Below are 72,089 nucleotides of genomic sequence, written 5' to 3'. Positions count from 1 at the left end.
TTCTAATCCCGGGTGAGCCCCTCATTAGTTAGATGACCTTCAGCGATTCACTTGGTCTTTGTGTTTCTCATCTAATAAAATAGAGGCAATAGCACTGGTTCGACCACTTCTCGGGGTGCTCTAAGACTTAAATGAAAATTCAGTTTTTACAAACATTGAATGCCTAGGATGTCCGAGGCACTGAGCTGAGGGGAACAAGAAATAAAATAAATCCTTTGCCTTCATGGAACTTACATTTCAATGGGGGGAGATAGATGAAAAATAAATCAGGAAAAGATGGGTGGTACTGGTGGGGGTGGAGTTGGAAGGCATTCTATCTTACATGAGGTGGTCAGGGAAGGCCTCTCTGGAGTTTTAAAAAATAGAAACTTAAATAAAATAAATGAGTAGTCAGGGCTTCCTTGGCAAAAGACATGGCAAGAGCAAAGGCCCTGATGTCGGAGGGGCTTGGTGTGTCTGAGGAACAGCAGTCAGTGTGGCTGGAATGGAGTGAGCGGGTGGAATGGCAGTGCGGTCCGAGCAGTGTGATTTAGATTGATGGTGGAAGGAAGGGGTAGGGCTCTCATATGAAAGGAAACGGGAAGCCGTTTCCTGGAGGGATCTGAGCAGAAGAATGTAACCTGACTTACGTTTTAATAGGATCACTCTGGCTACTGTGTGGAGGACAGAACAGATTCCAAGGGGTCAAAAGTGACTGAAAGGAGACCAGTTCAGTGGCACAGCATTAAGGCAGACAGAGTAGGCTAGTTTAGACTAGGGTGATAGCGGTGCAAGTGGTATGTGGTCAGAGTCTAGGTGTATTTTGAAGGAAGAGGCAACAGGATTTTCTGATGGATTAGACATGAATTGTGAGAGAGAGGAGTGGGATACGAAGACTTGTGGGCAGAACCAACTTAACAAAGGAGCTACCGATACGAGTGAGCTTGCTTTAGAATCTCAAGAGCATTATATAAGGTGACCTTAACTAGTTCATTTTGTACCGCAGATCGGGCATTTGATAGAATAAAATCTTCTCCTTCTATTCCTGATATAAGGTATTTCATGATTTTCACCCAGTTTTAATTCTGCAAAACTCACTAGTCAGAGGTCAATTTACGACAATGGAAGTTTTCAGTCAGAAAAGGTTTTATTATAAGAAACAATGCCATCAGATAAAAATGCAAAAACTTGTGCAATTATGGCAAAATGTTTAAAAATATCTACACATTTGCCCCCAAAGGACTACAGTACTTACTACATACCTGAGCACTGAACATTTAATGCCATTTTAAACTGCTTCACTTAGGGAATCTGATTCCTTGCAGGTCACGTCCACTTTTTCTCATGCACCAATGAAACCAGCTTGATGCTTAAGCATCAACTTTGTAGGATAACAGAAAACAAAGATGGAAAATAAAGAATACAATTTCTACTTTCCTATAACATAGTTATACCACGTCCAGTTTTCAGTGTGTAAAAACTATATAGGAAAGTGCTACATACTTTCTTCAAATGCAAAAACAAGGGTCAAGTGGGACTGGCATCTGTCACCCCATATTTTAATTCTGTAGTACCCACTGGGCCTTTTACTTATATTCTCATCGTACTATGCAAATGTACCTTAAATAGCTAAACAAAGATCCACGCATATTACTAATCTTAGTTTTCTAGGACCTCTTCTGAAATCATTTGAAAAGTGGCAAAATATCCCAGCTGTATAATTTAAACAAATAGTTCTCCATACAAAATTCAATATACATTCTACTTCCGTAGCAAATTCTAAACCTTGGCTTTGACACGCTGTACTTAGACCACACCCTCAATATAGCAAAAGGATCAACTGTTGCGCAGATCAATAGAATAAATCGACTGCAGAATTAACCACAGTACGCTGTACTCCTATGCATCACACGGGCACATTGTAAATTAACTCAATATTCTAATGTCATGGTTTCAAGTAACACGTTCTTCTAAATAAATACAGGAGATTGTCAAAAAGCGGCAGGAAGTCTTAGATATGCAACAAAGCTTTCAAAAATAAATTACATGAACATCTCTTGTAAAACTTAGCTTTGTTTTTTTCCTCCCTTTGCAATGCAGCACAGTAAAGATGCTTCAAAATGCTCACAGAAATAGCCCCAAACCAGCAGGAAGACAAAGAAAAAATGCGGAGAAAAAACATAGGTGATTAGTTGACAAAGTCGATAAGGAGATTATAGACACACTACCAAGGCCAGCAAGAAGACAGCACGTATCCAGCTTCCCAAGACTAGATTTTAAAATGTGAATTCTCTAAATGCTGTCCACTTTAAATTCGGCTTCAGGAAACGTTCCCTACTTGTAGAGGGCTATGACAAGCAGTTTGGAAAGTTTCTGAAAAACGAGGTATGTGATGCAAAGAGGCAATGTTTTAAATTTGTTTCACAGTATCACATTACCATTTGTGCAAGAGTTTTTAATACAAACCATGCCAGTTTGTTTTAACAGAATCAAAATGTTCCAGTTAAGGACAGACTCTGGGCTATACTTATATCCTTTATTAATTATTCCAGGCAGAGTAAAAAATAAGTTACTGATCCAAATAACTGCCTTATGTATAACACATGAGTTGATTTGTCCTCTGTTAATATTTATAGCTAACTGTTAGAAATTCATCAAATATGAAAAACTGTTTAGTACCTATAATGCTATGGTTCTATTCACTCACTCTTTTCCTCCTCAATCTTCAGCTAGAACAAGGTTTTCAATGCAAAATTATTCATAACTGTTAAGTGCAAAAATTTTTAAAAAATGAGGTTTTATTTGTTATAGGTAACATAAAAGCCATTAAATGAGACTACTGCAGGAGTTTTATGTTTCTGGAAAACAGAATTTTAAAAATAGGAGTAAAACTTCACATTACGCTCTGTGCAGAAGAGAAATAAGTTACCTTTCATTGTACTGATACTGAATGGACAGGTAGAGGATAGGAAAGGGGGTTAGGCGACAAAATGGCCCATGTTAGTGCAAAATGAGTATAATATTCTTTTCACTATTCTAAGATTGAATCCAGTTAGACCAATAACTGGCCATACCTTGCCATCATGCTAGTAGAGAACCCTGTGAAATCACAAGAGTTCAACAGGTAAAGGACTATGGCCATGAAACTAACATACCAGTTTGAAAGGTAAGCATAGGCTCAGACAATTTAGATCTACCTAACGACACACAGGAATTAACTTATACTAGCACCAGCCACCTGTGATTTTGAGCCCTTTTCAGGATTTAAAAAAATGAGACAGTGTTAGCACTTGAAAAAATTGTCAACAGAAAACTGCTACTTTAAAACTTTAGCTTAACTTAAAGCAACATGGGAAATATAAAACAATCAAACTAAAAGCTCTTTCTGAGACTGATCTGGTTTTCCTTCAATCTACTCTAATGACAGAACACATTTAAATCCAGTACACTTGAAAACAGTACACAGATATACATATATTCAGAATGAGGATCTCAGTTAGTGCGTCTCTGTGGTAGAGAGGTCACAGCTAAAGTCCTAGTGATATTGCCTCAGATTTTTACCCGTATTTAAAATAAAAAGTCACATCAGACTATTTTGGATGTCTCTAACCCATAATACCCTAACCACTCTTCTAAGAGTGCATAGTTGTCGATTCATCTGGTATCTCAGTGACTATTCATCACAAAATTCTAGAATGATGTGATTACGTTTATACCAGAAAAAAAAAAAAATGCTGATAATTGCACTTTGTTACCTTTTGCTTACTGAAATGAAAACATCACAAGGATGAAAAGAAATCCCTCCCTACACTCATCTTTAAGAGCACCCATCTCCATGTATAAACTCTCTCAGCTTTCTTAAATACTGACAGCACTTCTTGTATCATTGAAAGACCAAGTTTCCTCGAGCACAAGGTGCCAGTGAGCTCACTAAGGCCTGCCATTCATTAAAGTACTTTCTGAAGACACTGAGGATAGAGTTTAGCAACAGCACATTCAAAATGCCGGCCAAGGTCCCAGAGCCGATCTGGGGTCTCATACACTTTCATCCATTGGTCAGTGATGTCATCATATTGGTAAAGAGAATTTTTTCTGCTGGTTCTGAAGACATGTTCTTCAACGGTCACTTGAGTAGCTCGAACAAATAAATGGAGTTTATTCTGGAAAAGTACCAGTTTAAGGTATGGGTTTATGGACTCATCACAAGGAAAGTCCTTCTTACGAGTCCATTTATTGAGCTCAATATCATAGGCTTCTACAGTAAACATCCGCTGATGATTTCCACAGGTTCCAGCTATGTAGTAGATAGAGTTCTTGTATACAGCTGCTAAGCCCTGGATTCTAGGCACAGTCATGGGGGTTAAGAAACCCCAGTAGTCTTTCTGAGGCTCATAGAAGAGGAAAAATTCTCCTAAAGAAAGAAAAAGGGGGGAAAAAAAAAGAAAAAACAATAATATGTACATTTACATGTCTCTTTTTGGTTGTATGTTGAAGACCCAAAGGTATAATTTTCCAAATATTTTACTTTCTAAAACATTCTTTTATAATCTCCATAGATACATTAAATATTATGGTAGCTTAAAACATCTTCATTCCATGCACAACATAACATAGTATTAGAGTGAACGTGAATTGGGGTGTTCAAAATGGGGAAGTATGAGGCATTAGTTTGGCTTGATGGCAGTATAACAGTTAAGAGCTTGGTTTCATTTACTCTCTCCAATTGGGTATTTCAGAAAATTTATTTGAAGCCAGCTCTAAAATAAAAACATTATTACTAATGGTTAACCAGTAAGATGAAAATATGTATATAGCTTCAATCATGAGTAAGCCACTATAAATTTAAGTGCTAATTATTTAATTAGAAGATGGTACATAGAATTGTTCAGATTTGTGTCTATGGGCCACTAATGTGTTTACTTTAGTGTTGGTGTAATGCAAAGACAAATACTCAAGAGGAGAAAACATGACCTTAAGATGATAGAAAACACGCACATTATTTATGAGAATTGACTATGAGTCAGTTTCAATTCTATTTTGACAATGAAAGGGTGTGCTGAGTCAGAGTGCAATACAAAAAATGTCTAAAAGAATTAAACTAGTGAAGATTTACAAGAGCTTGGTAATTATGACATTTGTATAAAATCCTTGATATGAAAATCTGAATCCTTTATGAACAGATTAAATGATACTCCAGTAGGCACTGACAGTAGAGCATAAGCTTCTGACTATTCATGTCAAGTTTATTTATATAAAGAGGCTTTGTTTAGATTATAAGTACCTACTTCTAGATTGAGCTTCCCCTTGAAAACTGTTCTGAACTAGGTTAACTCCTATCAACAAATATAACTGCCTACTTAATAAAAGTGATGCTGTAATTTCAATTTTTCACAAAAGAGCTTGTTAAAGTCCTAGCTTTTGCCTGCATATTACGTATGCTTATTGACTAACATATAACAGGATTCTTAATAAAGACACGAATTAACACTTTCTGCCATGTACTACCTCTCTAAAAATTTCTTATAAAAAGGAAAGATAATACATTTTAAAAGTTGATTTTTAAAATCTAAAGTCTTCTTAATAAATTAAAACCAGTGGTGGGCAATTAAGAAAACCCTCAGTGCCTCAGATTTCTCTTTTATAAAATATGATCTCAGATTAAACAATGTTCATTCCAGCCCTAAAATTCTATTAATTCATTGTTACTTTGCCTTAGTATTTACATTAATACACAACCTTTACATTCCCTTTGGGAGTCATCTAATTAATTCTATCTCTATCAACTAACTGGTTAGCCAGTAAAACCAAAATATATAAAGAGAGAGCTTCATCATATTGGATGATATAACCTATTCAACCACACTTGATAGATTTTACATCCACTCAGGTACTTCATTTTTTGGCAAGACCAACAAACCTAAATCATGTCCATGCTTCTAGTCAACTAAAATAAGGCACTAGAGAGTACTACTCCCTCTGGAGAATTAACTTTACATTGAAGTTTAAACATATGGGTTTAGGCATTTCTAGGAAATTTTAAGCTGGATAAAGGATTAGAGCAAAGAATATTAAAAAAAAAAAACAGAATGGGAAACGACCTAAAAAATCACGTTTGTCTACACAGAAGTTGCCCCCTTTTCCTTGTTTTATTTGAGTAGTCAGTGTAAGGAAAACATTTATATATAAGCAGTTAAGAAACACAAAAGAAGAATAAGGATGTTGGTACTGTCAACACTGCATTCAGCATTCAAGCAACTAAGATAAGAATTCAAACACAAGGAAAACATTAGCACAAATCAGAACCTTGAATCAAATATCTTACTTGCTCTTACTAAGTTCCTCTTTCTACTTCTACTAGATCATCTTTGCCAGGGTAATAGTCTTCAATCGTTTAAACAAAAGTTTTTAAGCTAAGTATATTATCGTCCCTCTCATAATGTTAACAGTAAGAAAAAGGAGACATCTCAAAGTTTTTCAGTGAAAAAAACTGAAAACAATGTTATGGATGACAGCATCAACTGCAGTGAAATTAAAATCTTGAAGACTGTAATTGAAAACTCTTTGTAATTAAGTTTCATAACCTTTGCGATCGTAAGGCTTATACAAAATTCTTTGGCAACTGAATAGTACAACTGCAGTTGATGCTTTGTTCTTTTTTCTCTTTTAAACTAATCCAGTAAGTTCCATAAGAAAAGTAGTTGCTACATTTCTTGATTATATATTACTGAAGAGCAAAAATGTCATGTATCAAACTTGCTTTCTTGTTTGAAGTCTTAAAAATGGCTCTGAAAGAGTTTTTCCCAAATCCTGAACTATTATTTATGAAAAAATATTTTCATAAATACTTATTCCACATGTCAAAACACAGTAAGAACATAAAACACAGGATCATTTTAGGAACCTGCCTTTTCTGATTGAAAAGTTTATTTTCTTTACTGGTCCTTTAAAGAACAGACTGGTCCAACAAATAGTTTATGATAAGAAAGCCAGAGGCATTCCTCAATGAACAGAAACAGCTTATTACTATGAGTGGGTGAACCACAATTTGACCTGTTACCCTTTCATGAAGAACTAAATCACTTAGGCACCTACCCTGTAAAACATAGATCTTCTCTTTGTACTCCACAGCATTATGAAACTCCATAGCAACAGGCATGGCACAAACGGTCGTCCAGCAATTCTCTCTGCTGTCATAGCACTCCACAGATTTTAGTGAGTTTCTCCCATCGCCTTCATAAACTCGCCCTCCGATTGCATACATCTTACCACAGCAATACACCAGTTTGCAGCCTATTCTGGCTCGAAGCAAGGACGGTTTGGATAGCCACCTATTAGTGGAATGGTCATACATCCAGAAATCATTTTCTGCCTTGTGGTCGATGGAGACCTCACTACTGCTTGGCCTGTACCCTCCTGCTATGTAAATATCATTATCTGGTGATACGAGAATCCCAACTTCTCTTAGATCATTTGGTGGTTTGCATAGTTTGAACACTCTTCCTGTGAATATATCTAGACAAGGCACTGTTTGCTTCTTTCCTGAGTGTTTGTGGGCAGCATCAAAACATATGATCATTTCCGATGCAGTCATTCCAAGTCTCTGTGTACAGCCATTGGTACTGGATGGTCCCTTTTCCACATAGCTTTTGGCTATAGCCTGTGCAAATTGAGGTGGAATTTTCTCTATAAAGGTGTCTTCCATCAGAGGAAAACGTATGCATTTGGCAAAAATTTCTGGAAGGTGCACTTCTCTTTCATTCTGTTCATGTTCAAACCACCTTACAATGCTCTCATAAACATGCTCTTCCCGGTCTACGTTTAAGTCGTCACTGTCTAGGATACTTATCAGTTGGTCTTTCGTCAACTGAAGAAACTCTTGTTCTTTGGTGACACACAGGAACTTTTTACGAATGTATTCTTTAGATCGATCTCCGAGTTCCTGATGACCATAATGATCAGCAAAGATGAAGACTCCAATAGAATTCTGTGGGTCCAAATGACTGATCATGTACTTAGCACATTGGTCCTGGATGGAGGGAATCTGGAAGATGCTAGCTGCAGTGAACAAGGCTTGAACATTGGCCTCTGTCAGAACAACTCTGGAGGTATAGGCATAGTTCAACACTAAATCCATCGACTCAGCTTCAACACCGACGATTCGAACTTCTTTTTGAGTGCTTTCTGTAAGGCCGCTAGTGAACATGGATCTAGGAAGGAAAGAGTGGTGAATTTATGTGTGCTACAAATAAAAATTATTGTGGCAAATTTTTAAAAACATAAAGTTACCACAAAGACAACATTTTGAAACTGTAAAATATTTCCTAATGTGTTTCCCGATATCCTAAATATCAGGAAAGCGGATAAAAGTTGATCATCTAGCAGAAGAATTTGGTCTGGCTAATCTTAAAAAACCCTATTCTCAGGACCAGTCAGTCCACTTTGTGCCAACTCTGAGAAAAGGAGAGTATACCTAATTAAAGCACACCAGAAGGTGGCATGGAATATTCCAGGACATCTTATTTCCCTTGGAGCCCAATCGAGGCTTCTGGTCAAGATGCCTTAGGGACTTGAGATCTTCAATCACCAGGTCAGTCAGAAAGTTTAAGAATACCCATAGAGTGTCAATGGGACACATTAGCATATAGAGACTGTCTAATAAAACGTCTCATGACCCAGTGGAAATTTACAAGGCAACCTGTGCTCAAAACATATCTTTAAAAATTTCAACTTAGAAAAACAAGATGTCCTTCAGAAGTTCATATTTTCTATCTACTCTATCTACTTCTATGTACTTTTAAAATAATTATCCTTTGAATGCTTCCTTAATGATTATAGAGAATATAAAGAACATCAATTCACTTATCCTTGGATATTTTGAAAACTTTTGCTTGACTCAAAGTTACCATATTTTTACCTATATATATTTGTATATAAATAAAGATTACAGTAGGGTTAATATAATACCTACTTATAAAGAGAGTTTAAGAATTAACTGATTCTTTGGAGAAGATAATGGTTTTCAAAATTCCAAACTTTTGTCTTTGAGACCAAGCTTTTTTTTTTTTTTTTCTTTTAAATTATCTGTGTATTTATGGTACTTTCTTGGCCAATACATTAAGTAGCCAAAAGCCTGGCTCTTTATTTAAAGTCCTAGTCGTTTATAAACATCATTTGCCTTTCTTTTCCCTCCTTTAAGGTTTCTTTCTAGGCTGTTCTTAAAATTAAATAAAAAAATCAAAAGGTCTTTTAAAATCCTCTTGAGAAAAGGACTGTGTGCCCTAGGATGCTTAATAGATGTCTGTTGAAGACACCGACCTAACACTGCTGATAAACTCCATTATTCAGATCCAGACCCCTCCTATTTTATTTTTAAGTGTGATGTTATCAAAAAAATATCCTTGAGTGGGAAGATTTCCAGTCACTTTTAAAGTTTTCATCAGAAACATGAAATTAATTCAAAAATGCAATATGGAATATTGGAGGTATACAAGGCTACCTGGACCCAGCTTGTTGCCTGGGCTAACCGTCCTTTGAGTCCTATTTTTACTTCTACTATGTAAATTTTAAGTGTAATATCATGCAGACTTCTTTTTCTTAAATGACTAGAAACTAGATGTACCATTGTATGAGCTTGTTTTCAATTCAGGTGCTGAAAAACTCAGTTATACAGCTCCCAATTAAAAAGAAAAGTAAAGCCCTTCATCAGGCAAAGATTAACTCCCAAAGGAGAACATTACCACATAGCCCTTTATCATGGGAGCTACTACTGACTTGAATAAGCTGGTCTCACACACAGGAGCAGCGTGACACTCAAGTTCTCCTCTGTTCTAATAGGTTCTTGATGTAAACTCGATATGAAGTGGGAGTACTTCCCCACACAAAACCCTGAGCAGCAAAAAGTTTCTATTAATCATACGAATTTTACTTCTGACAAGTCACTGGGAGCAGGGAACAGCCAGGCTAGATTTCAAGCTATTCTATTCTTCCACCAGTGATGCAAGACTTAGAAACTATTAAGTATGACTTTCTACAACTCACATAAGGAGCAACAATGGTACCAAGAAAGTTCTGTACAAACAGCTCTAGCAAGAGAGAAGAACCTAATCCTTAAGTCTTCTAGCCAAATATCTTCATTTGAATTCACATATCTTATGCTTAGAAAGTTTTTCAAGCATTTCCTTAACTGCTTGGAAATTAAGAAAATCTACTGTAGCATACATCCTTCCAAGTGATTTGTCAGGTCTTCAAAACTTAATTTTAAGTAAGTATGATTGTTAAATGATATAAGCCAGAATATAGAACTACAGTGAGATATAGACATCTTCACTTTATTTCTTTTTACTATTCAAATCTAATATACAATGAATACTTCTGTATATTAAACTTTAAAGAGAACCCACCCTTGTTCCTTAAAAGTCATACAGTGACTAAGAAGCCTGGCTCTGGAATCAAACCCAGCCTCTGCCACTTACTAGTTAGATAGATGATTTAGGCAGGTCACTTAACCTCCTTGAGCCTCAGTTTTTTCACATGTAAAATGGGAATAACAACTAGGTAGAGACAGGATTGTAAAGATTACATAAAGTAATGTATGTAGAGTGAGCCTTGCCCAGAGCTTGATAAGCAGTAATTGTGACAAATATTTAAACACATAAATGACCTAACCATATCTAATGGATGGCCTAGATAAATGAATCTCACCAGCAGTTTCCATTAGAGGCCCAACTTCATACCTTCTGTGTATACCAGTTTCTTCTTTTTTCTTTCCAGCTCACTGCCTCATTATGGTTAATACTTAATAGTCCAATGACCTACCCTACGTAAGTCTAAATGGTTACATCACAAGCAGCAAACTGAAGTGACTATATTTAACACAGTATTCTGAGAAAGAGGAACCAGAAACCAGTGTCTGGAACACTACACTGCTATATGCCCTATAAAGGTTGAGAAAATTATTTCACAATCATTTCATGCACCATTTTTGAATACAGACAGGCTTAAAGTGAGCACTTAAACAAAAGGAGAAGTTAAACTCAAATAGGAAACTGCCTTTATCACTGATCTTAGAGTATGAAATTATTTTTTAGACCCAAGTTTTGAAATTTTACCTTACAAAGTTTTATGATGTATAGAGATGAATCTAAATGAAAATGAAAACTTAGCTTAAAAATACTTCCGGGGCTTCCCTGGTGGCACAGTGGTTGAGAGTCCACCTGCCGATGCAGGGGACACGGGTTTGTGCCCCGGTCCGGGAGGATCCCGCGTGCCGCGGAGCGGCTGGGCCCGTGAACCATGGCCGCTGGGCCTGCGTGTCCGGAGCCTGTGCTCCGCGGCGGGAGAGGCCACAGCAGTGAGAGGCCCACGTACCGAAAAAGAAAAAAAAACTTCCGGAAAAGAAAAAAAAAAAAACTTCCGGAAATCTTAAAAAATAATCACTAGTCTGGGGCCTAAGACACAAAGAAACTGTATTTCATTCATTTTCACTTCACTGCTCTTATCCCCTGGGCATTAAAACAATCCATTAAGTGGGTAATTTGTTTTAAACTCTAAAAGAGTTAATGTGCACGAAAGAAATCCTGGATAAATTTTTGGAACAAATGTCAGATTAGCACTGTCCAATCAAACTTTCAGTAATAGAAAGGTTCTGTATCTGGGCTGTACAGTGTGGCCGCCACTACCTACAGGTGGCTCCTGAGCACCTTAAATGTGGTTAGTGTACGTGAGGAAGTGAATTTTTAATTTAATTTAATTTTAGGTAACTGAAGTTTAAACAGCCACGTGCGGCTAGTGGCTGCCATATTGGGCAGTGCAATTTTAGATTTTCTGAAACATACAAACAAAAGCATGTTCACTAACTTAAAAACCAACCACCTGAATTCCAGAAGAATTTGTCAAATAAAAAAGGGGCGGGGTGCACTTAATAAAATAGGGCATGTTATTTATTCTCAGGAAACAAATGCATTGGTTTCATCTCATTCTTACATCTCAGTCTAAAAATCAAGTGGGCAATACTGAGGGAGAAAGGGAACTTGGTGAGGATATCAATAGAGGTTTCCACCATCGTCATACCTGAAGTAAGGGCTGATTGCAGCAAGAACGTTTCTATGACAGGAAAATGTTTTCCCGTGATCCACTTCCACTACAATGTCTGTCAGCTGTCCTTCATCGTACATTGTTTTGAGTTGCTTTAGAATACTGCAAGCATGGAAGGGGTCCATGGCATCGTTGGCTGTGTCTGAAGATGGAATCCCATTCGGTGTTGGGGAAGACTTACTTAAATCTAGGAGGAGAAAAATCGTACAACCACAAGAAGTTCGGAGCCAGTTTCGGCGTCGCGGGTTTTATTTTTTGTTTTTTGGTTTGGGTTTTTTTTTTTTTTTTTTTTTTATTGGTGTGTGTGGGATGGGGCGGGGAGTTGTTTGTTTCTTCGCTTGGCTTGTTTTTTTCCCCGCTACAGAAATGCATATATGTACACAGACACCCCCAGTGGGACCGCGAGGTAGGATCTGGGAAAGAGCGAGCTGCGATGCAAGTTCACACACCAGCCTGCTCCTCTGGGAGCCCGGCGAGCCCGAAGCCCCGTGCTCGCAGAGGGACCGTGCGGGCAGAACAGGCGAGGTGTCTGCGGCGACTCCGCCGACAGCCAGAACGTCCCAGCTGAGAGCGAAGGGCAGGAGCCTCACGAGGGAAGCTCGATGGATGGCGGCCGCCAGTGCCCCCTCAACCGCCTTGCGAACAGGTCGGAGCGGCGGCCGGTACCCGGCCTCCCCATCCCTGTCCGGCCGGACCGCCCACCTCCCTCCGCGCCATTCATCCTCCCTCCCCTCATCCCTGTCCACCTCTCCATCCTTCGCTCCGGCTCCTCATCGCCACCGCCTCAGCTCGCAGCCTGAGCCTCGTCCCCGGCCCACCTCCCCTCCACACCTCCCAAGCCACCACACGACCCACCTGCCGACGCGGCCATTTCTCGACGGGGCCCGGGCTCCAGCTATTTAAAGAGGAAATGTCATTTCGCTTCTCTCTCTCCCGGGTTCCGGCTCTTCTAAGCCGCCCCTAGCCAATGGGGTGGCCTATGCATCCGGCTCCGCCCCCAAGCTCCGAACTCCAGGCGCCGATTGGCCACGAGGAGCGCACAGGTGAGTCGGGAAATGTAGTTTTATTGCCCCCGCTCCCGCGTGGTCTGGGTAGGGCGGAGGCCCAAGCTGGGGATTCCTATTGGCTGGTCCGGGCGGGGGCGGAGCGCAGGGAGCCCGCCAGCCTGTGTCTGTGGGGCGCGCAGTGCCTGCCGGGAGAGGTAGTCTTCTGGCTGAGGAGAGCTGTCATTCTGAGAGGCTGGGGTAGGGGAAGCTCTTGAAGTGCAAATTTCCCCATTTTAGGCCTCTCTCCAGGCCCCCGGGTCTTTTTTTTTTTTTTCCACCTTGTTCTTCGTTTCCTAAATCTCCTGCCAATGACTAGCTTCCGGTATGAAAGCGGGGGTCCGCGTAAGGGCTGTGAAACCAAAAAAATTTGGAAATGGACAAGAAGGCTGTTGTCCAAAAATGCGAAGGAAATCTGACACCCCACCCCGAAGAAAAATATCAGGAGGCCAAAAAGCAAGCCATCTCTGATGAATCACCTGTGACACCCAATTGAAATAGCATCGCCTTGGCCGAGTGCTCCGGTTGCCACAGATAAACTTGGTCTGGTTACAACGGCTGCTCAGGATCGTTAACTCCCACTCAATGCCTTGCTTTTCTCGAGCACCCAGGGAACACCTGTTCCACTTTTAAGAGTACAGGAACATTATAAAGGGATTCAGACGCTTTCCTTTTTGCTCCTGGTAAATGGAGTGGTTAAGATACTATGTAGACTGGGATTTCCTTTGACGAAATACTGGAAAGTGCCCTGAGTCTGGAGCCAGGGACAATTATTGAATCCCTAGCTCTTTCCTTCTTAATGTGGATAAGACCCTTAGATAAGACCCTTTAATTCTTGGACACTTAGCTCCTTCACCTGTAGTGTGTGAATAATAATTCCTATTCTATCTGCCTCATAGGCTGCAAGCCTTTTGAAAGAAAGAAGAAATTTTACTGTTGACGTGTTTTGATTTTCTTGTCTCGTGTTTGCAGCATGTAACAGGGTGGCTGGTGCATTATAGATACTTAATATTTTAAAAATAAATGTAAGACACAAATGAGCTAACATTGGAAATGCTATTTCTAAATGTTTGAAATGTAAGGAAGTCTTATCAATGAATAGGAAGGAATTTTTAGTAGAGATATAGTTAGCCAATGAGCATAGCTTTTCTAACCCTGAAAAGATCAAACAACTGAATTTTCTGATGAAGGATCTTGGGATTTGTGATTGTGAAACAGAGAGAATGGTGAAAAACAATCCAATTCTGTCCGCTAGGTCTGCTGAATAATTTAGATATCAAAAGTATTATAACTCTGTGCAAGTTAACAAGAATTGGTGTTTCCTCGGGGCTGGGATCTGTGGACATTGGTATGGACTTATAAATTCATGTTATGAAAACCCTATCTGCACAGTTCTGCATGGATGAAATTGATTTTAACTTTTGTTACTCAGAACTTCAAATTTCCATTTTTTATGAGCCAAACACTGTTGCTTTCTACCTTATGGAAATATTGGGAGTTTCACTCACAATATTCATGGTATTAAGAAAAAAAATGGCATCAATCCTTATGGTTGCCAGATCTTAGCAAATAAAAACACAGGACACACAATACTAGGGACATACTTAGAGTAAAATATCACTTGTTATTTGAACCAAATTTAATTGGGTGTTCTATATTTTACCTGGCAACCTTTTCAAGCCTGTTAAAATACGGGTTTTATTGTTTGTGTTTTGTTTTTGGTAGCCACCTGTCTAAGACTTAAGAAATTTGGCCAATTTTCTTTTTCATTTAATTCTCACCTAATTAACAAATAGACTTGGCAATCTTGTTTAGTTTTTTTTCTTTTTAAGTTTTCTGATTCTTTGATCCCCCAGAATTTCTGAATTTGGAGGTGGGCGGAATACAAAGAACAAAAGCCAATTTAAATATAAACAGGGGAGAAATGAAGATTTATAATTACAAGGGTGCCATTTATATGACACTGTAAATAGACTCCATTCTTCTAGGCAAATGACATTACATGGTAAAGATTCCGTCATCATTACAAATACGCTTTTTAAAAATACAGAATAAGTGAGAAGATGTAAAAATTGAGCCAATGGTCCCACAATATTCATTCTCAATGATTTATAAGACTACAAAGGAGATTTTATTTCAGGGTTGATACTAAACAGCCAAAGACCACAGCTTTGTTTTCAGATAGTTCTAATTTGAAATTTAGTAAGAACTCACTGCTAATCTAGAAAGGCAGCAGCAAGAGTAAACCAGTTTTCTTCTTTATGTATTAAGTACTATATTGTCCTCTGAAGCACTCTTCTCAAATAGTTACAGTTTAAAGTAAATTTTAGTAAGGATGAAAATTGAAAAAGCAAACCAGAATAGTTGAAGGACCCATATTTAGTTCAAAGTAGACATTTAGAGCTTTATTATTTTAATGTTTCTTACCTAGGAAGCAAAGGCAAAGAAGATTGCTATAACCATGGTTGTTTGAGAGTAGAAAAGTCTTCACATTTAAATTCTAAAAAGATGAAGGGTATGAAATGAAAGCAGCAAATTTGGAAAATGAGAAAAATGCACAGTTGCCTTGGTTTTTTTCTGCCTTCACTTTAAGAGGACCACTTTAGCAATTATCAGCTGAGCCCAGGCTCCTGTTGATAATAATACCACACAACACAAGAATGATAGCAACTCTGATGAAGGAAGTGTAAAAGAAAATAGGAATTCACTTCTGCAAATCTATTCTGCAGTTTTCCAATTTCCCTGTTCAGTATGGCTTCAGGCTGTGAAATTGACCAGAGCTACATAAAATGAAAGTAAAGAGAAAATACCGGTGACTCTTAACACTTTAGCAAATGACATCCTTATGGTATATTTATTCTTTTCAGGCTACGGCTACAGCAAAATATGACATTTTTCCTTGCTAAAGACTTTTGTGTTGGCTGAATTAATGCCTGCTGTACAGCAACAGAAATGATTATTTGAATATAAATTTGATATAATACTACATATTGAAAAAGGATTTTAGGGGGTAATTTCTAGAACCTTATATATTGTATATGATTTAGTTTCTTTGGAATACAAAACTCTAAATAGATACTAACATTCAGGTTTACTGATTAAACATTACTGGCCTTGGTTGTATTTTAATTTTTATTCCCTCTAAGGTGATGTGAGGATTCAACATGGTAATAACTAGAAGATTGCATTTTGTGAATCACCGAATTTAATCATACTGGAGGATGTTAAAACACATTAATTTGTCTTTTAAGTATTTGAAATTTAGCATATATGTGGAAAAAAAAAGAAACTGTAAAATTTGCAGCAGGGATATTCAATTTATTACCTCCATACTCCACCCTGAATCTACATTCTGGACAGGCACTCTATAAAGCAATGTTCCTGATACCAAAAAAATACGTATAGATGATAGAGATAGATAGAGTTAGCAATTCAGATAGAGACTGAATGTGTTCCTGCAAAATTGATGTGGAAACCTGTTCCTCATTGTGATGGTATTTGGAGGTGGGACCTTTGGAAGGTGATTAGATTATGAGGGTGAAGCCCTCATGAATGGGATTAATGCCCTTATAAAAGAGACCCCAGAGAATTTCACCATGTGAGGACACAGTGAGAAAACAGACATCTGTGAACCAGGAAGCAAGTCCTCACTGGAAACCAAATCTGCCAGTGCCTTGAGCTTTGATTTTCCAGCCTCCAGAATTGTAAGAAATGAATTTCTGTTGTTTATAAGCCACTCAGTCTATGGTATTCTGTTATAGCAGCTTGAATAGACTAAGGTGTATATGTGGACGGATGGATGGATAGATAGGTAGATACAAATGATATAAGGTGGTATATTCTCTCCCTCTCTCTCTCTCTCTCTCCCTCTCTCTCTCTCTCTCTCTCTCTCTCTCTCTCTCTCTATATATATATATATATATATATATGTATATATTTCCTAACCTCAAGGATCTTATGGCTCGTATGATTCATCCATGGAGATAAAACACATTCACATAATAATCAATTAAAAACCGAGGGTTGAGGGCGGCCCCTAGTTAGCAGAAAATGAGTATTTAAAAAAGCTAATGTTGAGGACTTCAGAAGAGAGAAGAGTTTCTGTTCAGCTGGTGTGGGATTTAAGCTAGGCATGAAAAGATACACCATAGAAACAGTCATAAAAGCGATAGAGTATGTTCTTACCTATTTGCTTTATCTTGGCTTGACCTGGAAAGCAAAGCATTAACACATTCATACTGCAGTATTGATGGGGATTAATTCAGGACTTGAACAAGGAAGGGAAGTTAATGGCTATGTGTTACTTACATTATTTCACTTAATTTCATGTTCTAATTAAATTTTATAAGAACAGTGTTACAAATGAAGAGGCTAAAACTTGGAGAATTTAAATACCTTACCCATAGTCATATAGGGATCTATGGCTCCCAAGCCAACTTTCTTTTGATTACAGTATATAAAGGTCCCTGGGAATAAGACAGACTATTGAAAATTAGAGGTTGTAGGACTTTTTTCTCCATTAAACATGTCTTGTTCTATGCCAAACACATGGTCAATTGGTATCTGCTAATATCTATCATGAATGGACAATACTATTGGTATAGGTTTGAGATATTTTTATGCACCAAGAAAAGGGGAAAAAGGAAAAGCTAGAAAGGTAAGAGTCGTACTGTTAAGTAATTTGACTTTGTCAGACTAAATTGATAGTTTTAGATGTATAGTAATTTAGCATTTTTTAATCTTTCCACTAAATAATTAAATGAAATGGCATATATATATGCCACACACACACACCATGGTTATATATACATGGTTAATCATACATATACAGATGGTTAATCATATATATAATTACATATATAAATGGCTAATCATATATATAATTATATATCATATATATCATATATGTCATGTATATACATGATTAACAATTGATATTTGTCAAGCTGACCATGCTTCACTATTCTCCTACAAGACTGAGTTATTGTATGAGAATGGAGACCCTGAATAGCATTACTCCACTGGACCCTTTACAGTATTTAAACTTAGAATGCCAAAGCAGCTGTGAAAATATGGGACATCAACACCCTTCCTTGTATGAAGATTTAGTTTATAACCCAAATGGAACTAATAGAATTAAACAATGATTGTTGTTTCTTTCTAACCTCAATCATGATCCAAATATTTTTAAGCTCGTGGTATCACTAAAAAACCTGAAGAGAAGAAACATCAGTGTCTTCAGCATTTAGACATAGGAACCGAGATTCATGGAGAAGAGGTATAAGGTATTAGGAAAGAAGTGTATTAAACACAGCAGAGAGAACACAGACGATGAGGAGTTGATGGTACTTTAATCCCTAAAATAATCAAATAGTTATAAAGCAAATCTGCTGGCATACCGCAATAATTTCAGAGATATTTAATTTTTATTTCTGGTTAGTCTATCACAGGATTTCTTCATCTCAGCAGTATTCATATTTGCAGCCAGATAATTCGTTGTCATGCCAGGGTCGGGGCGGAGTGGAGAGGAGTTTGTCCTGTGCGTTATCAAATACTACTCAACAGCATCCGTGGTCTCTCCCCACCAGATGCCAGTAGCACCTCCCACCAAGACTTGACAACCAAAAATGTCCCCAGAGATGGTCAAATGTTCCTTAGGGGAAAATCATCCCCAGTTGAGAACCAGTATTCTACAATATGCTCCTGTCTGTTCTGTGCCCTCCTGCTTTGTTAACAGCTCTATTACACTTTACATCAATCTACTATGTTTATTGTTTAAAACTGTTTTGTTTATCTTCCTTTGAAATATTCATTGCAAGGATCTGAGTTAATCATTTTGTGTGTTCATAACACAATATTGTCTTTGGTACAGATGTCCCATCTCTTGTGTTATAGATGTATACTTCCTTTACCCCCCATTCTCTACTCCCATCCTCTCCTACTTCATATACGACCATTATAATGGTTTGATGTGGGTCCTTGTGTATATATCTGTTCTTGTAAAATATGTATTGAGGTTCTATATATCCTTGTGGTTTATATAATGGTATTATGCTATGGATCTCGTCTGTTTCTGAGTTATTTCACTCAGTACTATGTTTTTAAGGTTTGTGTATATTGCTTTGTGTACATCTGGTCAGTTCTTCCTCTTTACTTTCCCATCAACTACCTCAGTGTCTGATATATGTTAGGTGCTGAATAAATGTTCACATAATTAATTGCATAAGTACATATATCAGATGGTGAATGGGTGTAGTAGACAGAATAGTGGCTGCCCAAAGATGTCCGCATTCTGATCCCCAGAATCTGGGAATGTATTACCTTATAAAGCAAAAGAGCCTGCAGATGTGCTTAAATTAAGAATTTCGAGATGGGGAGATGATCCTGGATTAGCTAGGTGGACCCAGTGTCATCACAAGGGTCCCTATAAGGGGAAAAAAAAGAGTCAGAGCCAGAAAAAGGAGATGTGATTACAGAAACAGAGGGTGAGTGATGTGCTTTGAAGATGAGTAAGGGAGCGTGAGGCAGGGAATGCAGGCGGCCTCGAGAAGTTAGCAAAGGCAAGGTAATGGATTTTCCCCTAGAGCCTACACGAGGCAGGCTGTCCTGCCAACACTTTGGTCTTAGGATTTCTGACATCCAGGACTGTAAGATAATTTCTGTTGTGTTAAGCCACTGAGCTTGTGGTAATTTGTTACAGCAGCGATAACACAGGAAAGTAACACAGTGGACGAATTAATACATGGATGAGTGTGCAAAGCTTTCCAACAGTTGAACTTTTCTCTTCCTCCTTTTTTCTCCATTAAGTGTTTAATATTCATAAAAGTAGAATCTCAAAATATAAAGGACCTCAAATAAGTAATACTTTAAAGGGAAGACTTATAAAGGGAAACTTATGAGGTAAACCATCACTCCAAGTCTGTTAACTGGATAGTCAGCTTGACCGCACTGGGGGCTCACTGGGTCATCTTGTAAGGAGAGCGAGATTCAAACTGGATGAGGGCTTGAATACCTGGGAAGTATGGTTCCTTCGGGGCCATCTTTGGAGCGTAGCTGCTTTACTGGGTTTCAGTCTTAAACAGATTACTATGATAGAGACATCAAGCCTCATAATTGAGGCAGGATGCTTTCTATGATCTGGAACCAAAATTATAACACTCAGTACATTAAATGTGACACAAAGCCAAAGATGTCTTACATGCAGCTTTCTTGCATGGCCAGATCCATCCCTAAGAAAGAAATGTACTCACTTAAATACATAAGTTTGATCAATTCAGTTACCATAATCCACAGAGAAGTATCAAGTTTTAATGGATCTTGCCTCATTTCAAATATATGGCTGTTTTTTCCAGCCTTTTCTTAAGTCCTCCTTGTTAGAGCACGTGTAGCCCTAACTTGTGGGGCACATGTCTGCACATGCACCAGGACCTGGTTTTCTGGGGAATCAGAGTGAGAATCACTCTTTAGCAGGTAGATTTTCATAGCTGTCAAGAAGCACAGGCTGTGAGATGAGACTGCCCCAGTGCAAATCCTTGTTGAACCACTTTCTAGCTGTGACCTCAAACAAATGAATAACTTCCTGAAGGCTTTGTTTCCTCAGCTCTAAAATTGGGCTAATAAGAGCATTTACCTCAGAGAACTGTTATAAGGGACAAAGGAGATAATTTATGTAGATTAATGCAAATTATTTAGTCCATTGACTGGCACAAAGAAAGCACTCAGTGAATATCAGTTAGTAGTAGTAGTCGTAGTAGTAGGACTCTGCTAGTGAAAATTCAGTTTACTTTTCCAGATAATTATGGCAATTAATTTTTTATTCTTCATGGAATATTGACCAGTTTTACAGCTTAATCAAAGTTAAACTTGATCGGGAACCTGAGATGCAGCTGTTTTCCCAACTCAAGGCTCACCATCACTGACCTCTAGCCTTGCTAAGGATGAGAGAAGAGGAACCAAGCCATCCTCATAGGTGCTCTGAATGTCCATGACATTAAAACCAGCATGCGTATATTAGAATAGGCTAAAATAAGCTGTGGTAACAAACAATCCCATACTCCCAGTAGCGTAAGTCACCAAAATTTTACTTTTTACTCTTGCTTATGTCCAACCCAGGCCAGCAAAAGACTCTGCTCACTCAGAGACCCAGACTGACGGAGGGACCACCTCCATACATGGTGACGGTCGCCATGTCAGACAGAAAGCAAGCATGTGGTGAATTATGCACTGGCTCTTCAAGTTTCCACCTGGAGAGACATGCACCACTTTTCTTCCCATCTCACTGGCCAGAAAAGTCAGGTGGCCACCCCTCACTGCAAATAGGATGGGAAGTTCAATTCTACCATTCTCAATATGAAGAAAACCAGAAATATTTGGGAATCGGCGTCAATGACAAACATACTCTACGAAGATTACGCTAGCCACGTTTAGTGATATGGGAGTAAACAAAACCTAGAACCTACTCTCAGCGACCTGGCAGATAAGAGGCAATCTGTGCATAAGCATGTATGACTTTAAAATTACTTAGCAGTTGCTAAGATTATTTTACCCCAATCATGTGGCAAAAGTAAACCAAAGCCACTGATGGCAGGACTGCTGTGCCAGGGTGAATTTGACCCCCCAGGGGATATTTTTGGTTGTTATCTTTCAGAGTGTGGGTGTTGCTACTGGCACCTAGCAGCTTAGAGGCCGGGGGGGCTGCTAAGTACCCTACAATTCACAGGACAGCTCCCCACAAAAAGTAATTATCTGACCCCAAATATCAATAGTGCTGACGTTGAGAAACTCTGGGTTGTTGCGATAGTCACACTTTGTCACACATACTCCTAAATCCACCAAAATGAAAATTATACCATTGAAATGTCTTCAGTTGAGACTGTGCACACCAATGCTCATGACAGGACACCTGAGTGTACTCCGCCACCGTACATTTCACATCCAGGTATGTGGTATTTTTATCCGGAAGTACGAATCTGGTAAAACCCTTTTGAAATACACATAGGAGAGTTGACTGTGTTTTCGATTCTTTTCGTAAGGACTTTGAAATTCAAATTTGAAACAATTCTCTTCAAAACAGACAGTACCACAAATATATTGGCCAACTTGATTAAGCAAGGTTTAGTCCCAATGGGAAAAAATTAGACGCTGACTGTGGATAATAAGATGAGGGCTATGGTGAGACCTTCTTGCCAAAAACACCTTTCTCTAAGAAGAGTCTAGCATGATAAGAGCAGTCAGGAAGTGATCAATGGTTAGAGACCAAGGAAAGGGGGTGTGGGAAAGCTCCATGGTACTAACAGAGTTTGTGAGACAAGCTTTGTCAGACACAAATGAATGCAGAGACAAGGAAGGCAGTGGAAGGAATTGTTATAATACTTAAAGGTCAGGAGCTGTATGTAAACTACACCGAGGGAATTTTGACCTCCCAGCATCAACCTGTGTTTGAGTTTGGGTTTAAAGTTGGATCCCAGGTGGCAAGTTTTGTTTCCTAGTCTGAGCCTCAAGCGTGAGGCTTGCAGAATGACTGGCCCCAGAACGGATGATGTGATGCCTGGCAAAAGGAGATCTGTGGGTTGTTAATCTGTGGATCAAAAAGCAAACCCTGGCCCAGCAGTGTGTTAATCCTAACGGCTGAGAGGGAACCAATACAATCATTTAAAGGAATGCAGCCAGCGTGGGGTCTCAGAAATAGTTTAAGGAAGCTTCAACTATGTTTAGAATGGACCAAATCAATGAATTGCTGATTTTTCCACCTGTGTTAGCCCACTGACTCCTCAGGGGGTTAAAGCCTGTAGTGCAAATAGAATCCAAACCCTTTTTATTTATTTATTTATTTTTGACTGTGTTGGGTCTTCACTGCTGCGCGCGGGCTCTGTCTAGTTGTGGTGAGTAGGGGCTACTCTTCATTGCGGTGCGTGGGCTTCTCATTGCGGTGGCTTCTCTTGTTGCAGAGCACGGGCTCTAGGCTCACAAGATTCAGTAGTTGTGGCACACGGGCCCAGCAGTTGTGGCTCGCAGGCTGTAGCGCGCAGGCTCAGTAGTTGTGGCGCACGGGATTAGTTGCTCTGCGGCATGTGGGATCTTCCCGGACCAGGGCTGGAACCCATGTCCTCTGCATTTGGTAGGCCGATTCCTAACTACTGCGCCACCGGGGAAGTCCCCCAAACACTGTCTTAATGATTCAGGTCAAAGGAGCAGGCCTAAACTCAGTTTGGAATCCCTTTAGTTACCGGGTTCCTGCAGTCATAGGGGAAATTTAATTGCTCTGTAAATTCTTCATTAAAAATTTGGTACCTTTCACACCTGTCCTTGGTGAAGATCAGCATTTTCTTCCTTTCATCCTCTGGGTTCTGTTTATTGAGTAAATGCTTTTGTTCTAAGAGAATATAAGTTCAAGTCTTCAGAATATAGGTTCAAGCCTTTGTTCTAAGAGAATATAGGTTGAAGGTTCATGATTCCTGCAACATATTTTCAAATGGTTTGGCATAAATAATCAGTATAAAAGTATACACATACAGCAAGGACCTACAGTATAGCACAGGGAACTATACTCAGTATTTTGTAATAACCTATAAGGGAAAAGAATCTGAAAAAGTATATATATACATATATATATATATATATATATATATATATATATATCTGAATCAGTGTACTGTATACCTGAAACTAACATGCCATTATAAATCAACTATACTTAAATTATAAATAAATAAATAAATAAATGTATGCACCCACAGGAATAAAGCAGAAGTGGCAAAATGTTATCGTTTTGGTGAATCAAAGTGAAGCATTTATGGGAATTTACTGTTCTACTCTTGCAGATTCACACTTTTTCAAATAGAAAAGTAAAAACAAACAAACAAGCAAACAAACAAAGAAAACCCCTGATATGTGAGGTAGTAGAAAGAAGGAGGTTCTACTATCAAAGTATGAAATCTTAAAATGAGATGGCAATAAAAATTGTTTTGAATTTTTCCTTAAAGAAAATGTGGTGGACATAAGGTTGTAGCGTGAGTCATTAGGAAAGGGTATTTGGATATGATGGAACGCACTATTTACATCTTTGTTAAATGAAGTGGATGATACTTCTCTCCTCAGGGTGTTTTTCCATCAGTGATGATGCATGATTCCAGATTTAGCCACACAATGTCAGCTGATGCCTCTGGTTACCAAAAAAGAAAAAGAAAGAAGGAGAGAGGGGCATAATCAGGACGGTGACAATAAAGGTATGCTTTTTCATAATGACTTAGTCTGAGTTGGCTGATTCATCAGCACTGAGCTCTAAGCTGCTTGGCTAACTAGTCCCAGATTGTGCTGAGAGAAAAAAAATGCTTCCGTGGCACTCAGTGCTTATGAGACCTAATAGTTCATTGTAGTGGATCGTACCTTGGAGACCTCCTTGTTGATTGCTGCTTCGGACTGAGCTGCGTCTTCCCAAAATTCCTATGTCAAAGCCCTTCCCCCCCAGTATGATGGTATGTGGAGAATGGGGCCTTTGGAAGGTAATCAGGTTTAGGTACGTTCATGAGAGTGGGGCCCTCATGATGGGACTAGTGCCCTTATAATAAGAGACACCAGAGAGCTTACTCTCTTTCTCCCCTCCATGTGAGGACACAGTGACAAAGCAGATAAATTCAAAATAATGTGCAAGTGATAATATATGGCTATAATTATGTAATATTTATTTATTTTGGCTGTGCTGGGTCTTAGTTGCAACACACAGTATCTTCGTTGTGACATGCAGGATCTTTAGCTGTGGCATGCACACTTCTTAGTTGCAGCATGCAGACTCTTAGTTGCGGCATGCATGCAGGATCTAGTTCCCCGACCAGGGATCAAACCCGGGTCCCCTGCATTGGGAGCACACAGTCTTACCCACTGGACCACCAGGGATATAATTATTCAAAACATAATATACCTTGCTAATGTGAACTAATGTTCTGTAGACTTCAGTAATAAAAGAAAATTAATTGCACATGTGGGCTCTTTATTTATTTAACATCTTTATCTCAGTATAATTGCTTTACAATGGAGTGTTAGTTTCTGCTTTATAACAAAGTGAATCAGTTACACATATACATATGTCCCCATTGCTCTTCCCTCTTGCGTCTCCCTCCCTCCCACCCTCCCTATCCCACCCCTCTAGGTGGTCACAAATCTCCAAGCTGATCTCTCTGTGCTATGCGGCTTCTTCCATGTGGGCTCTTTAAAAGACCCCGTATGCCAGCAATGAAGATCCCTTGTGCCACAACTAAGACCCGGTGCAGCCAAATAAGTAAATAAATAAATAAATATTTTTTTAAAAAAAGTATATGGGAGGATGTGTGTAGGTTATATGTAAATACTACTCTCATTTTTTAAAAAAAGTTAAAACTAAAACTATTATATTACGTGCAGAAGGGGTGACTTGCATAGGATATTACACATGTACACACGTATATCAGCCAGTACAGAAAGGTAAGAACAGTTTTATCTTTTGAATCTTTTGCTATACTGTATTACCAAGAAGATGGTGATAAATAAAATTACAATATAAACTAAAGTCACGCCACAGTATATTTTAACACTTTCACTTTAGAAAAACATAACACAGTTTGGCTACATAGGAAGAATAACACTGTATGCTAAATCTCATAAGAAGGCTGAATGTCTCCATGTTATTCTAAGAATTGTCAATTCTATGCATATTTCTTGTACTAGAGGGGAAAAAAGGAGTATTAAAGATAACAGCAATAAACATCTTTCAAAAATTTCTAAATGATTTCTTAAGAAAATGATTTTAATTACTATAAGATTCTCAGTTTATGATTGAAGTGGTTTTCATGTTATGTTTTATATTACACTGAACTATGCAACTTATCAGTATATCTTCCAACCCAATTTCAACCTTCCCTACATCTCTGAAGCTGCCATTGAATTGGTCCTGACTCTACCTAATGGATAATGGTCTGAAATGGATGGATAGATTAAGGAATGAGGTCATATATTGTCAAGTGGGGGAAAGAAACAGAAAACAAAACACAACATAAGAGCTGTGAGTTATGTTTTATTTGGGGCAAAATGAGGACTATAGCCTGGGAGACAGCCTCTCAGATATCTCTGAAGAACGGCTCCAAAGAGGTAAGAGGGAAGGTCAGTATACATGTTATTTTAGTGAAGGGGGGTACGTGCAGTCAAGCACACACTTTGATAGGTTACTGCTGGTCACAAGAAGTTTGCTGCTACTCCAAAGGAGCAGAGGTCTCCATTAATGATTTTAGTGCTTTTCTAGATATGAGAAGATGCAAGAATTTGGGCTCATAAAATCTCCTGAAAAATATCTAACTGTCTGAAGGCCTGTTCTGCCAGTTTTTCCCAGAGCACAGAGTGTCTCGTTCCTGATCTCCACCCTGAACCCCGTTAGGGTGTGTTGAATGTCAGTGACTACAGTGGCCAGCGACCTAATCCTCGTAGAGGGAGATGGCGAGTGATTATTTTCCATCCATGTAAAACTTCCGTTGCATTTTCACTTGCCACACAGAGTAATCAGATGAATTCAGTGGGTTTAGGCATAGATTAAGCAAGAAATTTAAACACCTAATTGAAATAGTCTCTTCTATTTGGTCATACTTTGTCACCGAATTACCCCAATGTTTTGTCCTACTGAAATATACACGTTAATTATATGTATCAATGATATATGTGAGATATAACTCATATTTTATGTCAAGACAAGAAAAATTTAAACAAAAAACTCTTCTGTGCCCTTTGGCCTCCTCTCTCCCCCAACTGCATTGTGCACCTGTATCATGCATCAACCAAACTTGCCCCACTGGGAACCGCTCAACCATAAAGACCAGTATTCTCCTAGTATCAGTAAAATGACTCCTGAAAGATAATATTCCTTCTTGATCTCATAAGGGGTCACATGGTGCTTAGATCTGGATTGTGTAAACTGTCAATTATATGCAACGTATAGTCCTCTGTCTCGAAAAACATATAACTGTGCCTTGACTCCTAACAGGTGGAACAGTTCTCAGAGCTTTCTGAGATGTTCTTCCTGGATTATAATCCTCAAATTTGGCTTGTATAAAATTTTCCATTCCTTTCTTAGATCAATCGATTAATTTTTTGTCAACATATACGTATATATATTATATGTATATGAAAGCTTGAATAGATTTATAACAAATATTTTTAATAAATTTGATTGATATGTCTTTTGCCATATTTGTGGGTACATACTAGTTAATTATTTTATCTTTCCAGAAAATTCAACTTTTTTCATTACAAAGTGACATTCCATGTTTTAGTATGAACTTTTTAGTATTTCGTGTTAAAGTCTATTTTGTTGGATATTAAGAAAGCCACATGGGTTTCTTTTTTTTTTAAATAAGTTTATTTTATTTATTTATTTTTGGCTGCTTGCATCTTTGTTGCTGTGCGTGGGCTTTCTCTAGTTGCGGTGAGCGGGGACTAAGTTGCAGTGGGTGGGCTTCTCATTGCGGTGGCTTCTCTTGTTGCACGGCACGGGCTCTGGCACGTGGGCTCAGTAGTTGTGGCACAAAGGCCCTAGAGCTCAAGCTCAGAAGTTGTGGAGCATGGGCTTTGTTGCTCCGCGGCATGTGGGATCTTCCCGGACCAGGGCTCGAACCCGTGTCCCCCGCATGGGCAGAAGATTCCCAACCACTGCACCACCAAGGAAACCCACATGGGTTTCTTTTTAACTAGTGTTTACATGGTCTTTTTCTTTCTTTCCTTATATTTAAGTTGGTACATATTTTTAATATAAATAGGGCATTTTAAAATATTTTAAAAATTAAGTTAATATAATATTTATATAGTTAAATATTATATATTAAATATTATATTTGATGTTTTAATATAATATTTTTATATAATTTTATGTAAATTTTTAATATTTTATATTATTTTAATAATCTGAAAAACTTTAATTTAGAACAGTTTAGTTCTTCTAGATTTAAAGTAATTACTAGGGAGTGCTGCTGGCATCTAGTAGACGAAGGCCAGGGATGCTGCTAAATATCTGACTCTAAGCAGACAGGGTAGGGAGTCTCCAGAGGAAAAGAACCAGATATAGCTTTCTGACGTAAGAGAGGCCATTTTAGGCCTAAGCCATTTGTGATCTAAGCCTGCCCACAATGGTTGTCCTTGAATAGGTCTCAGTAATAATGACCTGAAGGGTCAAGGGCAAGAGAAGGAACAATAGCAAAGATAATAAATCAGATAATAAAGACTCCCAGGTTTTTTTCCCCCCAATGGTAAAGATTACATTTTTGAGCTGTTTTGCAGAATTTAAACCCCCTCAGGTGCTCAACCACTAGATCAATTGGAACCAAAGGGATGATGATGTTGACCTTTTCTGACCCTCCTGACTCCAATCAACTAAAGCGTGGACTCTGTTGACCTTTGCCCTAATTCTATGCTCAATTCTTCTCAGCTCAGGCTCCTTCATGAACATGCAGGTACCCCTAACTTAAATCTTCCTCAATTTTGCTGTTTGGAGAGACCCTGCTTGGGAAGGGTCCCCAGTGTTCTCCTTTCTTGCTGCAAGCAATAAATCCTCCTCCTCCCACTCTTTGGCTTGGTTGTGTCTTTTGGGGGCTCGACATCCACCAAGAGGTGAACCCAGTTTTCAGGTAACACCACCATGCTCAGGACAGCCTCCCACAGCAAAGAATTATCTGGTCCCAAATGTCAAAAGTGCTGGAGATTGAGAAACTCTGGGTTAGAGAGCATTAGTTGATCCCCAAAACATGGAAAAGCTATGTGACACCACATACTCATTCCTACTCGATTGATAATATCAAATGACTGGAAAAAAGCATTCATGTCCACCTTTAGAAAAACTATTAAGTCAGTTGTGATGCGGGCCTGTAAGGGAACATTGTACAACCAGTGAACATTATATAAAGGTTAACTTAAAAAATGGAAATGCTAATCATATAATGTTGAGTAGATAAGTCGAATTTGCTGATGTTAGTGCAGTGCACTCTGATAATAACCATGGGAAAATATGTCTAAGATAAAAATACTGTGAATAAACTCACCAGAATGCTATTATTATTCCTGTGTTAGGGTGGTGAGATCATAGATTTTCAAAAACTATTTTTCTCTATTGAAGATGAGTATATAGATTTTTAGAATAATTTTCCTAAAGATTTACGTCTCTTAAACTTGTTCTTGTCCTCATTTCTCTTTCTAATGTAGGATCTAGATCTATTCCAAATTTGTGGAATTAATTAGATAATTAAGAGGAACCTCAGAACTATGAGGAATGATCAAAGAAGTCATCTGACACATCCTACAAAGAAAAGGAGGATTCCCAAAGATATGAAAGAAAAAAAGGCGTGAAGGTAATTGCGACGTGATAACATTATTTTATGGGCTTGGAATGAGGAAAGCGTGCTCTGTTTTACATCTAGATTTGGAGAAGCAAATAGCTCTAAGAAAAGGAATGCCCTGGGTGGGCATAACTGTCCAGCAATGCTGTGAGCAGATTTCCTTGGCTTCTCAGAGTACAAAATGCAGAAATGTGTTGCAGTGGAAAGTTCCGAGACCTGGGTCCTTGCTCTGACTGAAAGAGCTCAGCAGCCTCCCACATATGGCTCCATCTGTCTGAACAGGATTCTAAAATGAGGACTGTGTCATCTCTGTGTCTTTCCCAGCTCTGCAATTCATTCATTCCTTCAACAAATTTTTATTGAGCACGCACTGCATTCTAGGCACTGCTCTAGGTACTTGTGGAGGTAAAAACAAAACAGAATAAAATGAAACAAAATCAGAATAGGACATGGTTCCCGATCCCCAAATAAGCATTTGAACCCTATTTTAGGAGTGGGGGTAGGAGTAAGACAACAGTCGAAAGGCTTTGTTTTGAAGTCACCTTTACAAATAGGTACGTGAAATATACTTAAAGAAAATAACCATGCCCCTTACTAAGACAGTCAAAAGGGAGATCATCATTCTGTCCATTAGTGCTGTTACTATGTTCAGTAAATTAAAAAGCAGTTACAGAATTTTGGTCGCTGCCTAAGAGAAACACATGTTCTAAGGATTCAAGTGAGATAATTAAGATGAAGCAAAAAATGGTATGATGACCTAGTTGAGAGAGAAATACCCTGTATCTTGAATTTAGATCCTTTATTAGATCTTGGTTCTATCCCTTCCCTGTTATCATTATTTCCATGTTCATTCCCCAAAGGGACAAGAGTGTCATTCTAACATTCTCAAATTACCTTCTCATAAGAGGGAGTGAAGAATGTTCAGTCTGGCCGAGACTTCCTACTAGGTGCCAAAACCCAAACCTTTATTTAAGGTTGACATAAGTCTAGACCAAGACACCCACTAGTCACGTACCATAATGTAAACTTTGCCAGTGACATGCTCAGTGCTTTAAGTCAGTCTGTAAGTTTTAGAATTCTAACATAGTTTCCTTTTCTCCGCTTATTACTGAGTCCTTGTATATTCCTAGACCTTCTCTTAATAAAATTAAAAAAAAAAAAACAGCTAACACATACCAGACATTTGCTTCATGCCAGGAACTTTGCAAAGTACCTTACATACATTATGTGATTTTTAGTCTTCACCAAACTGCTACAAGATAGACACCGAAAGTAGATAAGAAATTAAGAAGTAGCTAAAAGTAACATAATAGTAGTAACAGGGAACACACACAGTAAGGTAGCAATGTATATAGTTTTGAAATTATGTCACTTAAAAACATAACCTTTCACTTACTGTACAACATCTGAAATCATGGCAATCACTCCTGTAGTGGATGGGCTGCTACACTGCCGAGAGCCCCACTTCAGGACTTAATTCACCCGCTTGCTGGGAGTGAAATGGGCTGACAGACCTCAGATCAGTGTCTCTCCGGAGATCACCTCATCTGAAGAGAGCTGCCCTACCGAAGACCATACGCTCTTCCCTCCAAGGACTGGTTACAACAGGGGAATGAAAGCCCCAACATTGGACGACCTAGAAGAGCCATCTCAGCTTCAGAGCATCCTGGAGGGTTGATTGGGGACTTCTTAATACGGCATCCTTCCCTTCTTGTATTGGTTCCGACACCATTCCTTAACAAACCTCTCAAATGCTCATGTCCACCCAGAGTCTGCATCCCAGGAACTAAACCCAACCCAACCCAACCCAACCCAAAATGTGTCAAGAATCCCATAATTTCAAAGCTTGGTCAGCCAAGTGATTATAAACTGTGTGAATGAATGAATGAACTAGCTACAAGGAAGCCCCTCTGTGGCCAGTAGATAGAAATGCCCTCCATCCTTTACCTGGGTCAGTCTTAGATGATCTGAGGGCTTGAGGAACATATTCCTTGCATAAAACGTATTCACAGCGCTAAGTGCCTCACATGAGCAATCTCGTTTTATTCTTCTCACAACCCTATGAGGCAGATACTATTTTGTTCCCATTTTGAATGTGAAGAAACTGAGGGTTAGAGTGGTTAATATCATGTCAAAGGTAAGTAAGTGGGATGCAGAGCTGTAATATGAATCCATGTCTTTCTGACCCTAGAACCTGTGTTCTAAAGCTGCCTTGCTATAGTATCTCACTGGCTAGTATATCTTGGTTTCCTCCACAGTTCCTTATGCATAGAAATAAATTAATGCTTTTTCCTTGATTTGTTGATTTGGCAGTACTTAAAACAGGCCTTTCCATGAGGGTGGTCAAGCATTTAAAAATGACCTTAAGCTGACTTGAACTGTGCACATAAACTCTACTGTGTTGCTCTGCCTTATAGGGATTTAACTGGCTACTTAATAAGGTGGGGAACCCCAATTCCTTATTTGTATCTGAGGCCACAGGCTAGGAACCAACACATAGTACACTAAGATGCATTTGCTGGTTGAATGAATGAATAAATTAATGAATAAGAAAAACTTCTTCATTTCAAAATTTTAACAGAGAGGGGAAGAATGCTCCTTTACATTTTACAGAGGATTATTGTGTGTGCAGATTTGCCAATCAATGTTTTAGTAGACTGACCTTATGTGTCACCAGAAGAATAATTACTAAGCACACAGAAAACTGATGTTCAATTTTGAACTGAGACGAATAGTAAATGTCGATTAATACTGTACAGAGTCATAGGTTTTAATCAATTCAACTGAATACATGCTGAGCTTACATATAAGATAACGTGAAGATCCAAACTTGATATCAAGGAGATTACATTGTAAAATTATGAGGATGCACACACACAGAGATCTTTAATACAGATAACGTGATAAATGCTAGAAGGCAGACAAATAAAGGACTGTGGGAGGAGCCATGAGGAGACTGATTTGGTAAGGGAGAGGAGATAAAGACTTCATTTTGTAGACTGACCGAAACACACTTCTGAACAGTTACTCCCCTACTCAAGAACTTTCAAGAGCTCCCTGTTGCCTACAAATACAGCGAAAACCCCTTGACATGGCCTTGAAGACCCTGGTTTGCTAGGCCACCATCCTCTAAGTGTGGGGTCATCAATTCATCCTGGTTTTCCCAGGACTTACCCATGTTAGTATTGAGAGTCCTGCTTCCCTGGAGAGCACCTCAGTCCCAGGCAAACCAGGACAGGTGGTCACCCTAACAACACATTTCAGTGTTTGAGGAGGCCAAAGTGAGCCTCTCTCAGATGCCTGCAAACTTACCCTGCTTTCTCACTTCCAAGTTTTTCTTCTTGCCTCATTTCCTTTCCCCAGCCTTGTATTCCAATCCACCTCATAATTCAAGAACCATATTCAGTATCTCCATCACTAAGTCTTGATGATGATATTACCTGTGTTAATACCACTACTACTAATAATAGCTAACCTTTATTAAAATTCCTGTAGCATTTTAAGTGGATCTTCGTATTAATCTTCACCCTCGATCACGTAAGTTCTACAGTTATCCCTATATTACAGAAGCATAAAGTGACGTTCAGAGAGAATATTGTAATTCATCCAAAGTGAGCTAGCTGACAAGCGGCAAGGTGGAGATTTAACTCAGATCTAACACAGCACTCCATGCTTCTCATCACAATGGTACACATCTTCTCCCTTCCTAGATTCTTCCTGGGTGAAATTAACACCACCTGTAAAATGAATGCTTCTTTGGCCACTTAACACTACAATACACGAAGAGCAATGTCCACTTGACTTGTTTCGGCTCCCATGCTAGGAGCTCCTTGATACCAGGAGCTAAGTCCAAGTCATTTCTTAATCCCCAAGAGCATGAAAGAGACATAAAAATATATGTTACATGAGAGACTAGATGTGTGGACAAGTGGAAGAGATTTTTAAACTGAGCCTTAAAGAAAGAGTAGGTTTTAGATGGAGAGGATATGCCAAGCAAAGTGAATACTGATACTAATTTTTATTACTAAGAATGTCTGGTGAATTCTTACTCTGCATCAGACCGTATGGCATCCCATGCTCATAAATAACCTATGGAGAGAAATGCTCTTACTATCCTTGTTTTTCCTGTGGGGAAATCGAGGCTCAGAGAAATGAAACCAGTTGCCCGAAGTTACATAGCTGGTAAACGGCAGAGGCAGATTTCAGCCTCACCCTTATGTGACTCCCTAGCAAGAGCTGTGGATTCTGAAGAGAGGGGAGAAATTACAGGGCGTGCCGGCAAAAGCGCCAAGTCAGCTGGTTTAGATGAAGCACAGAGGACACGAAGAGAATGTTAATAACAATAAGGATGATAATGTTGGTGGGTCCTTGTTTTGTCAACCCCTCGCATTCCCTGTGGCATTGGATGGTGGGCACACCCAGAGTTCACACTTGAGCACGTTATTGACAAAGCGCTTTTCACGGTCACCTCTCTCGTTTACTCCTCACAACAACCCTTTAAATAGGTAATGTTATTATCCTCATTTTTGAAACAAAGAAAATGAGGCTTAGAGGACTTGGGTGGCTACTGAAGCTTGATGCCTAGAAAAACATCTTCCAGGTTTGTGACCACCGCCAAAAGCTGATCCCAACAATACCATCCCAGCACACACCGCACCCGCGCGCCTCCCCCACGTGCGCCTTCCAATCAAGCTTCTCAAAGAGGTTTCAGCTGAAGCCCATTCCAGCAGGCGGCGTTCCAGAGAGCAGGAACCATCTCCACTCTTCCTCCGGAGATTCTGCATTTGTAAGTAATTCAGCGTTTTTTAGGGGGGAAGGGGACCCCAACTGCTCTCTGGGTGTGTTCCTCTTACTGAGGCGGCCCTGTGTGGTGACACGTGATGTGCTAGACGGAGGAAAAGGGCGGTCTGGCTAGGTCCCCTCACTGCTGGCTTAATCCCCACCAGCCGAATAAGATGCAATGAAAGTTGCCAAGAGTACTCTTTAGCTCACAGCAGTGTCCCGTTGGTGAAGAGGCCGCTGCTGGAACTCTGGTCAGCTGAAAGGCTTGTCTTTGAGACCAAAGAGAAGGTGAGGGTGAGGCCTCAGCTCGGATGAGAGCTGGCGGGAGAGCCTGGCCGCCTACCCGACTGTCTTCTGCCATGTAGCGCTGCTCGCGATGAAAGGTCGCGCCTGTTTTGATGTTATTCTCTCTTCTGTGGGCTAGGAATCCAGTTATGTGTTGCAAGGCGTATTCTTTGTGGTACATGAAAGGCTAGTCATCTCCCGGTGCTTTTCACTTCTTTTGAAATTTGGCAACGTCTTGATGTTTCGGAAGATGAGTTTTGATACTCCAGTGCGTGGAGAAATAAAAGTAAACCGAGGTGGGTTTCAGATATATTTGTATGAATATGAACTTCTTGGAATCAATTTCAGTTTTTGAGTCGGCCCTTTGACGATACGATGCAGGCTCCTTTAGTAGAATCTCGCCTGTGGTCCCTGTCGTCTGGCTTCTCAGAAATCGGTCCTTTTTATACAATAAGTATTTGGTTTGACAAAAATGAAGTTGGAAAGCTCCAGAGCAATTTTTGAACTTTGGCCTTCAGTCTTAGAAACCGGGTTTAGTGAACATTCTGAGGAAAAAGATGATGCTCTGCACTTTAGAGCTTCCTTGGGAGAAATAATGAGAATATAGCTGTTGTTCCTGTGTACAGATACAGAAGAGCCCTTAACTTCCCGGTTTTATTTTCCTGGAGTCTCCCCTAGCTTCTGAGTGTTGTGTGTGTTATGCAGGTTTCCGGAGGCTTGTTTCCTTGACATTTGAGCTTTGCAAAAGAAAAGGTTTATCTCTGTATGATTACTGTTACTTATTCGTATTTATTCAGGAACTATGCCTATAAAGTTACAAATGTGTTGGAATGTAAATAGCAAAAGCACTATATAAGTCCTTATATTTGAATCCATTTTTTCAAAGTCGTTTTAAATTGGTTCAGTTAACTTACTATTACAATGAACTATTTTATGCACAAGCTTAAATTTATAGTAGCTTTAAAGATATCTTTGGAATTTTCACCTCACTTTCCTGTCTTGGCTATAAACTCCTTGAAATATGCTAGTGCCTTTTCTGGTTACCCCACAGAGCACAATGGGTTTGAGAGTCTGGTTGAAACAGAAAATCCTAATGGGCTGTTGATCTTCGAATGTTAACGAATGTCACTTCTTACAAGTGGAAACAATTTTATTGAACAACTTTATTGAAACAGATGGTTATCTGTAGTCTGGGGGCGGGGAAGAAAAGCTTCCCAAATTATTAAAATTTGATGTTGAAGAAAATTTTAAAACCATATGCATATGTCTCCAGAAAGTTAATCTAAAAATGATAGCCTTCCTAGATTCTAGGAGGACCAACAGCAGTTGTAGTTTTCAAGGATTCCTGCAGATTATGCTGAGTACTACATAAATGACTACAGCTGGAAAGGATATTCAATCTGTGTTGGGGAAATGTCATCGTGTAATTATTTCTCTTCCTGTGGATATATTGTGATTTTTATTAGATGCGCATTGTATTTATAAGAACAGTAATTTTTTACTTATAAGTACATTGAAGATAAATCGTTTTATAGAACCATTTGATATATTTGTATTAAAAGACAAAAATATATATGAATTTGGGATTAGTTTTTTCTTATAGAATGCATTCACCTGTTTGCTATATGGGGTTATTGCATGCACTGCCTCAATTCAGCATGGCCCTAAAGAAACAGTCCCCAAATAAATGATGATGGTAGTATTGATAATAAGAGAGGTTTACTAGATGCGTGGCCCTCTGCCATAGTATCGGTGTGTATTATCTCATTTAATTTGCACTCAATCCTGTGAGGCGGTATTGTTAATCTCTACTTGACAGATGCAGATTGAACTTTTTTGACTTCAGTACTTGCAGGTGGTGATGAAACATTTAAATGAGGGCGATGCATTCATTCCCAGGAGGTTCTGGATCGTTCTGTTCTCTTTCATTTGACTTGCCCTTTCACCTTATCGTTAGTAACTCAGTGAATTAGAGCAGGTGATGATGAAGGCAGTCACTGGTTGGATCCTTAACTAGTTACTTTTTTGGTCTGTTTTCATAATTTCCTGAAGACATGGAGTCTATGCTTGACTGGAGAGAATTAGGATGTGGCCAACATGGGCTCAGTGTTTCCTCAGGCAACAATCAGCTGCGTGGATGAGGTGCAACTGCCTCCTGACTGCCTTTAGTGCCTCACATTACCTCCGTGGTCCCTGGTGTCATTTGCTTTGTGCCCATGCTTTATTCCAAGTTCTCCCGAAAAGCAAGTTAACTAAGCAGCAAATATTTGTCTCTGAGAGGTTTTGAATGTGTTAAACTCTGGTGTCTAATACATTTAGTTCATGTGATTTGTTCCTTTACTTATTGTTTGAAAATAATGAAAATGATATAAGATAACATTTTTAAATGGTCATGGAATGCTGGAGGCACATGTGTGAACTCTAAAACTTGGATTCAAAACTACTTTGAGATAAATAGTAAAATTCTCCTTTCCAACCTTAAGTAAAGCAGACATTTTGAAGAGTTTAATTTGCCCTCAATATAGAGGGAAACACAAGGTTGCAGGCATGTGTGGCCCCTACCCCCCCCCCATCCCTGCACGCACGCACACATAGGCCGCATTCCAATCTGGATTCTGATACTTACTTGAAATAGGACCTTAAACCACCTGAGTTTTCTCATCAGTATAATAAGGGAATTCGGTTGAAGTTCCCTTCGTACAGCAAGGTGCTATTAATCTGAAGTTATGACATCTGTTTTCTTTTTTTTTACGTCTCAAGTAGAAGAGGCAGCAAGATTCTTTTCCTCATCAGAATTTTAGATGATAAGCAAAATGCTAAACCTTCCGAGGAAGGTCATATTAAAATGAACTATAATAAATTCAGATACTCAGAGTTAAATCTACAGGGTTTAAAAAAGCACCATCGGTACATGAAGAGTATGGTTGTCATTCTTCATAACGTCACATACAAGATCAAGTCTTCTACCTAGTGTCTTAAAAATATAGTTAAAAGAAAAACGCTAAATAAATTTTAATATGCATGAACACTTCCAATGAAGTTTAATATTTTACCCAACAACCCCGGTAAGCAAAAAAATTGTGTTATTCTATAAACTACTGATAATTGCCTTAACTGCGTTTGATTTTAATTCCATGAACTTGGTTTTCTTATACCTAAGAGGAAATAGCTTAGAGTGTGTGTACTTTATTCTTTGCTTTCTGTGAGCTTTGTTGTTTTGAAAATAAAATCTAGTTTTCCCTAAGGCAGTAAAAATGTTACTCCTTTTTTTTTTGTTTTAAATTGTAAGGAAATTGGATGAACACTGAGAATAGGCTAGGAATTTGATAACAAAATTCCATATACACTTATCCTCAATAGAGATAACTTCTTCATTAACTAACAAAATTATTTTAGCTTTTGTTTTGAAGTGAATTTTTTATTAAATAACTTGTTAAATTTAATAGAGGAAAAGGGTTTTTCGCTGTCAGATTTTTATGGCCAGTATTAGGTGAATGGAATATCAAGGAATAAGAAATGCAAATAAGGGAGAAAACAGAATGATTTGTATACCTGTAAATTGTCAGTCTTTCCCAGACATTATTCCAGTTAGTTTTGAGAAGAATTCTCTATGGTGGGTTTCACAATTCCTGTTTTGCTAAAAAAATAAGCATGCTAAAATGTGGTCACAAGCTCACTGCTAGGCAGGATCTGATTTCAGGTTTGTCTGGCTCCAAGCCTTGAGAGCTTTCTCTTTCACCATCTTCTGTGGAAGAAATATATTTTTGTGCAAATATTATTTCCTATCTGTCTTCCCCATTATACTGTATAAACTCCTTGAGAACAGAGGTGAAATTTGCGTCGTTCACTGCGCTGTTCTCTGTCCTACACAGTTCCTGAATCCTAAGTGCTCAAGAAATATGAACTGAATGAACAAACTGGAAATGCTCTAGAAACATAAATCATACAAACTGATTTCACGTCCTGTATTTCAAAACACTTATTTTTCTGCCACTAATCTTTGTTTACTAGGGAGAATAGCTGTAGGTATTTCGTGTTCAAGATGGATTTTAGTGAACGTATTGAGAGGAATATGTGACTAGAATTTAAAATAATTATCTTCCCTCTAGATCCTGAATTTTTAAAGTGAAATATCAATAGCAAAGTGTGTTACAACATCCCTTATTAAAAAGGTTTGCAAATAAGACCTGTTGAACCAGTCTGTTCTGATTGGATCTCATCAAATTAACTCCTAATGAAGTAATTTGCAACAGAATGTCTTCCAAAAATGACGCATTAACTACCTGGTAATTGTTTTGTTGGCGTCACCCCTGAAACCAAGTGTCTTGTTTAGTCTTAGTGAACAAAATCAGTTAAGTGGAGAAGTTTACTCGCCATTCTGAATGCACTTATTTTATAATCTTTGCACATATGCCAATGCCTTCAGGTCAGAAGCTGTGTTCATTATACAAAGGCTCTTGAACTCTCTTTGGATAAAATACTGTGACCTCTTCTTTTGTATATTTCAAGCTCATTCATTTTATAGTAATTAGCTCAGGGACTTAGTGTCTCAGTAAACATATTCCTGTTCTGTGCTCCGGTACTTTTAAGATGAAGATTCTTGAAATCAACTGATTAAATATACGCAAGATTAAAATGATCTTCCTAGATTCTCTTACTCTTTAAATGCAAAATAACTTTACAAATTATCACCTTAAAGTTCTTCCGTAGATAGATCTTGTTTTGTGGTCAACAGCATTTCCTTTTTCTAACTACTGGACCACTGTTTTATAAACTTCTGAAACTGACAGTTGTGCTTTTCTCTGAGAATTGCTGGTTTCTATTTTATGCTTAATGCAAGCAGTGGAAAGACAGAGTACTGAAATTTAGATGATACCCATGTAATAATTACATTCTAATGTTTCGATTTGACAGTAATTAGCTTTGCAGTGGTATAGTATTTTATACAAACATACACAGAGAAAACTGAACCAATTTTGTTAAAACCATGGCTCACGTTATGTTGAGGAGAATAAACAAATTTTACTCCAGCCCTCAGAAAGAAGTGATTTTATTCCACACCTTTCATGTGAGATCTTATTAATACTATTCACTTTGTATTTCTAATACACAACTGTTAAAATATTGTCTCATTTTCCCTTTTAATTCTAGATTAGAACACTGAAAATAACAATTTTAGACCCTAATTGTGTTAGTTTTGCTAATTTTTGTTCATCTCAATCACCATAAAGATAATATATAACCACTATAATCCACTTTTAAAAATTCTTATTTGAGCTCTAGAGTTTTAGAGATGTCACCTTTGATCTTACATGTTGATCTTACATGTTAATCTTTCTCTTAGTCTTCTGTTTTCACAGGTTCCTCATCTTTATTTTATCTTTTTGCTTATATAAAAATAATTCATCTTTGCTGCTAAAGCTTTTTTAACTTAATTCAGGGTATTTTATGTTCCAGGTCAATTTTGGAACCATTATGGCCTGATGTACTTCTTGTCACTATTTTTAATAGTATTTTCATTAAATGTTATTTTTTGCGGCCATTTTAGCCCATCTTTTTATTCCTAGTATCTTTTATTCCTGCATGTATATATGGCGCATCCCGTTATTTGGCATGACTAGATAGTACTGGTTAGAGACTTTCCTACCAGGCAAAGCATATTTTTTTTCCATTCCATAGATGGTGGTGGGACAGTCTAAGAAATTCCTCCCTCCCTCCCTCCCTCCGACCCTCCCTCCCTCCCTCCTTCCATCAAATAGGATAGAGCATCTTAAACTTACCAGGCCCTGTGCAAGAGCTAAGGATCCAGTATGAATAATATACCTTCAGTCCTGGTCCCCAAAATGTCCTGCACTTAGTAATTACAGACGGTCACAAATGCAGGTAAAAGGGATGGCAAGTGATAAGAACTGTGACAACAAGGCATTGAAGGAGCTCTGGGTTCTGAGGGAGACAAGGGACCAACCCTGTTGACTGTAGCCATGGAAGAGTTGAGGGGAGGTGAAAATCCAGCCTGTGCTTTGAGAAAGCAGAGGCCTCTACCAGGCAGAAAGGTGGGAAAGAACATTGTGAGGAGGGCTTTGCCAGTAGCAGCTCTGAACCTTGGAGGTCACGCTGTGTCAGAAAGGCTGGACCCTGCTCAGCAGCTTCACCACTTGCTGGCTCTCAAGGCTTGGAAAAGCCACTTAACACGTTTCAGCCTCAGTGCGCTTGTCGATCGTGTAGATTAAATGAAATACACACCAAAGTCCAGGTACAGAGAGTGACACATCATAGATGCTCATTAATTTTAGTTTCTTCTGCTATTCGGGTGTTCAGGGATGATCAGTAGCTCCCTGAAGCTGGAACAGAGACAGATGATTGGTGAGGAACAAGTGAGTGACCAAAGGTAAAGCTAGAAAGATAGGCTGGAGGCAGGATTGTGAAGAGTCATCTATTTCATGCTTCTGTTTTATCTTAACATCAGTAGACGTTAATGAAGTCGCAGAAGACTGATGTGATCAGAACTCCTGTTAAAATTGGATTTCTTGAGTCCTTCTGGAAGACGGACTGGGAGAAGATATTGCATGTTCCTCCCATCTGTCTGGAGTCCACTGAGAATCCATTTGGGGTGTCAGCCAGAGATGGTGAGAAGTGGGTTCCAGCTACTTAGAAGGGGAAGCAGGTTGCTGGGACAGCATATGGTGATGGCCTGAGTCACACTGTATCCCAAGACGGACTGACCTGGGAGGAATAGCTGTGGGTGGTCCCTGAGGCCTTGGGAACCTCATCATAGTTTTGAACTAAGACACAAGATATCTACCTCCAAAAGGACCATCATACTCTGGGGAAGGAGCGCCTGCTTGAGCAATGCCCAGCGTCAGAAAATCAGGATTAGCCCCATCCTCCTACACTGTATGTCTGGCTACCACTACCCCAAGGGAATAAAGAGTTCTCCTTTTCTTTCATCTTCCAGATCTTATTACTTGTGCTTCTTGATGGCCAACTCTAATCTAGAACTATATGGGGACAGAGATTGTGGATACAGTCCCTGAGATCTTCTCTGTGAAACAGAAGAGACCTTTGAAAGATGGTAGTGGTTAATTCCCTATTAAACACCGTATAAAATAGTGTGACAAAGTTGTGGGAAGGTGGCTATTTTATACCAGGCTGACAACAGACACTCATTCATTTGCAGGTAGCAGCTAGAGGAAACCCACAGTACTGAAGATAATACGTGTGTCCCTCTCTCTGCCTCATTCCTTTTTGAGTGAGGCCATAAAGGTGACGTTTGATATTACTAACTTGAATGATAAAATGTCTTCTAGCACTAGTTTGAAATAAGTTGTAATCTTCTCTTAATCAGCTTTTCATAAATGCTGAAAACCACAAGGTCAGAAGGAAAACAGGGATACTGTCTACTCCTTACCTGAACTCTCAGAGAGCTAAAACATCTTTATATGAGGTTAAGTCTTAATACATGTGAAGCAGTAGTGTTTAGTATAGATTTTATATAACTGTTAGGAAATGTCATACCGAAAGGCACAGAGAAATAAACATCTGGATGAGGAGCTATCATATTTGGAGCTCAAAAGAATAGAAAAACACCTGTGTTTTTTAGACTATAAAATGGTAAAATGTGTCTCTTTTTTGCCTGCAGTTCACACAGGGAAACAGAAACCATTCTTTGTATTTCAGGTATAAAAGATGTGAGATAGGAGTTAGGGACTAATACAAAATTTAGAAGCTCTGAGGAGTAAAGGTCAAAGACACCTCTACTGAAGTCAGGAGAGCCCACACAGAGATCTTGGCCAAAAACTTCAAAGCAGGTGCGAGCCTGCTATTAAGGAGGCAAAATAACTGTTAATGAAGTAAACTAGTTGGCAATGCAGTAAACTAGCTATTAATGAGATAAGATACTAGCACTGAGCTGTCATGGAAGACCCACTGCAACAGGAACCATGGCATTCTGCCAATTCTGAAATAATCGCAGGGACCCCCTTTTTTTAGATTATTTTATTATTGTGTTTAATAGGGAATATCTCCAAGGCCGCCTCCTGGATTGCTTATAACGGTCCCTGCATTTGGACATAACTACCCTAAGAGGTCAGGAATGGCTAAAATTTTCTCTAGCATGACAGCTGAAGATCACCAGTGGCTTCCTGGCCGACTGTGTTGAGAAGGATTCTGAGCTGCATTTGAGCTCAGCATGGAAGACTGCTTGGTTTGATGTACAGTGGTTACTATGGTGTAGAAGGGGCTACTCTGACTTGCCTTCTACATATTTGCCCTCTGTGACTTCCCATTTTAATCTCCCTACCTTCCAAGTAGAAATGATTCTTTCCTGCTAGGTTCTATGTGACATGTTAATTTAACATCTTTGTTCCTATGTCTGCAGTATGATAGACTGCACATTAATATGTGTATGTGCCTGTAAAACACAAAATATAATATGATTTCCAAGACAAATAAGAGATTGCTTTGTTTCTTAGATCTTTGAAATCTTTTCTTCTCTTGCACACATGGCAAATCCTACCGATTCCAACAGGGACCCCTGGGATCTTATCAAGATGGCTGAGTAAAGGTCTCACCCCCTGTGACACTCAGTCTGATGAAAGTGGAGTCAATTTCAAACACACAATATTATTACATCTGAGGCCGGGATCTCTTACCCTCCCCATGCTGACATTTATTATCTGCTAATATCACAGCAAGCTGCAATACCAAAGTGGCTGATTGGAGTTACTCAGTAAATAACATTTGATGAAAAGAAAACTAGGTGGTAAAGAGACCCTTGAGAAATTAGAAAATAGCCTTCTAGGCTTTCAACCTATTTATCGTTTGCGAAGGCACTGAATAATACAGCACGCCTAAGAACCAGCGACAACCTGATTCCCAGTGCCCAAAATACTGAATCCAGTAGTGGAGCAATCCAGCTTGAGGAATTGTTCAAAGTTGAGTCGAAATAAGCTTTGATTAAGGAAGTAAAAAAAAAAAAAAAAAAAAAAGCTAATCTTCAAGTTTAACAGAAAGGCTTAAAAGAGCCATTACAAACAACATGAATTATTCAGGCTGGAGATATTGTGACTTGCCTTTTGTACACAAAAGGCTCAAATGTCTGATCTCAAACCCAGTGCTAATAAATTGATTTATACCAGTTGAGCCATGCTTGGACGAGGAAAAAAGATGAGCCTTTTTTCCTTAGTGCCCTGACTCACAATATGTAGTGAACTCTGAGCCCCTGGCACTTTTGGTACTGGGTTAGGATGGGAGAGAAGAGGCCTCATGCAACAGACTTTTGTTGGGGCAAATAAATTCTTCTGGAAATGTCACCCCTAAATCACTTCTACATATAACCTCGGGCACTCAAATGGAACACACCAGTAAAATTGCACCCATGTGCTGCTTCAAGTACATATCAGGATAGGTGAAAAATACTGTCACTAGAGCTTGGTATTAAACATTTTTTCATTAGAGCAAATAACAACAGGCCTCCTGTAGCTTTTCTGCTGTAAAACCCCATCTTTAACAGGAAGATTTCCCTAATTTTCCCCCCAGGTATCCCTTGTTCTGAGTTCTCATAACACTTCGTACATCCTTCTCTGTACTGTTCTGAGAGGCATCATGTAGTAACCAGAGCATGAGCTTTAAAATCAACCCCAACTCCAACTGGGCAAGTTACCTCTCTTCTCTGCATCTCAGTTTCTTTGTCTGTATAAAGGCTTTATGTGAGGATTTATGGGATATTGGCAGTTGCCCAATCAATGAGAGTATTTTTCTATGAATCAAACTGAAATCAAAGAGGTCTTGTCTTAGGAACAGGGTGTACATCTCACACAGGATACCTTCAGCTATGTGACTGGCACATAGGAGGTGACATGTTTTGAGTGAATGATCTGTGTGGCTCACATGTCATTCCAGGTAGCTCGTTGTTCTTTTCACTGTGTTTCCATATACTTTAGGCATTCTTCTCTCAAATCCTTCTTTGCAGTATATTTCAGAGTTTGTTTACACGTCTTGTTGATTCCCATAAGTAGCTTCCTGAGGCCTTATTCTTTTATGTCCGTTGTATCTGACATACTACAAGTCAACAGGACTGGTTAGCTGAGTGAGAGAAAGGAGGATGGATAAATGAGGGATTGGATGGTTAGAGGGAAAGCCTAAAAGCTAAAGACATTCTAGTACTAAATGGAACATGTATTTTTTGTAGTAGTTTAATGTCTGTGCTCACTGCTCATTTACATATGCGCCACTATCTTCTTTATCCATTTATCAAACATTTACTGAATACCAATGTGCTGGGTAACATGCTGGGGAATACAAAGAAGAATCAGGGAGAGAGGGAAGAAGGAGGGAGAGAGGGAGGGAGGGGGAGAGGCAAGGGGAGAGGGAGAGATGGATTGCCCAAGGATGGATACCCTTCTCCAGGGAAGGTAGAAAGCGGGATACAACAGAACAGATTATAAATTCAAATGATGTTACTCCAAACTGCGAAATGTTTACTGGGTTCTCAGGGTTTCTGTCTTCAAATCAAACTCCTTTCTCTAAACTCATGACTCTCCATGATTTCTACCTTAATCTCTTCTTCCATTCTGTTCTAGCCAGTTCAGCTAAGTCTCCTCCTCCTGAAACATGGCCTCTTTGCCTCTTTCATCCTATGAAAACTCTCCCCCATCCTTTACCTCCACCTGACATAATCTCCACATCTTTTAAAGGCCAGCCCCAAAGCCACTTCTTCCTTGGAGCCTCCCCTGAGTCCCCCAACCCAAAATAATCTTTCTTTCCTTTAAATGCTTTAAGTATTGGCTACTTGTTGACAGCAGAAATGAAAGTAGAAAAGATATTTCAGTTTTGTAAACTGAGATGAGTAGGATACTTAAGTCAATAAGCAGAAAGGAGGTATAGGGGCAGACTGGGTTTACCGAGAGGTGGTGGCTTTGACAAGATTCCTGACCAGTGCTGGGGGTTCCTTTCTGGAGCTCAGGAAAGGCCATGCCAGTGGCATGGATTTGGGTCTCATGAAGAGAGGTGAAAATGGAAATTTGAGGTGAATGGGATTGACAAGAAGGCATAGCAGGAGACTGAGCAAAGAGACTTGAGGAACAGCTATGTTTAAAGGTTAAAAAAGGAGAGAAACCTCTGAAAGTAATTGGGAGGGACCTCTCTGCCACATAGAATAGAAAACAGCTTATAGAGAAACCAAAGGAGGAATTCAAGAAGAAGTTAGGTAAAATGGAATATAGTAAAGCAAGGGAAAGATGAGGTTACCGTCTACTTTCTGGGCAGTCAGTCATCTGTGTCCCTGAGGCTTAGGACATGTGCACATTTATATTGTCATATGACAGTATAATCACCACTGGGTCATTGTTTCAACACAGCCTTAAGGCCATAGTAAAAAAAGAGCAAGTGTTGACTGGAAGAAGCTCTCAAAGGGCAGCTCAGTCCAGAATTTTCTATGCCAAAATTGATATTTCTTAGAGGAATATTTTGGAGTCTCTTAGAGGAACTCATCAATGCTAAATGGAAAAGAATTTATCATGAGGATATGAGATTTCTTCATTAATTCTTTATCTATGCTAGGTTTCTAGTGAATACATATGAGCATGTTCCAGATTTTACTGAATTACTAATAAATATGGGTTATTAATATGGATCATATATACAAGATAAATTAAGTCAATGACTGCAAATAACTCTTTAAAGCTAAGATGTTGCAAGATTGAAAAGAAAAAAAAATGGAAATAGAGGGGAAAGAAACCTTGTCCTAGGTTAAACACCTGATTGACAAGTGTTACATTAAAATTACATAAGTGAGTCAGCTGAGTGAGTCATCCACCCAGAGAGCTTCTGAAAGTCTCACCAGTAAATGTCCTAATTTGAACATTTAATTGTTTATTCTTGTAACTTTGCTGTGAGATAATTGCCTACAGAAGCGTAAAGAATGATGTTAGTGAGAGAAGGATAAAAATGGACTTTAATCCACAGGTTTCTATCTTGTTCTCAAATGCAGAAGGGTAGCCCCTTCCCTCACTGACCACCAAAGCCAGTGGTGTAAAGTCTGCAACAGAGATTCAAAGCCCCAAGGGAGAACAGACAGTAGGTATGAGAGATGGATATTGATGTGACACTGCCTGGATAAGCCATAGGCTCTTTTGATGAGGGCCCTAGAGGTTAAAAACAGCAATGATACACATGAAAAGATGCCCCACATCACTAATTATTAAGGAAATGCAAATCCAACCCACAATGAGATACCACCTCACACCAGTTAAGATGGATACCATCAAAAACAAAACAGGGCTTCCTTGGTGGCGCAGTGGTTGAGAGTCCGCCTGCCGATGCAGGGGGTGTGGGTTCGTGCCCCGGTCTGAGAGGATCCCACATGCCACGGAGTGGCTGGGCCAGTGAGCCACGGCCGCCGAGCCTGCGCGTCTGGAGCCTGTGCTCCGCAACGAGAGAGGCCACAACAGTGAGAGGCCCGCGTACAGCAAAAAAAAAAAAAAAAAAAACCAAGAAAATCAAAATAGACAATAACAAGTGTTGGTGAGAGGGTGGAAAAATCAGAATCCTTGTGCACGGTTGGTGGGAATGTAATGGTGCAACCACTATGGAAAACAATACAGCAGTTCCTCAAAAGATTAAAAATAGAATTACTCTTTGATCCCAGAATTCCATTTCTGTCCATTGATAGATGAATAGAAGTTTTGAAATGTGATATATACATATCATGAAATATTATTCAGCCTTTAAAAGGAGGGAAATTCTGACACATGGATGAACCTTGAGGATATTACATTAAATAAGCCAGTTGCAGAAAGACAAATAGAAATGTGATTCCACTTATAAGAGGTACCTAAGGTAGTCAAATTCATAAAGAATAGTGGTTGTGAGGAACTGGGGAGAAGGGGGAATGGGGAGTTACTATTTAATGGATAGAGAGTTTCAGTTTTGCAAGATCAAAAGTGTTCTGGAGATGGATTGCACACCAGTGTGAATGTACTTAATACTGCTGAACTGTACACTTAAAAATGGTTAAGATGGTAAATTTTATGTTGTCCATTTTATCCCCATTTTTTAAAACTTTTGAATGGTGATAATACGTATATGCATTCCTTTAACTGCTATTTGAGTGTCTCCTGAGGGTCAGGAGTTGGAGAACACAGTCAGTAATTCAGCATACAAAAGACCTACCCCTATGGATGTGACATTGTAGGGAAGAAAGGCAAACAAAATAAATGAAATATACAGTATTAGATGGAGAAAAATGCTCTGGAGAAAATAGAGGGGATAAGAAGTATCAGAAATTGGGGTGGATTGGGAAGACCTAATCTCCAGGGTAACATCTGAGCAGTAGGGCTGAGACAGGGAGAAGACAGGAGGGAAAGTAGTTCCCACAGAAGGAACAGCCCCTGCAGAGGTGGGAACCTGTCTGCTGTGTAGCAGGGGCTACCAGGAGGTCACTGTGTTTGGAACTGAATGAGAGCGGAGGTGAGGGCTAGGGGACGAGCAGACTGGCAAGGAGACTAAGGCCAAAGAGAAACGTCAGTGGCTTGGATGAAGGAGGTAAGAGCAGAGAGAATAAGAAAGGGTCATCTTTAGAGTAACAGCGTTTGTTGATGGATCAGGTGGGAAAGTGTGCAAAAAAGAGAGGAGTCGAGAAGGACTCTAACACAGCGGTTCTCAACCAGGGGTGCTTTTGCCCCCAAGGGGACATATCTCAATATCTGGAGACAGTTTTGGTTGTCACGGTTGGGGAGGGGACGCACTTTGCTACTGCCGTCTAGTGGGTGGAGGCCGGGGATGCTACGAATGCTAATACAAGGCACAGGACGTGCCGCCATAACAAAGGATTGTCTGGTCCGAAATGTCAGTACATTGAGAAATCCTGCTCTAAGGTGTTCGACCTAAACAGTTAGACTAAATGAGAAAGAAACCTAGACTGAGAGGATTAATTTGAGGTCAAACTCCAGACTGGGAAACAAGGAGAATCCTTACACCTAACTTTTATTAATATGCACAATACCTCAGAAACTGAGTAACACATCAGATGATCCCATCTAATTGTCAGAATAACACTGTGAGGGATGTTTTGACATCCCCCAGTACATAGACAGGAACGTAGATGGTGTAACCGCTTGTAGTGCACAGAGAAACTTGGATTCAGTCAAGGTCTGTGGACTCTGAAGCTCAGAGCCCTAACTGTATGTCACAGAGGCTTGCTGAATTTACCGGGTTTCCGAGTAAAGCCAACCAACGGAGGCAGTGCAGTCAAAGGGTATATGTACATATATGTACACACACACGTGTTTGTGTTTTTTTCAAAACATGAGTCCAGCAACATGAAATAATAATGTGCACTAAATTGATGCAACTAAGGTGCCAGATAACACTTTGAGCTGTCAAAAACAGTGAGAAGGGTGAGATTCCCACCATCAGAGACCCGTCACCTGGCAGCTGGCTCTCCTACTTAAAGAGCAGGTGGTGGAAAGATTTCAGACCTCCTCCCAGTGTCTGTTTTTCTGGCCTCGCAGTTAACCTCCTGACTCTCGCCAAAGCCTATAGCCACCAGGGTGATTTTTAGATTTGCAAGAGAAATGATGAACAAACAAGTTCATTTCTCAGGAACTCAGACGTCTGTGTGTGTGTGGAGGGGTGGGTGTTGGTGGCGGTGTTTGTTGACTTCGCAGTGGTGGCAGCTGGAAATGGGTTGGAAGAGAAGAGAGGGCAGCGAGGTTTAGCATTAGACTGACAGTGAAGGTCAGATGACCGTGCCTAATGTGTAACCAGCCTCCAGGCTGGAAAACAAAGGCCAAGGCAATCCCTTCGGCACGCAGTGACAAAGCGGGCGGCGTTTCTGTTTGTCTGCATTTCCACTCCTTTCCCAGGACTTCTGAACCATGTTTAGCAAGAAATGAAAGGAAATGGCAGGCGAGAAAGAAACGTTGTACCCTCTCCTTCTCCACCACTACGCCATCTGCTTTCGGACTACTGACTTTTTCTTGATTATTTCGCTCTTTTGCTTTTCCGTACATGTCTTGAATGCTAAGCGATGTTTGGCAGACAGGGCTGGCTTTTAGCCTCTGAGTGAAACTCTCAGGATCATCCTAGATCAGCGATGGATTTGCTTTTTGCACTCCCCTCCCTGCCAGTACCCGGCATGTAGGAGGCACTGAATAAATAAGACAATAAATTTAATAAGCCCACCTAACCCTATGTACTTTAAGGCTCATATGACATCTCCCCTCCTCCATGGTGCCTTTGAGGACCTCTCCATTCACACAGGTCTCTTCCCCTGAATCCCATGATACCTACTGCCTGTGCTGCTCATTCATTCAGAAAAAAATGTTTTTTGGAGGGCCTTCCCTGGTGGCGCGGTGGTTGGGGGTCCGCCTGCTGATGCAGGGGACGCGGGTTCGTGCCCCGGTCCGGGAGGATCCCGCATGCCGCGGAGCGGCTGGGCCCGTGAGCCATGGCTGCTGGGCCTGCATGTCCGGAGCTTGTGCTCCGCAGCGGGAGAGGCCACAACAGTGAGAGGCCCATGTACGGCAAAAACAGAATGTTTTTTGGAGCACTAAATATGTGCTTGTTACTATGTTAGGAGCTGAGGATGCAGCAGTGACAGGCAAAAATCCCTACCCTCCTAGAGCTGACTTTCCAGTCTGTCATATTATTAAATATGTCCCCAAACACTGGTTACATTTTTGTATATTTATTTGCCTCTACAAGTAGACTGTAAATTTTTTTAAAGCATAGACTTATATTCATTGTGCTTTGAAAAGTAGATCTTCAGAGCTGTAGTAGCTCATTAAATGTTTGTTTCAGAATTCAGGACCAGAGGCATTCTCAAATCCTGCCAGTAATAGACTTACAGGAAATCCATAGTTGGTGGTACCCACTCTGGATGGGTGATGATTTCCACTAGTTAGCAAGTTAAATTAGCCACAACGTGTGGGTTCATGAAATAAGTAGCATCTTCTCTAGCTTTAGAGAACACCATGGCTAGAGGGGAAAAAATGACAAGATGAGATCAGCATCACTAGTGAATGGCGGACTAAGTTTGTGCTTATCATTCGTGTTTTTCATCCCTTGTAAACTCTATAAGCTAGTTCTGTATCTGAAAAGTGGAGATTTGCCACGTGGGCTGTGATGATACTCATGTCGCATGAGATCACGTGTGATGCAAGGACAAGTTGCTGTGATTATCATGGGCAGTTACTCGTGGCTTTGAGCAGAGAGAAACCAGTGGTTACACAGTGGTTCAGGCAGCTTCTTGTATGGAGAACCCTTGGTCTAAGAGCTTCTGTTTTAGAAAAACAGAGAACCATTTGGGAAGCCCAAATCTCAGTGGGACCTCGTTAGCATCTATCTCTGAGGTGTCAGTTAGAAGAAGGGTTGCAAGGGAGAGCCACCACCACCATCCAGAACAAAGTCTCCATGTATCTGTTGATACTTTAGTTAGAGTATTGTTTTTTACCCTAATTAAAGAAAGCTTTAAAATGCGCCTATCCCTATGAAAAGTCATAATCAGCTCTAAGAGGAAAAACAAGTCCTTATGAATCTCCTGTAGACTTTAAAGACTTCATTCGTACCTAAAACCAGACCACCCTAGATAAATCCATGTTTTGTAATCTGCTCCCATTTGTATAAAGAAGAAATATCTAAAATGCCAAGTTCGTCTCATATCAGAGATGTCTACTTTTTAGTTATTTGATATGTATTTTCTGTTTAAAATAAATCCAAATATGTATCAAGTGATGGAAATTGTAAGGTTACATTTTTAGTCCTGAAAAGTATATTTAATGTGAAGTTTGGGCAAATGACAATATGCAGGGTTTATTTAGCTATACTCTTCCTTTTCATCAGTACCTTATCTGGTTTTGCTTCGAATATTGCCAGTGAGTAAACTCTCTCTTTCCACGTCATCTGCCCCATAAGAACATATTCAACTTTAATTTAGCTCTAAAATTTTTTTTGAACGCTGGCCCAGTGTCAGGTGCTGTGGAGCAACACCGAAATAAGATGAGAACTCTATTTTTTGAGAGAAACTCCTAGAGTGACTTAATACAACTGGAATCCCAAGTAGCCGTACAAACTACAGTTAACCCTTGAACAGCATGGGTTTAAACGATGCGGGTCCACTTAGGAGCGGAATTTTTCCAGTAGTAAACAGGCAGTACTACACTATCTGCATTGGTTGAATCTGCATGTGCAGAACCACAGATTCAGGGATAGGGAGAGCCAACTGTAAGTTATAGGTGGATTTTCCACTGCTTGGAGGGTCGTCCCCCAACTCCCTCATTGTTCAAGGGTCAACTGTATATTATAGGGGCTGTCATTACAGAGAAATGATCATACTCAAAACTAATCCGAGGTTACAAAACAGGTTGCCTAACCTTTGTATGCTGATTTATTTTCAGATTCAACTGTTTTGAATAGGTACCTATGCAAGATTATTTCTTTTCAGAAGTTGTCTCCTCTTAGTTGCCATTCCTGTGGCAGTTTGCCCATACTTTGGCTTTTGCACTTATCATATTGTACCGTGATTGTTTATTAAATAAATGTTAAATTAGCTGTTCAGTCTCTTCCTCCAGACACTAAACTCCTCCAGGCCAGAGGCTATCTTTCTCCTTCCTGCTCGCTTTTTGCATCCGCAGTACCTAGCTCCTTAGCTGGCACAAAGGAACATTCAGTGCATTTTTATCGAGTATGTACTTCAAATGTCCTGAGTTCATACCTATCAATAAGAGTTCTGATCATAACTCACTTCTTTCTCACTACAAGGACAGAGTTAGAATGTAAAGATCTTTTTCCTACTTATTAAATCAGGATTAGGTTTTTGAATAAGAGTTGGTTGCTTTATGTGTGTTGCGTAGAGTTACTCTAAGTGAAAACAATTTTCCCGACTTATCTTCATACATCCAAAATAGAAGGTCTAGCCCACATCTATTTTATATTTTCCTTGTAGTTCTTTTCTCATCTCTTTTTTCTCATCTCTTTCTCAGTATTTCATATGTATAATCCTTTCTTATTCTCCTTCACATGGCTGCCTTAAGCTACACTGCCTTTAAGAGTAAATTTGTATTCAGAGGCTCCAATGGTAAATAATTTCAACGGGATGAAGCTCTTTAATCCTGTTTTATATCTAAAAGGCATGCTCAACACTATCTTCTGCCATCTCTTGAGAATCCAGTTTCCTAACGTTATATTCCTGAGACTGAATGGAAATTTTCAAAACCTAGAGTTCAAAGTTAAGTATCAAATTCAAGCAAAGCCCAGACAATCCAGGCTGAGACTGATTTGTGCGGCCATAAACAGCAACAATCTTCCAGCGGCTATTGATATAATAACTGTGATTACAGCTTAGCAAAGTCAAGTTTCTCTCCTCTGGCCCCAAGCACTTGGAGCTGTTTTTCATACACAGAATTTTTCGAGAACGTAACATTCACAATAACAGCCACCAGAACATGACAGCAGATATCCATGTAACTACTAGGTAGCAAAACAGTAGGATGCAATTTGAGAATAAATTCAGTTATGAATCAAAATCCTGTTACTGAGACAGTAAACCAGCATCTAGGTGGAAACCTACTGAGTACAGCTAGTGGAGGAAGCTTCTAGTCACCAGCTCCTAACTTTCATGGCCAACATGCCAAAGTCAAGTGGTCTTTTCTAAGCCTTTTTTTTTTTTTTTTTTGGTCCATGAGATACAGAGATGAAAAAATAATTGCGATTTGTTAGTAAATATAATGAAAATTTAAAAATAAAAATAAATCAAGCAGGTAAGACACCCTTCAGCTGCTGGTTTACTGAAACTTCCACTAAGCATTAATTCTAAAATCACTGATGGACAGCACCCTCAGTACCTATTAGATTTTAAAAATACTTTTGGGGAAATTGGGTCTTTCTTCTTCTGCTCATAGGAAGCATATCTGCTTGACTAACTAGCATAACTGAAAGATCTGCAAGCACTTTATCTGCCTCATTTCTGGGGGTTATTAATTAACCTATATCTCTGTTTTTTATTTAGAATTTCCAGTGCTATAATGGTAGTGGATTAGTGCATACCCTTGTTTCTGGACCATGTGGCAAGTTAGAATTAAAGTCACCTGCCCTTCACTGTGATCAGTACAGATAAATGCAGGAATTACCTGCCATAAGGAGCCGGCTTTCATTCCTGAAAGTCCAGGATGAGATGTAGACCAAATAAATGTGAATCTACAAGATCAACTTATTCCAGTCCTACAGCCCCTTAGTCAGCCCTTAAACTATAAATACAATGGAAAGAAGGAAATAAAAATCCAGATAAAATAAATACCTAATAAGGACTTTGAGGAACATAAAATAAACAGTAAGACTGATTTTTTTTTCAGAAAGGGTTGCTATAATACTCTGACTTCCAAATGTGCAGATTCCATTTCCTCAGAAGTTTGAATCATCTTTATAATTAGAGATGGAAGAAAATAAGCCACTTCTGTAAGTCCGATCCTAGACATAATAGGACTCATTAACTATTTTTCTCTGAAAGAGGCTTGCACAGTCCACAGACTGTTGGTCTTTGCTCAAAATGCATCCTGTGGAAAGGACTCTGCTGCCCTCTACTGTCACTAAAAGTAGGGGACGCAAAGGAACAGAAAACATTAGCCCCTGTGAATGAGAACCTCTGATGGGAACCTCTCAGCACCCGCAGGCCAGGCAAGTCAACGCCCCTTCTGAGGGAAAAGACCCCTGTAAAGATCCTTGAGCTGCAAGCCAGTCCAGTCCCTCACCCTAACTGATGGATGTGATACAAACAGAGAGAGCTAAGGCAGCTTTGAAATGCCAAGCCCTGGAGATGGATGAAATCATCCATCTAGGTGAGCAAGCTTTTTTTTTTTTTGATTGGGCATTATCCCAAAAGTAGGTTATAAGAAAACATAAAAACTAATTCCCCCCATCCATCCATGTATTTATTTCCACAGTAATAAAATAGAACAGCAGAGGACACAATACCAGTTTAACATTCTATGAAGGAAAATAAAACAGAGTAAGGGCATACAGACTGGTAGAAATACACAGAGTAGTTAGGGGATATTCCTCTGAAGAAGTCAAGAATGAAATGAAGAAGAAAGCCATAGGAAAATATGGGGCAAGAACGTTCTAGGCTGAGGAGACAGCCACTGCAAAGGCCCTGTGGTAGGAACGTGTTGGGGTGTTTTAGGAAGAACCAGGCTGATAACTGAAGTGTGGTAACTGGGAAAGTGAGAATGAGGCTAGAGAAGGTAGCAGAGTTCAGATGGTCAAGGTCAGCACTAATAATCATACAGTGTGAGCCACATAAGCAATTTTGAAGTTTCCAGTAGCCGTGTTAAAAAAGAATAAAAGGATGAAATCAATTTTAATTATTTAACCCAGTATATCTAAAATATTATGTAATCAATATAAGAAACACTGAGATATTTTATTTTTTTCTGTACTATATCTTTCAAATTCAATGTGTATCTTAAACGTACATCAACACCTCATTTGAACTAGCTACAGGTCAAGTGCTCAACAGTCAAGTGTAGCTATCGTTCCATTTAAAAATTTTTGTTTTATTCTAGGTAGGTTTACATTCTTTTTGTATTTAAGATCATTTTCTTGCCTTTTGGAAGTGACCCAGTGGTGATCACCGAATGATTTCAATAGAATTCAGTGGAGAATAAATGAGCAGGAAGCCTTGCAGCTGAAAGGGACTCTCAGCTAACCTTGAATCAGCCAGCTGGGTTTATTTCAGTTGTTTTACTTTGGGAAGAAGGTGGGTGGAATTTAGTCAAGCATGATATTGGAATGTTTAGATAGGAATACATTTTTTATTGAAATAGACTTGACATGTAATATTATGTTAGTTTCAAGTGTACTGCATAGTGGTTTGACTTTTCACACATTACAAAATCATTACAGTAAATCTAGTAACCATCTGTCCCCATACCAAGTTATCATATTATTATTGACCATATTCCTTATTCTGTATATTATATCCCTGTGGCTTATTTATTTTATAACTGGAGGTTTGTACCTCTTAATCCCCTTCATCTCTTTCTCCCAGTCCCCCTACTCCCCACCCACCACCTCTGGCAACCACCTGTTTGTTCTTTGTATCTTCAAGTCTGTTCTCATTTTGTTTTATTAGATTCCACATATAAATGAGATCAAATGGTATTTGTCTTTCTGTTTCTGACTTATTTCACTCAGATGATATCCTCTAGATCCATCCATGTTGTCAGAAATGACAAGATTTCATTTTTTTAATAGCTGAGTAATATTCCATTGTACGTATAGACGACAAGTTTTTTATCAATTCACCTCTTGATGGACACTTAGGTTGCTTCCATATCTTGGCTATTGTAAATAATGTTGCAGTGAACATTGGGGTGCATATATCTTTTAAATTAGTGTTTTTGTTTTCTTTGGATAAATACCCAGAAGTCAGATTTCTGGATCATATGGTAGTGCTATTTTTAACTTTTCGAGGCACCTCCATACTGTTTTCTGTAGTGGCTGCACTAATTAACAATCTCACCAACAGTGCACAAGGTTTCTCTTTTCTTCATATTCTTATCAACTCTTGTTAATTGCTGTATTTTTAGTGATACCCATTCTGACAGGTGTGAGGTGGTATCTCATTGTGGTTTTGATTTGCCTTTCCCTGATGATTAGTGATGTTGAGCATCTTCTCACGTGCCTTTTGGCTACTGTCCATCTTCTTTGGAAGAACATCTCTTCAGATCGTCTGCCCATTTTTTAATTGAGTTGTTTATTTTTCTGATGTTGAGTTATATGAGTTCTTTGTATATCTTGGATGTTAACTTCTTATCAGATATATTGTTTGCAGATATCTTCTCTCACTCCGTATGCTGCCTTTTCATTTGTCGATGGTTTCCTTCACTGTGCAAAAGGTTTTTAGTTTGATGTAGTGCCATTTCTTTTTTTTTTTTTTTTTTTTTTTCGGTACGCAGGCCTCTCACTGTTGCGGCCTCTCCTGTTGCGGAGCACAGGCTCCGGACACGCAGGCTCAGTGGCCATGGATCACGGGCCCAGCCACTCCGCGGCATGTGGGATCTTCCCGGACCGGGGCACGAACCCGTGTCCCCTGCATCGGCAGGCGGACTCTCAACCACTGCACCACCAGGGAAGCCCAGTGCCATTTCTTTATTTTTGTTTTTGTTTCCCTTTCCTAAAGAGGCAGATCCAAAAAAATATTGGTAAGACCAGTGATAAAGACCATACTGCCTATGTGTTCTTCTGGGAGTTTTACAGTTTCAGGGCCTACATTTAAGACTTGAATCCATTTTTTGTCTATTTTTGTATATAAGTGAAAGAAAGTAGTCCAGTTTCATTGTTTTGCATGTAGCTCTTTAGTTTTCTCAGCACCATTTATCAGAAAGGTTGTCTTTTCCCTCATTGAATATTCTTGCCTCCTTTGTCATAGATTAATTGACCATATATGCATGGATTTATTTCTAGGCTCTCTGTCCTGTTCCACTCATCTATGTGTTGTTTTTTGTGCCTGTACCATACTGTTTTGGTTATCACAGCTTTGTAGTATAGTTTGAAATCAAGGAGTGTGGTACCTTCAGATTTTTTTAATTTAGTACTATTTTTGGCCGCATTGGGTCCTTGTTGCTGCGTGCAGGCTTTCTCTAGTTGCGGCGAGTGGGGGCTACTCTTCTTTGCAGTGCGTGGGCTTCTCATTGTGGTGGCTTCTCTTGTTGCAGAGCATAGGCTCTAGGCACATGGGCCTCAGTAGTTGTGGCTTATGGGCTCTAGAGCAGGCTCAGTAGTAGTGGTGCATGGGCTCAGTTGCTCTGCGGCATGTGGGATCTTCCCGGACCAGGGCTTGAACCTATGTCCCCTTCATTGGCAGGCAGATTCTTAACCACTGCACCACCAGGGAAGCCCTCCTGCTCTATTTTTGTTTCTCAAGATTGCTTTGTCTTTCCAAGGTCTTTTGTGGTTTCATACAAATTTTAGATTTATTTTTCTAGTTCTGTGAAAAATGACTTTCGTATTTTGACAGAGATTAAATTGAATCTGTAGATTGCCTTGGGTAGCATGTTCATTTTAACAATATTCATTCTTCCAGTCCATGAGCAGGGTGCATCTTTCAATTTGTTTGTGTCGTGTTCAGTTTCTTTCATCAATGTCTTGTAGTTTTCAGAGTACAGTTCTTTTACTTCCTGGGTTAGATTTATTCCTAGGTATTTTATTCTTTTAGATGCAACTGTAAATGGGATTTTTTCCTTAATTTCTCTGATCATTATTAGTGTATAGAAATGCAACAGATTTCTGTATATTAATTTTGTATTCTGCAACTTTACTGAATTTATTTATTAGTTCTACTAGGTTTTCGGTGGTATCTTTAGGAGTTTGTACATGTAGTATCATGTCATCAACAAACAGTAACAGGTGGTTTACTTCTTCCTTTCCAATTCGGATTTCTTTTATTTATTTTTCTTGTCTGATGACTAGGACTTCCAACAGTACATTGAATAAAAGTGGTGAGAGTGGGAATCTTTGTTTTGTTCCTGATCTTAGAGGAAATGCTTTCAGCTTTTTACCACTGAATATGATGTTAGCCGTGGGCTTGTCATATATGACCTTTGTTAGGTTGAAGTATGTTCCCTCAATACCCATTTTGCTGAGAGTTTTATCATAAATGGATGATGAATTTTGTCAAACTTTTTCTGCCATTATTGAGAGGATTATATGATTTTTATTCTCCAATTTGTTAATGTGGTGTATCACATTGATTGATTTGTGGATATTGAAAAATCCTTGCATCCTTGGGATAAATCCCACTTCATCATGGTGTATGATCCTTTTAATATATTGTTGAACTAGGTGTATTTAATACTTTGTTGAGGATTTTTGCATCTGTGTTCATCAGTGATATTGGCCTGTAATTTTCTTTTTTTCTGATATCTTTGTCTGGTTTTGGTATCAGGGTGATACTGGCCTTGTACAATGAGATCAGAAGTATTCCTTCCTCTGCACTTTTTGGAATAGTTTGAAAAAGATAGGTGTTAACTTTTCTCTAAATGTTTGGTAGAATTCACCTGTGAATCCATCTGGTCTTGGACTTCTGTTTGTTGAAACTTGTTTTATTACTGATTCAATTTCATTACTGGTAACTGCTCTGTTCATATTTTCTATTTCTTCCTGGTTCAGTATTGGGAGATGGTACATTTCTTGGAATTTGTCCATTGCTTCTAGGTTGTCCATTTTATTGGCATATAATTGTTCGTAGTAATCTCTTATGCTCCTTTGTATTTCTGTGGTGTTGGTTCTAACTCCTCCTTTTTTGTTTTTTATTTTATTGATTTGGGCCCTGCTTTTCTTTTCTTTTTTTTTTTTTTTTATGAGTCTGGCCAAAGGTTTATCAATTTTGTTTATTTTTTTAAAAAAACAGCTGCTAGTTTATTGATCTTTTCTATTGTTTCTTAGTCTCTATTTCATATATTTCCTCTCTGATCTTTATTTCTTTCTTTCTACTAACTTTGGATTTTGTTTGGTTTTCTTTTTCTAGTTCCTTTAGGTTTAAGGTTAGGTTGTTTATTTGAGATTTTTTTCTTTCCTGAGTTAGGCTTGAATTGCTATAAACTTTCCTCTTAGAACTGCTTTTGCTGCATCCCATAGATTTTTGGATCATTGTGTTTTTGTTTTCATTTGTCTCCAGGTATTTTTTTACTTTTCTCTTTGATTTCTTCAATGATCCATTGGCTGTTTAGTAGCATATTGCTTAGCCTCCACATGTTTGTGTTTTTTCTACTTTTTTTCCTTCTAGTTGATTTCTGGTCTCATAGCATTGTGGTCAGAAAAGAAGCTTGATATTATTTGTGTGGTTAGATTTACTGAGATTTGTTTTGTGGCATAACCTGTGCTGTATCCTGGAGAATGTTCAGAGTGCACTGTAAAAGAATGTATATTCTAAAAAAAAAAAAAAAATGTATATTCTGCCACTTTGGGATGGAATGCTATATATATATATATATATATATATATGTATGTATGTATGTATCTATTAAGTCCATCTGATCTAGTGTGTCATTTAAGGCCAGTGTTTCCTTGTTGATTTTCTGTCTGGATGATCTGTTCATTGACATAAGTGAGGTGTTAAAGTCCCCTACTATTATTGTGTTACTGTCAAATTCTCCCTTTATGTTAAAGATTTGCTTTATGTATTGATATTTAGATGTTCCTATGTTGGGTTCATATATGTTTACACACTGTTATATCTTCTTGTTGAATTGATCCCTTGATTACAATGTAATGTCTTTCATTGCCTCTTGTAACAGTCTTTGTGTTAAAGTCTGTTTTGTCTAATATAAGTATTGGTACTCCAGCTTGCCATTTTCATGGATTACCTTTTTCCATCTCCTCACTTTTAGCCTGTGCGTCTTTAGATCTGAAGTGAGTCTCTTGTTTGCAGCACATGTTCCTCTCTTGCTTCATTTTGCCAAATTCTCTGGTTTTGTTTCTGTGTAGTAGGTGGGTCTGTTATGTCTCAATCTTGGGAAAGTGGCCTTATGTAGGAGATGTCCTATGGTATCCAACAGCATGCTATCCTTTGGTCACCAGAGCTATGTGCTCTAGGGGTGCCCCCTATGTGTGCCCTGTGCACCCTTGTGCTGTGATGGGCTGACTCTGTGTGTGTACTGGTAGGCAGGGCTGACCCCTGGCCAGGCAGGCTACAGTGCCCTGCTTTGTGAAATGCCTGTAGGCCCACTAGAGACGGGGCAGGCCTCACATGCAGCCTGGGGGCATGTGGCTGCTACAGGCCCATTGGTACACAGAGTAGGCTCCCTACACGGTCAGCACACAGCTGCAGGGCCAGGTCCCTGACATGGCTGGCCACATGGTCTGGTTGTGCACAGCTGCAGCAGGCTCATTTTAATAGGCTGGAGGGAGGATTGCAGACCCACACTTCCCAGCTCCAGTGTCATCACAGTAGAACAAGCTCATCAGAATGGCTGCTGCCAGCATTTCTGACCTCATGGGGAGTGCCAGTTGACTCTTGCCTTTTGGAGAGGCTCCCTAAGGTCAGCAAGTGGGTGTGACCTAGGCTCCTCTCAAACTACTGCCTCTGTGCTGGGACTTGGGGCTTGTGAGATTTTGTATGCATCCTTTAATAGTGGGGTCTCTGTTTCGTACAGCTCTCTGGCTCTCTTGAACGTAAGCCCTGCTTATTTTCAAAGCCAGACATTCTGGGGCCTCATCTCTGTGGTGCTGTACACCCGTGGCTGGGGGACCTGATGTAGGCCTTGGACCCCTCCTTCCTGGGGAAGAGCTCTGATATTGCTCCCATTTGTGAATCACCAGCCCCAGGATGTGGGTCCTGACTAGACCACATCTCTGCCACTCTTACCTGTCATATTGTGACTCCTTCTTTGTATCTTTAGTTGTGGAAAATATTTTCTCCTAGTCTTTAGGTTGTTCTCACAGGTAGTTGCTCTTTAAGTAGCAATACTTTTGGTGTGTCCTTGGGAGGAGATGAGTACAGGGTCTTCCTACTCCACTGCCTTGGGCTGACTTTTAAGGAGTAAAGTATGCCTAGACTTCAGTAGAGGTCATTTATGGACCATTGAGTGGAGAGGGCCAGAAAAATGTAAAAGAGTGGGATAACCCCTCTCCCCCACCAAACACACACACACAGTCCCATGCCTCAGCTTCAGCCAGCCCAGTTCTATCAGAGGATATGCAGTGTAATGGTTAGGAGCTTATATGCAGGATTCTGACTCCTGACTTTGCTACTTAATAGCTTTGTGACTTTGGGTGGGTTACTTAGCTTTTGTGCCTCAGTTTTCTTATTTGTAATGCAAGGTGGTTGTGAGGAACAAATGCGTTAACGTCAAAAGCTTAGAACAGTGGTTGGTGTATAATAAATGTTGAATAATGATAGCTATCTGTGTGGGACATCTCTTGCCTGTCACTGTAAAATCCTCTTAGCCCTGACTCTTATCTCAACCCAGCCACTACTTGTGACAGCTCTGTGCAGGCTTTTTTTTTTTTTTGCTATACAGCATACAGGGTCCTCATTCCCTGAGCAAGGATTGAACCCGTGCCCCCTGCATTGGGAGTGCAGAGTCTTAATCACCGGACCACCAGGGAAGTCCTGTGCAGGCTATGACAGGCTTTAGCCAGGTACAGTGGCACAGCTCTCCACTGGGGCCATAGCCCTGTACCTTTTGCTTTCAGCCCTTGGGCTTCTTGGAAGCCACAGCATGGGAAACCCTTGGCAACTTGCTTGACACTCACAATTTTCTCATCCCGGAAATGCAAAGGAGTTAATCTAGTGGACCATCTTTGACCTAGGAGAAAGGGAGACAAAAGAGAAATATTTCCTTTTTTGCCTCTAGGTAGGCAGTTCTAAAACATGTTTTATGAGATTTTTCAGAAGGTTTTATGGAATTAAGCACCAGTTGCCTGCAGAGGAGGCCAAGGCCTTATATAAACTTCCTTCCTTCCTGTTTCCCTCCTGCTCTGCTATACTCCTGCTTACTGGGATCACATTCCCAAATAAACCACATGCACTTGAACCTTTGTCTTAGGCTTTGCTTTCAGGGGAACGCAGGATAAGACACCGTTACTTTTAATTTTCTTAGCTGTGATTTTAAAAATGCTTATCCAGTTATTCATATGATATGTCCATTTCCAGGATGGCCTTGACTTTTGTCTTTAGGACCTTGACCCTCTTTTCTCTGGCATCTCCAATCTCACTCCTCTTATTGGTTCCTTCTGCAAACCCCCTCCATCCTGCGGAGGCCTTCCCCCTCACACCGCTGCCCAAGTTCTTGATAGAGGAGTCTGCTTTTGCTGCTTTCATTTGCTCCACTTTCATTCATTCATCTCCTCCCCCGCTCTAAAGCCATTCTCACAACTGACCTGTCAAATGACAACTCCAGTCACTCAGAAGAAGTAAAGTGGAGCTGTTAAGCTGTGGCAGGATGAGTTATTGTGTAAACCGTAATCCATTCCACGGAGGGTTTTGTGAATAATGGGAATAAATATGATCATATGAATTAACATGGAGTGAGCACTTATGATATTCCAGGAACACTGCTAAATGATGTATATTCATTCTCATTTAATACTCAAAACAAGCCAATGAAGTAGGAATGATTGTTGTTCCTGTATTGTAGTTGAGAAAATAGATTCAGAGAAGTTAACTTTTCAGAAAACACACAGCTAGCCCATGCAGAGCCAGGACGTAACTCCAGGTCTCTCTTCCTAGATGCCCAGCTCTTACTCACTGCGCTAAGACCCTCTTTAGCTCTGACCTGTGCGCCTGACCCTTGTCCTAATGCTGTCTGTACTCCTCAGCACTGTGAGATGTAGATTTCCTTTCACTGGTTTACAAAGCAAGAGTGAAAGGAATCCCATTATATAGTGACAGAAAGTAAATTAGAGGTTACTTAGGGTCCTGAGTTCAGGAAAAATGGGGAGTGGCTGCCAATGGGTACAGGGTTTCGTTCGGGGTGTTGAAAATGTTCTAAAATTGATGATGGTGATTGTTGCAAAGCTCTGTGAATATGCTTAAAAAAACCCCTGAATTCTACACTTAAAATGTGTGAATTGTCAGTATCTGGATTCTATCTCAATAAAGCTGTGATTAAAAGAAAAAAAGAATCCCACTAGAGTATTTACCTTATTTATTGGACAGCCAAATACAGCACATGTGTAGGAAGCAGTCAGTAACGCCACTGCTATTTCTCAAATTCACAACCAGTGATTTTTCATAAAATGGTGCTTGGTTCTCACTTGCATGGACTTGTGGGGTGGAGGATTTGGGGTTCCAAAAAGTGTTCCTTTTCAGATCATTGCTGATCAGGCACAGGGTCACTGAGACCCATGAGTGAGGAAGTCTGCAAGCAGCTCTGGATGCAGCCAGACTCTTCTGCCTTTAAAGGAAAAAGTAAGGAAGATCATCAGCATCTGAAAGAAAGCGCACTGGATCATGAGAACGCCTGCCATTGATGTTAGTGGCCTTACTTAGGGGACCACATCCAGATGTCCCAGGCAGTTTCGATGACCACTTTGCCTCCAATATATGCTCATTGTCTTAACTCCCAACAACAAAAGGGACAAGAAAAACAAATGAAGCTAGCTGAGTTCCATGACCAACATGCTGTTCATTCCTTTCAGGAGATGTTGACTGTAGGTTAGCTGCACGGTAGGGAGAACGCCTTTCAGCTTTGAAAAATTTAGACGCAAAATGAGCCTCAGCTCACCCGAGGGAGGGACATCAAGCAAAAGAAAGACAACTAGCTTGGCAAGACCATTAACTATCAGGTTCTACCAGCCCTATTACTTCAGTATCTTGATTAATTTCTCCCTGAACATTGGAGCGGAAGCAAATTTCCTACCTCTCCACCTGTGACCTTATTAACTGATGATGGCTTAGGGGTGCCTTCTGTCCTAAACAACTCCCATCCTCCACAGTTTTTTCCTGGTCCTCAAAACTAGAGCTGATGCATGTACCAACACAGAGGGGCTTGTGGATCTCCTGTGAAGGAACTTTTTCTCAGCCTGTTCCCACTTCCCTAGCTTGCGGAGAAGAATCCCGGAACTGTAGGTGGTTTTCTCCCCCTTCCCCAATCCCAAAGAGAAACGCTTTCTACACAGAAAAGAATGCCTTGTAAATCTACATGATAAAAGACCAGAGAAAGGATAAAGGGAAAATTGGGGGAGGGAAAAGCTGGATCGTCTAGGGAGAAATGGGAGTGTCCTGAGGCGGGCAAGATGCGGGAGGGGCAGGGTGAGGGAAAAGGATAGGAAAGGAGGGGAGGCTGTGTAGTATTACGGAGGCCGCCCCTATATTCCTGAACTGTGAAAGATACAAGTAAGGGGTTTGACCTCAAAGATTCTTTGGGTGGTGGGTCTGTTGTGTCTGTTTAACACGCTGCCCTGAGACTCACCACATGGGTGAAGAATTCTCTCTGGTTGTTCCCACTGAGAGGACCCCTTAGATCTGTTTTTAAAAAGCAATTGGTGGTGCATTTAGACAGTAAGCAGAGGGTTTTAGAATACTGGGGGCAAAAAATAAGGACATTGTACTTTACCTAAAGGGAAGCGTACTTTCTCCTTGGTTAACAAGAATCCGATTTTTTAAATCAGTAAGATTGGACAGAACTAGTAACAGCTTGCTTTATGAAGTGCTAACTAAATTGAAAAAACTTTGAGAATAGAGGTGGGTAAGTAGATGAAGGTATTTTTTGGCGAAGAGTTTGGGATTCCTCATTACACAGGAATTCTAAAAGTCCTTCTGTTCCTATTTTCTTTTGAGAAAATAGAGAAAAGAGCTCTTGGGGAAGGAGAAGGTCTGAACACAAATCCTTGACCCACTTCTTAGCTGTGGGACTCAAGGCAGGCCAGTTTACATCACTAATCTTCCCTTTTTTTTTTTTTTTTAATGGATAATAAAGAAAAATATTTCACCTGGCTTTCCCACAACACTATTACTGTGTTTAATTATTACATGTATCTACTATACATAAATATACTTATTATATGTAAAGAGGAAGGAAGAAATAGTAGCATCTATTGAGTGCTCCTAAGTAAGGAACTTTAAGTATCCTCATTATATAGATTGGCAAGTTGGCGCTCAGAAAACTCACTAAGTGATGCCTGGTCACATACCTAGGAAGTTCCAGGACTAGGGTTCTAACCCAGTGTGTTTCCTTTTAAAGTCTCTTTTCTTCCAGTGGTCACTGTTCCTTTTATTAAGCAGTGAAGTATTCTACATGGAACAGTGTTATTTAGATCACCAAATTTTCACTTGACAATTTCTTCCTTTTTAGATGGAAGTTTTGTGTTATAACCAGGAGTTTTGTTTCTTCAGACATCTTACTGAAGTTTTCAAGGCTCTGCACCATTTACAACTAGCTGAAGTAGTCCCGATGAAAATTCAAGTGGATCTTTGCCTATCTTGTAGCATCTCAAAGTTAACCTTCTCTTCTGTAGCTGAAAGTACACTAAATGAATGACTATCTTTGTTCAAACTCAACCTGGGTTTTCAGTGTGAAGCAACTGACTGCAGAGTAATAGTATATTTATATGAACTAATTTAAGAATTTCTTTGTTCCTCTTTTCCTTATTCTTCTCAGTAAGAAAGACAAAAGAGGGCTTCCCCGGTGGCGCAGTGGTTGAGAGTCCACCTGCCGATGCAGGGGACACGGGTTCATGCCCCGGTCTGGGAAGATCCCACATGCTGCAGAGCGACTGGGCCCGTGAGCCATAGCTGCTGGGCCTGCGCGTCCGGAGCCTGTGCTCCGCAATGGGAGAGGCCACAACGGTGAGAGGCCCGCGTACCGCAAAAAAAAAAAAAAAAAAAAAAAAAAAGAAAGACAAAAGAATATTCTGTTATTGTAAATAGTGCTGCAATGAACATTGGGGTGCATGTAGACAATGGAAGCAACCTAATTGTCCATCACCAGATGAATGGGTGAAGAAGATGTGATACATATATACAACGAAATACTACTCAGCCGTAAAAAAAGAATGAAATAATGCCATTTGCAGCAACGTGGTTGGACCTAAAGATTATCATACTAAGTGAAGTAAGCCAGACAGAGAAAGGCAAATATCATACGATACCACTTATGTGTGGAATCTAAAAAAAAAGATACAAATGAACTTATGTACAAAATAGAAACAGACCCACAGATGTGGAAAACAAACTTATGGTTATCAAAGGGTAAGGGGGTGGGAGAGATAAATTAGGAGTTTGGGATTAACATACGCAGTACTGTATATAAAACAAATAACCAACAAGGACCTACAGTATAGCACAGAGAACTATACTCAATATTTTGTAATAACCTATAAGGGAAAAGAATCTGGAAGAATATGTATATATGTGTATAACTGAATCACTTTGCTGTATACCTGAAACTAAGACAACATTGTAAATCAACTATACTTCAATAAAAATAAAATAAATTAGTTAAATTCATTTTAAACCAAAAAAGGGACATTTGGTTAGGGAAAAAAGCCCTTATTTGGCCCTAGGAAACAAGTTGTCTTCTCTAGGCATATCGATACATGAGTTCTACAAGTTAAGCATGAAAAACTGCTGATAAAAATGGTTGATAATTATTCTGTCAGTTGCTGGATGTTATCTACCAGCAGTTCAACCTCAGTTAACAAGCAAAGTTCAGGTTCCTTCACAGCTAATTTAAGTATCCCATTAATAAGTGAAAACATATTTAAATTAAAATACCCAAAAGATTTAAAAGAAGAAAAAAGGAAGGAGGTGGAAAAACTTTAAAGAGGACCAGAAAGAAATGCATCAGTAATTTCTCTGTCAGGTAACACTTTCTCAAACTGGCGTGAATGCCAAAGATGAAATAGAAATTTCTTTATCAAACGAGAATGTGAAAGAGGGCTGACCTTTGATCAAGTGTCCATTTGTAGTCTTGACAAGGAAATTTGCATGAGAAAAAAAGGACTCTGGACACTTACTACATGAAAAGTTAAGTTGCAGCAATGTAAAGGAAGCCAAAGGCCAAACTTCTTAACAGCCTGTCAGATAAAAGCTGGATTCCTTCCACTGTGCAGGTGGGATGTTTTACAAGTTGCAAAGGGTTTTTAAGGAGGACAGATGTGGTATTTTTGTTCTGTGCTTCAACGCAAAGTACCTTCCATCTTTTTAGGCCTGAGTTTGAGCTACTAATTTTTCATCTCACACATGTTACAGATTGGGATGGAGAAAAGCAAAAACAGTAACATAAACATTGTCACCCATCTAATTTGCATTCAGTAATTATTCTTCAAGATAATTAGTTGTAAGCCTATCAGTTTCTTTTTAGCGTCCCCTGTAAAATGCTATCAGAAGACCAATAGCTGTCTTTTAAGAGTTAACTAAAAATGATTGTGTATTATATAATGATCTGAGTGAATATAAGATTATTTATATATAAAATCATTGTGGTACAGATAGATGATTTTTCTTTTCATTCAGAGAATTTGGCTAATAGTTGGTAATGAACCTATTTGTGAAGAGATCCTCAGCGTGAAGTCCAGCTAAAGTGCTAACTCAAAATAATGGAAATGACGCAGTGCAGGACCCCTGCCCTGACTTCTCACCCTATGCATTTTTTCATTCAACCACATTATAGCGTTTTAAAGACTGTATTTCAGGCACGTAGTAGGCACTTAATACATATTTGTAGAATGACAGAATATTGTGTACAATATTGATAGTTATTTGGAAAAGGCAATCAAAGGAAGAAAATTGTGCTTTTGTCCTTCTAATAGAGCTCTTCGCTGGATGAAATTCATTTTTACTTTGAGGAGGCAAATAGAATTATGATGAATTGTATGGGCTTTAGAATCTGACATCTTACTGCAAATCCCAGATAAATCTTAACAACTTGTCACCAACTTGGAAATGTTCAGTAAGTGACAGCTGCATAGCTTTTCAGTTTTATGAATGATTCCACGTAAGTTCTCAGCGAAACTCCCATCCTTATCACAAGCATCGTCTGAGTCTTGCCTTTAGAATATGTGCATTTGTTTATATGTCTCCCATCCACGTTAACACAAGGGAGTCTTTTTTCAGTTGGCATTGCTTATCGGTCCTCATTCCTGGTGGTACGCACCACAGCACTAACCTTAGCTGCTATAGATGGTATGCCTGACAGTTCTATGCCTTAAAGAGCTGACTTCTCTCTGTAAATAGACTGATACTTTTGACAGTTGTCCATGGGAGGGGGTTTGAGTGGATCATCTCAAGGTCAATACCATCTTTTATCAAGAGCTAACATAAATATCTAGCTCCTAATTGTTGGTTTATTTGTACTATAAACTTCGCTATGCAAAACACTTTTCCTTTCTTTAATATTCTCTCCAAAATACATAGGACACCTTAAAAGTATCTTTAAGCATGTGATAACCAGTTTCTTCACATAGCCTTTGGCTTTTTTTCTTCTTCTTCTTCTTCCTCCTCCTCCCCTTATTCTTCTTCTGCTTCTGCTTCTGCTTCTGCTGCTGCTTCTTCTTCTTTCTTCTTCTTCTTCTTCTCTACTTAACCTAAGAAGTGAAAAAAGAAGAAAGCAGGGAAATGGAATCTGAAATTAGAGTTAGCGATCTAGGCCTACAGCTCTCCATTCATGAAAGATTTATTTCATAAGTATCCTTGGTAGCTTGTTATCCCAATGTTTTGAAAATCAGTAATCCATAATTTAAGAGTCCAGGTGAGCTGATCTTACAGAGGCCAACATCTGGCAGAGAAGAATAGGGAAAATGCTTGAATGTATTTCCTTGACTTTAAGAGAGTGAAAAACCTGGGCGTCTGGTCTTCGTCCAACAATTCTGACCCTCTGTTGATGAGCTTATACTACACACTGAACATTTTGCAAAATAAGGCCTCTTATAGTTTTCATAAAGATCCTTAAAATCATAGTTCCACTGAAGAACTTTTGCAGGGCCGGTACTGATCGCACCTGGTGAATGTTACTCACGATGACCACGTTGAAAAATTCTTAGAAACACTCATTTCTGCAATGCGTAATTACTCTGAACTCAGATATTGAATATTATTTTCTGGAAACTAATTCTGGATCAATGATTCTAAATAAAGCATAAATAGGCCTATATCTCTCAGTGTGAAAGAAGTAGGAGGAAAGCAAACTAAACTCTACACCATCAACATATTTGGCCTGACACGTCTGCTACAGGTTTTCTTGAAAATAGTGTTACTGAGAGAGAATTCACATGCCAACAAATTCACCCTTTTAAAGTGTACAATTCAGTGGTTTTTTAGTATGTTCACAGAGTTGTACATTATTTTATTTCAGGAAATTTTCAGCAGCTCAAAAACATTCTTGTTATTTTCAAGATTGTTTTGGCTTTTCTGGGTTCCTTCAATTTTCATATGAATTTTAGGATCATCATCTTCATCTCTGCAAAAGTAGCAGCTGGGATTTTGATAGGGGATTAGGTTGAGTTTGTATTGCCGTCTTAACCATGTTAAGTCTTCTGATCCATAAGCATGGGATGTCTTTCCATTTACTTAGGTCTTCTTTAATTTCTCTCAAAAAAGTTTTACAGTTTTTGGTAATAAATTTTATACTTCTTTTGTACTTATTTTTTAGTATTTTATTATTTTTGGTACTACTGTAAATGTAATTGTCTTCTTAATTTTATTTTAGAATTGTTGATTACTAGTGTATCGAAATATAATTGATTCTTAAGTTGATCTTGTATCCTGTACCTTTTCTGAACTCACTCATTAGATCTAATGTCTGTCAGTTTTTGCTTCCCTGTATTTTGAGGCTCTGTAGTTAGATGCATATATTTTTATAATTGTTATGTATTTCTGATGTATTGATTATTTCATTATTATAAAATGTCCTTTGTCTCTACTAACATTTATTGGTCATAAAGTACTTTTTCTCGTATCAACCACTGCTATGTTCTCTAATACTAGCCACAACAGTGTTTGCTTACTTGCATGGCATATCTTTTTCTGTCCTTTTGCTTTCAACCTATTCAAGTCTTTGAATCTAGACAGCATGTAGTTGGATCACCATTTTTAAATCCAGTCTTTTAGTTTCTTCCTTTTGATTGGAGTGTTTAAGTCATTTATATGTAATAAAATTACTGATATGATAGGATTTATACCTGCCATTTTGCTGTTTACTCTCCACATGTCTAATATCCTTTTATACTCCTCTGTGCCTCCATTACTGACTTCTTTCATGTTAAATAGATATTTTCTAGTGTATTATTTTCATTCCCTTTTTTGTTTCTTTTATTATATATTTGAGTTATTTTCTTAGTGGTTGCCCTGAGGATTAAAATTAACTTAAAAAATCTAGTTTGGGGCTTCCCTGGTGGCGCAGTGGTTGAGAGTCCGCCTGCCAATGCAGGGGACACGGGTTCGTGCGCCGGTCCGGGAAGATCCCACATGCCGTGGAGCGGCTGGGCCCGTGAGCCATGGCCGCTGAGCCTGCGCGTCCGGGGCCTGTGCTCTGCAACGGGAGAGGCGGCAACAGTGAGAGGCCTGCGTACTGCAAAAAAAATAATAATAATAATAATAATCTAGTATGGATTAATACCAATTTAATTTGAATAGCATAGAAAATTTTGCTCCTACATAGCTCCATTTCCTCCCTGCTCCTTTGTGCTGTTTCTGTAATACGAATTACATCTTTATACGTTGTAAGCCCATCATGATAGTGTTATAATTATTACTTTTATTCAGTTGTCTTTTAAATCGGGAGAAGGAAAGTGCTACAAATAAAAAATTCATCATGTGTTCTTTTATATTTACCTATGTAGTTACGTTTTCTCGTTCTGTTTCTTCACATGGTTACACATTACTGTCTGGTATCCTTTCATTTCAGCATTAAATACTCCCTTTAGTATTTAGTATTTTGTAGGTCAAGTCTGCTAGCAAGGAATTCTGGCATTTAAAAAATCTGATGTCTTAATTTATTCTTTGATTTTGAAGGATAATTTTGTTAGATAGAGAATTCTGGGTGGAGAGTCTTTTTCTCTCAGAACTTGGAGTAAGTCATCCCACTGCCATCTGGTCTCCATGCTTTCGCTGCTAATCTTATAGAGGACCTGTTGTGTTTACATGATGGATCACTTTTTTCTTATTACTTTCAAGATTCTCTCTTTGTTACTGGCTTTTGACTGTTTGATTATGATGTTCCAAGTGTGGATCTCTTTGAGTTTATCTTACTGAAATTTTGTTAAGCTTCTGAAGTGTATAGATTAGTGTTCTTCATCAAATTTTGGAAGTTTTCAGTGATTATTTCTTCAAATATTATTTATGCCCCTTTCTTTCTCTCCTTTCTTCCAGGGGTTCCCACTCTGCATATATTGGTGCATGGGATATTGTGCTAACAGGTCTCTGAGACACTGTTGCTTTTTCTTTATTCTTTTTTACTTCTCTTCCTTGACTGGATAATTTCATTTGACTGGATAATCTCAACTGACCTGTCTTCAAGTTTGCTCATTCTTTTTTCTGCCAACTTATATCTACTGTTAAACCCCTGTAGGGAATTTTTCATTTGTACTTGTACTTTACAACTCTAGAATTTCTATTTGTTTCTTTTAAATAATTTCTATCTCCTTATTGATCATCTGTTTTGTAGACATTATACACATACTTTGTTTTAGGTCTTTAGATACCGTGTTCTTAAATCCTTTGGATTGACTGGTTTAAAGTTTTGTCTAGTACATCTAATATACTTCCACAAGGATAGTTTCTAGTGGTTGCTTCTTTCTCCCTTGTATAGGCAATACTTTTTGTTTCTTCATATGTCTCATATCTTTTCTTGTTGAAGAGTGAATATTTTGAATAATGTAGTGTCACAACTCTTGTAATCAGAGTCCCCTTTTTCTGGGTTTATCGTTGTTCCTTTTTGTTGTTGTCCTTGCTGTTTGTTTAGTGACTTTCCTAAACTAATTCTGTAAAGTTTATATTTTTTTTGTCATGTGTGGTCACTAAAATCTTAGCTCACCTTAACAGTCAGCTAATGATTAGATAGAAATTTTCTTAAATTGTTTGGACGAATATGTCTCTCAGACTTCGCAGTAAGGGTTTTCTGTGCTT

The 72,089-nt window shown here is 39.2% G+C and overlaps 1 protein-coding gene and 1 long non-coding RNA gene across 2 annotated transcripts; one reads left to right on the top strand and one right to left on the bottom strand.

Moving 5' to 3' along the window:
• Window positions 1–1,103: 1,103 nt before the first annotated feature.
• On the bottom strand, window positions 1,104–13,021 carry KBTBD8 (kelch repeat and BTB domain containing 8). The gene is made up of 4 exons (XM_004320407.4): window positions 12,928–13,021; window positions 12,049–12,259; window positions 7,072–8,186; window positions 1,104–4,390 (listed from the first exon to the last, which is right to left on the bottom strand). Exons 1-4 carry the CDS (start codon window positions 12,941–12,943, stop codon window positions 3,927–3,929), a joined length of 1,806 nt encoding a protein of 601 aa, XP_004320455.1. The 5' UTR covers window positions 12,944–13,021; the 3' UTR covers window positions 1,104–3,926.
• Window positions 13,022–24,350: 11,329 nt separating this feature from the next.
• On the top strand, window positions 24,351–67,216 carry LOC109552140 (uncharacterized). Its single transcript, XR_012323884.1, has 4 exons — window positions 24,351–28,579; window positions 29,325–29,470; window positions 34,059–34,244; window positions 65,626–67,216. It is a non-coding gene; the product is annotated as an uncharacterized lncRNA (long non-coding RNA).
• Window positions 67,217–72,089: the final 4,873 nt, after the last annotated feature.

Source organism: Tursiops truncatus, chromosome 10 (assembly GCF_011762595.2).
Source record: "Tursiops truncatus isolate mTurTru1 chromosome 10, mTurTru1.mat.Y, whole genome shotgun sequence".
Lineage (NCBI taxonomy): Eukaryota > Metazoa > Chordata > Mammalia > Artiodactyla > Delphinidae > Tursiops > Tursiops truncatus.
This window is presented reverse-complemented; position numbering and strand designations above follow the sequence as displayed.

Coding starts and splice junctions, on each gene's coding strand:
- KBTBD8 (XM_004320407.4), bottom strand. Junction 8,187..12,048: donor GCAATCAGCCCTTACTTCAG/GTATGACGATGG, acceptor TTTCCTTCCTAG/ATCCATGTTCACTAGCGGCC. Junction 4,391..7,071: donor GAAGATCTATGTTTTACAGG/GTAGGTGCCTAA, acceptor TTCTTTCTTTAG/GAGAATTTTTCCTCTTCTAT.